Source organism: Nuphar pumila, chromosome 3, assembly GCF_984573655.1.
Source record: "Nuphar pumila chromosome 3, dmNupPumi1.hap1.1, whole genome shotgun sequence".
Taxonomy (NCBI): Eukaryota; Viridiplantae; Streptophyta; class Magnoliopsida; order Nymphaeales; family Nymphaeaceae; genus Nuphar; species Nuphar pumila.
This window is the reverse complement of record NC_143251.1, coordinates 123,478,041-123,550,129: the sequence shown is the minus strand read 5'-3', so window position 1 is coordinate 123,550,129 and position 72,089 is coordinate 123,478,041. Positions and strand designations below refer to the sequence as shown.

General features: G+C 37.3%; 3 protein-coding genes across 4 annotated transcripts; 2 read left to right on the top strand and 1 right to left on the bottom strand.

Moving 5' to 3' along the window:
- Positions 1–12,881: 12,881 nt before the first annotated feature.
- On the top strand, positions 12,882–18,183 carry LOC149843595 (triose phosphate/phosphate translocator TPT, chloroplastic-like). Its single transcript, XM_089999949.1, has 12 exons — positions 12,882–13,254; positions 13,357–13,431; positions 14,750–14,815; positions 14,908–14,986; positions 15,087–15,207; positions 15,296–15,391; positions 15,724–15,836; positions 15,963–16,040; positions 16,150–16,266; positions 17,391–17,490; positions 17,593–17,693; positions 17,916–18,183. The coding sequence occupies exons 1-12, from the start codon at positions 12,986–12,988 to the stop codon at positions 17,931–17,933; spliced, it is 1,233 nt and encodes a 410-aa protein (XP_089856075.1). The 5' UTR covers positions 12,882–12,985; the 3' UTR covers positions 17,934–18,183.
- Positions 18,184–18,267: 84 nt separating this feature from the next.
- Positions 18,268–23,827, bottom strand: LOC149843594 (protein VTE6, chloroplastic-like). The gene is made up of 3 exons (XM_089999950.1): positions 23,628–23,827; positions 21,968–22,072; positions 18,268–18,499 (listed from the first exon to the last, which is right to left on the bottom strand). Exons 1-3 carry the CDS (start codon positions 23,793–23,795, stop codon positions 18,419–18,421), a joined length of 354 nt encoding a protein of 117 aa, XP_089856076.1. The 5' UTR covers positions 23,796–23,827; the 3' UTR covers positions 18,268–18,418.
- An 18,663-nt stretch (positions 23,828–42,490) lies between these two features.
- Positions 42,491–60,749, top strand: LOC149843593 (protein PLASTID TRANSCRIPTIONALLY ACTIVE 7-like). 2 transcript variants are annotated; one of them, XM_090001873.1, is made up of 5 exons: positions 42,495–42,787; positions 42,897–42,971; positions 43,088–43,162; positions 60,026–60,357; positions 60,528–60,749. In XM_090001873.1, exons 1-4 carry the CDS (start codon positions 42,734–42,736, stop codon positions 60,353–60,355), a joined length of 534 nt encoding a protein of 177 aa, XP_089857999.1. In that variant the 5' UTR covers positions 42,495–42,733; the 3' UTR covers positions 60,356–60,357; positions 60,528–60,749. The 2 variants fall into 2 exon arrangements, with proteins under 2 accessions (XP_089857998.1, XP_089857999.1); XM_090001872.1 differs by having other exon boundaries at positions 42,491–42,787; positions 60,026–60,749.
- Positions 60,750–72,089: the final 11,340 nt, after the last annotated feature.

Genomic DNA, 72,089 nt, shown 5'->3' with positions numbered 1-72,089 from the left:
TTGACAGTAAAATATTGATGCTTCTGTAATACCCCGATGTGGGACCTCGAGAGTTCGAGTCCGGTTGGTATTACTTCTCAAAGAAAAAATATACCAAGTTTACACAAAGAAAACATGGCTAAATTTTTTTTCATTCTTTTCCAAATAACTCAATTTCTTTCATAATGTTCATCACTCATAACATAAGAAAATAACAAGTACGTAAATGTTCAATGATAAGAAAAATAAAAACTACCAAGTGCTCTGCTGAAGTAGAAGTAGTTGATCAGGTCCTGCTTGTGCTAGTGTGCCTCGAACCCACATTTGTAATTATACAGGGTGTGAGTCTACAATCCAGTAAAGAATAATTGTAAGTAAATAAAGACTTTAACTTACAACTATAGTAGGCTCTAAGCTCTTAGTCTGGGTTTAATTTTTGACACACCATATAAGGTTTTTATGTTTTAATTATCCTTTGTTAACTCTCTCAAACATTCTACCACACCAAGCTAACACTAGGTCGGCTATACCGGCCATAGTTGTCTATGAGCGTAGCAACCCGCATAGAACACCATAATTCTACATGTTGGCCAGACTATGAATCACACACTCCCAGTGATCCCTTAACCACCAGGCACTAAAATGAAACAAAAAGGGGACCCCACTGGTAGTTAGCCGGGAGGTCAGGCTCAATATCGATCTCAGCATGGTTCATGCTATATCATAACCATGATAGTTTTCAACCATTCATGATCGTCTAAAGTCCCAAATACTATGTGAGTATAACTCTAAGTCATATATTAAGTTTATCACATTGAACCACATTCTCAAGCTCATATTTTATTCGTTCTCTCATGAGTGATGTCATGAAATGAACACGATGGATCTCACTTTTCAATCTTAAAATGACATTAGGGTTCACACTTATCTCATACTAAGCATGCAACGATGTAGAGTCTCTATATTGTTAAATCATCAGCGGACCACTCTCTATGGTGGCTACACTCTGTATGCAAACTAGGTAGCCCTTACCACATGTTGCCACTTTCGAGATTTAGGAGGTCATGCATGTTAATCTTAATATAAACATTCACATGACATGAATAAAATAAAGGAACTCAAGTCTAATCACAATCTCATCATGATGCATGTTATTTGCAAATTATAACACAGTTATGCTATTATAAAAATAATCTTTTTTCTTTTATGTATGACATATCACGACTAACATGTGTATGTAATTATCTCATAATTTTATGCATGATCATTTTATGCATAGCATGTTCACACTCAAGCGCTATCTTTCAAATCATGCTAATTCACAACATTACCATAACATGTAACACATTATGGTTTATTCATAACTAAAATTACTCATAATATCCCTTACCTTGAATATGAATGTTGGGCTCTGATTGAAATTGATTCTCAAGATGCTCTAACGGTAAGATTTGATTATTATACATGCATATTTATATTAATACATATAACCTCTTATATTTTAAAAAAATTACCAAAATACTCCTTCCAAGTTGACTCATCAGACCTCGATTTATGTGTCTCTATTTTGACCAAAATCAGGGAACACAAAGATTCTCCTCTATGATATGAGTCCAACGCACTAAACCTCACTCAATTCCAAATTTAGAGTGCAAAGTTCTATCATTTTACTAAAACAGATCTTGGGTACATACAAGGGTACTTTGGTTATTTCAATAATTATTCTAAAAATTCAAAAATTAATCACAAATTGGATCCAGATTCATCTCTGATCTGGATCCCAAAACTTCAGACTGGATCTAGACCCATTTCTGATCTGGATTCATAACTGGTTCATCCAGTTATGAGTTGGATCTGAATCTAACTCTGATCTGGATCCAGGATTATCAGATTGGATCCAAACTCAGTTCTGATGTAGATCTAGAACTGATCCATTCAGTTGGATCAAGATCCATTTCTATTCTAGATCCAAAACAGTCAGACAGGATCCAGTTCTATTTGGATTGATCAAGACTAATTGGATCCAGATTTGGTTTGATCTAGATCAGACCAGATCCAAACTGAGAATTGAGACCCAGTTAGACCCGACTCGGTCAGGTTCACACCCAGATCGGTTCGGTCTGACTGAGTCGGTCTGAACTAGTTTGGTTCGGTCTGAACTGACTCAAACTGAACCGGTTTGACCAGATATAATATTATTTTTTAACTCACCTAGTTCGGTATGGGTGCAACCCAGACCGACAAGTTCGGTATGGGTGCAACCCAGATCAACCGGTTTGGACAGCGATCCACCCAGACCGACTCGGTCTGGTCCCTATAAAAAAAACATACGAAAGGGGCTCTGCCCCTTCCATCTTCTCAAATGCAGAGGGGTTGACCCCTGAGTCGGCCCTCTCTCTCTTTCCTCCCTGTGACAGATGGGTCGGCCACCGGCGCCACTCGACCGTCTCTCTCTCTCTCTACCATGGTTTCCCTATTTTTTCTCTTCAACTCACCGACAGCCATAGCTGTCGACCCTCGGTTTAATCGAAAAAACAAAGAGAAGAACATGCTGCTTACCTGCCCATGGCGAGCTCCGCTACGCTTCTCCTCTCTCTACACCTCATTTTCTCCTTTTTCACACTCCTTTATAGACCCCACGGTGGGTGAGGATAACCTCATCCCCCCCAGTCAATCATGAGGGGTGAGGTTCATCCTCACCACTCTGACGGTTACCTCAAATAGGGAACCGTCTTCCTTATCATTTTTTTAAGTCTGCCTCCCTAACAATTTTGTCAGGGTGGTTTTATAATTTTACCCCCCTTAAAAGAATATTCGTCTTGAATTTACCTGAAAACAATTGTGAAAATTGTGCATGGATGTCTAATTCATGCCCTCAACGATATCTCTTTGTTTTGGAGCTTTTGCACTTTCGCATCCAAAATTTCTATGGGTTTCTCACTCATGCTCAGGTCATTCTGGATTTTCAACACTGACTCGACTGCATCAAATATGTGGAAAGAATCTGGCATGTACTTTCACAACATAGAAACATGAAACATGTAAATTCGGTACAAGAAAGGTGGAAAAACTAATCGATATGTTGTCTGACCAACTCTTGCGAGTATTTCAAAGGGTTTAATACATCTTTGACTTAATTTTTCCTTTCGACCAAAGCGCATTACTCCCTTAAAGAGAGATATCTTAAAAAATACATGATCACCTTGCTCAAATTCTAACTCGGGTCATTTTTTGTTCGCATAACTTATCTGTCCACTTTGCGCTGCAAGAAGATGCTCTCGAATAAATCTTAATTGGTCTGTCATATGCTGCACTAAATCAAGCGTTAACAATCTTCTTTCTCCAACCTTATCCTAACACAAGGGTGTTTGGCACCGTCGACTTTACAATGTTTCAAATGGAGTCATGCCTATGTTTGCTGGAAAGCTATTATTGTAGGTAGATAAGATGTCATTCTATGTATCACTATACTCTAAAGTACATGCTCGCAACATGTCTTTCAGAGTCTAAATAGTTCGCTCAGATTATCCATTTGTCTGAGAGTGAAATGTCATACTCATTTTTAAGTGTGCCCCCATTGCATCTTAAAAACTCTGCCAAAATCACGATGTAAACTTGGAGTCTCTATCCGAAACAATCGAGTTCGGTACTCCATAAAGTCTGTCTATCTCTTTGATGGACAGTTGGACTAACTGGTCACAAAAGTAAGTCGTCTTACAAGCTAAGAAGTGAGCTGACTTAGTTAGCCTATCTATAATTACCCATACTGAATCCATTTCATTATTGGTCTTTGGAAGTTATGAGACGAAATCCATAGTGATTTTTGCCCATTTTCATTAAGGTATGAGAAGTGGTTGTATTAGTCCACCGGGTCATTGGTACTCAATCTTCACTTGCTGGTATACTAGACACTTGCTTACAAAATCAACAATGCCTCTCTTCATTCTGCTCCACTAAAATATATCCTTCAGATCTTGATACATTTTGGTATTGTCAGGGTGTATGGCACATCTAGAGTGGTATGCCTCGTCCAACAACTGATTCATGAGTTGATCATCCCTAGGAATGTACACTCTATGATAAAATCTGAGAAGTCCTTGATCATCAACTTTGAAGTTTAACTCCTCACTTCTTAAAATTATCTTTCTAATTTGGGTCAACTCCTTATCCAAGGGTTGCTTTTTCTTAATTTACTTTCACAATTTTGACCTCAATGTGGTTTGCACAAACAATAACCGACCTGATAAGCATTGAGCTTCTGCTTTCTGATACGTGACTAAATAAAACAAATCTCAATCTACGAGTTTAGCCAATGTTTTTGACTTTTTGTTAAGAGCGTCAGCGACTATATTTGCCTTAAGTGATATTTCAGCTCGAAGTCATAATCTTTTAAGAATTCAAGCCATATTCTCTGCCTCAAGTTCAAATCTCTCTGTGAAAACAAGTATTTATGGCTTTGATGGTTAGCAAAAACTTTAAACTGTTCATTGTATAGGTAGTGTCTTCATATCTTAAGGGAGAATACTGTTGTTGCTAGGTCCAAGTCATACGTCAGAGAGTTGACTTCATGTGTTTTTAGTTAGTGTGATGCATAAACTATCACCTTATCATGATACATTAGAACGTAACTCAATCCCTTATAAGAAGCATCACTGTAGATAATAAAACCTCCAGATCCAGAAGGTATGACTAAACTGAAACAATGGTCAAACATTTTTTTATCTCCGAAAAACTTCACTCACACGTCATTTTACTCGAACTTTATGTCTTTTTTAGTGAGTTTTGTCATTGGAGCTACTAACATAGAAAACCATTCCGCGAATCGCTGGTAGTACCTAACAAACCCCACGAAACTATAAATCTCTGTAGGATTCTTGGGTTTAGCCCAATTAGTGATTGCTTCAATCTTCGCAGGGTCTACCATAATTCCCTCTTTGGATACAATATGATCAAGGAAGGACACCTGCTCCAACCAAAATGCACACTTAGAGAATTTGGCATAGAGTTGATGTTCTCTAAGTGTTTGCAGAACTATCCTCAGGTGTTCCTCATATTGCTCTCTTATGGCTGAATAAATAATAATGTCATCAACAAATACCACCACAAACTTATTCAAATATGGTTTTAAAACTTTGTTCATCATATCCATAAAAGCTGTTGGTGCATTAGTCAGATCAAAAGGTATAACTAAAAATTTATAATGGTTGTATCTTGATCTGAACACCGTCTTATCCACATCTTCTTTCTTAATCTTCAGTTGATGGTAGCCCGATCTCATATCCGACTTCGTGAAATATGCAACTCCTTAAAATTGATCGAACAAGTCATCAATCCACGATAATAGATATTTATTCTTTATGATCACTGCGTTCAATTACCAATAGTTTATACACATTTGCAGGGATCCATCCTTCTTTTTGACAAGCAAAATTGGAGCACCCCAATGAGATATTGACGGTCGAATAAAACTTTTCTCTAATAATTCTTGCAGTTGCTCCTTGAGTTCTTTGAATTCTGTTGGTCCCATTCGATAAGAAGCCTTTGAAATGAATGTTATTCTCGGGACAAAATCAATCTGAAACTCAATTTCTCGATCAGGAGGGAGACCTGATAGTTCTTCCAAAAAACATCAGCATATTCTCAAATTATGTTCACATCTGATATGGTGAAGTCCTCTCTCCCTTCGGTCTTTATGTAAGCCAAAAATCTAATGTATCCTTCTTAAATGTATTTATTGGCCTTCAAGCATGATATGATTGTTGGCCTGAGTAGTTTCTTAACACCCTGATATGTAAAAGTTGAAGTCTGAGGGGTTTGAAAACTATCACACTTCTTTCTGCGATCAATACTAGCATGGTGGTCTGACAATCAGTCCATGCAATCAATACTAGCATGGTGGTCTGACAATCAGTCCATACCAAAGACAATATTTGTATCCTTGAGATTGAGTTGCAACAAATTCACATGCAACTCACGGTTCTCTATCTTTACTACACAATTGTTGTATACAATATTCACTACGGTGAATTTGCCTATAGGTGTTTCTATCAAGTAAAAAACAATCAATCGTGAAGGTGCAACTGGTAACCATGTTTCAAAGGTTTATGTGGTAAAACTATGTATGGCTCTAGACTCAAACAATGCATGTGTTATATTGAAATCATCATGTAATAAACTTATCACTATTTAAGTCAGTTAGGTTATATTTGCATAAAATTTCATCACTTGCATACAATTATGATACTCATTTAGTCAAAAACATTTTTTTCCATTAATCATTCTAGTACACATAAAAAAAATTAATACTGGGCATGCAAGAAGGAAATAAAGCAAAACAAGAGATAACCGAACTAGATGAAATAAAATTAAGCATTCCTAAACGTGACATCATATTACTCTTCAATCCATCCGAAGCTTGGTTTTCTCCCTAAACTCCTCCGCGTCTGTTGAGGGTGAGTCATAAAAGGAGCATTCAAGTCGTATGAGGGCGAAGCAGGAGTGTATGTAGGTGACGTAGGATCCACAGTGGAATCTTTAGACATAGAAAGAGTACCCATATTATATAGGGGTGAAGCAGGAGTGTAGGTAGGTGAGGCAGGCATAAGAGTGAGATCTTCATCATCGCTTCCTTCCCACAAACCTCTCGATGTTGCTCGTCTCTATGCTAGTCCTGGGCTGCTTTCATTCACTCGTGCAACGTGCCATGTTGTCTCTGTGACTTAAATTGACGCTCTCCTGGTTTCTTCAACAAGAAACTCTACGATCGAATTCAAAACTCTTTGATTGGTTACGCTTATGGCAGCCACATAGATGACTCAGGACATATGTCATCCCCATATACTGGTCATTCTAGACCCTCCTTAAGATGCAAAGTTTACGCTAGGAAATGCTCTCCTTGCGACTCCTCCCTAAGCCACCATTCAATCTCTCATTATTTGCTCCCACACTGATCGACCTCTCTGACGGTGAGACTGGTGAGTCTCTCGCTTGTAGGATTGTAGTTGTCGCTCGTAAGTAGTGTCGAAGTAGTCATGTTGGTACGTATCTCTTTCTCCGGCTATGATATAAATCAACGAGAGTCGTGGTGTCAACTCTCTAACTATGTTTGCCATGACTCAAGTCGTCATAGCCATTGCAACGACGAACTCTACTCTCCCTACAATCAGTGACTCAGAAGGGTCTTACGCCCTAAGGTCTTCATGATTATCATGCTCGTTAGCTATTCCTAATCACAAACAACCTAAACACTAACATATTTTTTTATCCAGCAAAAACTTATATCAGATTCTATGTTATTGAACTTACTATGAATGATAAACATTTTTGTGTAAACCTGACTCTAATACCAATTTGTAACACCCTAATTTGGGACTTCGAGAGTCCGAGTCCAGTTGATATTACTTCCCAGAGAAAAAACATATAGAGTTCACACAGAGAAAACATGGCTAAAATTTTTTTCATTCTTTTTCAAATAACTTAATTTCTTTTACAATGTTCATCACTCATATCATAAAGAAATAACAAGTAAATAAATATTCAATGATAAGAAAAATAAAAACTACCAAGTGTGCTCCTGAAGTAGAAGTAACTCATCACGTTATGCTTATACTGGCGTGGTTGGAACCTACAGTTATAATTATACAAGGTGTGAGTCTATAACCGAGTAAAGAATAATTATAAATAAATAGACTTTAACTTACAATTATAGTAGGCTCTAAGCCCCTAGTCTGAGTTTAATTTTTAATACACCACACAAGGTGTGTATGTTTTAATTACCCCCCTTTAACTCTCTCAAACACTCTGTCATACCAAACTAACACTAGGTTGACTATACTTGTCATAGCCGTCTATAGGCATAGCAACCCGCATAGAACACCTTAATTTTACATGTTGGACAGACTATGAACCATACACTCTCAGTGATCTCTGAACCACCGGGTACTGCAATGAAACAAAAAAAGGACCTCACTAGTACCTAGCCAGAAGGTTAGATTCAATCTCGATCTCGGCATGATCTATGTTACATTCTAACCATGATGGTTTTCAACCATCCATGGTCATCTAGAGTCACAAAAATTGTGTAAGTATAACCCTAAGTCATATATTAAGTTCAGCACATTGAATCACATTCTCAAGCTCATATTTCACTCGTTCTCTCATGAGTGATATCGTGAAATGATCACGGCGAATCTCACTCTTTAATTTTAGAATGACATTAGGGTTCACACTTATCTCATACTAAGCACGCAACGATGTAGAGTCTCAACATTGTTAAATCATTGATGACCCACTTTCTATGGTGGTTGTATTCTGACCGCGAACAGGTCACCACTTTTAGGATTTAAATGGTTATGCATGTTAATCTTAATATAAACATTCATATGACATGAATATAATAAAGAGACTCAAGTCTAATCACGATCTCATTATGATGCATGTTATTTGCAAATTATAATATAGATATGATATCACATAAATAATCTCTTTTTATTATGCATGACATATCACGACTAACATCTATATGTAATTATCTCATAATTTTATGCATGATCATTTTATGCATATCATGTTCACGCTCAAGAGTTATCTTTCTAATCATACTAATGTACAATATTACAATAACATACAATGCAATATGGTTTATTCACAACTAAAATTACTCATAATATTTCTTACCTTGAATATGAATGCTGGGCTTTGATCGAAATTGAGTCTCAAGATGCTCTAACAGCACATGCATATTTGTATTAATACACATAACCTCTTATATTTTAACAAAATTACTAAAATACCCCTCCCAAGTTGACTCCTCAGGCCTCAATTTTTATGCCCCTATTTTGACCAAAGCCAAATGACACTAAGATTCTCCTCTACAATATGAGTCCAATGCACCAAACTTCACTTAATTTCGAGTTCGGAGTGCAAAGTTATGTCCATTTTAATAAAATAGATCTTGGGTACATACAAGGGTACGTTAGTTATTTTGATAATTATTCTCAAAATTCAAAAATTAATTACAAACTGGATCCAGATCCATCTCTGATCTGGATCTCAAATTTGTCAAACTGGATCCAGACCCATTTTTTATCTAGATCCAGAACTGATTCATCCAGTTATGAGTTAGATTCGAATCTAACTCTGATCTCGATCCAGAACTATCAAACTTGATCCAAACCCTGTTCTGATCTGGATCTAGAACTAGTTATATTGTAGATCCAAAACAATCAGGCAAGATCCAAACCCAGATCTATTTAGATCTAGTTCTATTTGGACCGGTCCAGACTGACTGGATCAGAGTGGATCCAGATTCAGTCTGATCTAAATTGAGACCCAATCAGACCCAACATGGTTTGGTTCACACTCGGACTGGTTCAGTCTGACTAAGTCGGTCTGAACTAGTTCGATTCAGACCAATTCAGTCTGAACCGACTTAAATTGAACCGGTTTGACCTGATATAATTTTTTTTACCTCACTTGGTTCGGTATGGGCATGACCCAAACCGACCTAGTTTGGTCCTTATAAAAAAGAACACACGGAAGGGACTTTGCCCCTTTCGTCTTTTCATGCAGAGGAGTTGACCCTCTCTCTCTTTCCTCCCTGTGATAGAGGGGCCGACTCTCTCTCTCTCTGCCGCGGTTTCCTCATTTTTTTTTGTTTCTATGCAACTTAATCGAAAAAACAAAGAAATGGCAGGGCGCTTACCTGCCTGCGACAAGCTTTGGTATGCTTCTCCTCTCTCTCTGCAACTCATTTTCCCCCTTTTTTTTTCTCCACGCCCCCTTAACCTTTTTCCTTTTTTCTCTCCCCCCCCCCCCCCCCCCTTAACCGCTTCTCTACATGATGCAATACAAGCACAATATGTGTACCAGAGTGGCCCACTGCTTTCTACATGCAAGTTGTTGCCCTTGCCAAGCTTGACATGCACAAGGATGCAACAGATATGCAATAACTATTGTTTTTCTCTTTCTACTCCAGTGTAACTTGGATCATTTTGCAATTACCAGACAATCACCATATTGTCATTGAAAATTTAATTTTTGAAAGAATGTATAGACGAGGATGTTTGTTCTCTTAATGCATTGAATTTTTCATTGCAATACAGCTAAACATATGACACAACCATGTGGCACAATCTACATCAAATCAAGCGACAAATAACTCAGCTTTGCCATCAATGAAGAGGCTCATGAATTCTTACCTATCAACCGTCTCCTTTTCTATCAGAAGTGGTGCAAGGTTATGAAGAATGTCTATATGGGTGGTGATGATATATATGCCTTGCCCTTGCATATGCTTTCTCCGTAAGCTCCCTCACCACTAGGTCAACAACATCTACAGTTGTCATAGAGTAGTGATTCTGGGAAGACATCGGCACTTCCAACAAGCCAAAGTGTTTTATGGTATCTCATCCAACCGGCAATGTGCATCACATAAAATCCTCCCAATGCCCTAAAATAAAATCTAAATCCAAATCAATAATGGCATGTTGGCATAATCATACATTTTAAGAAGCTCAGTGGTTCATCATTTTCAGAAATACATATTCAGAACATGGCAGCAGTGGTTCAACATCATTTTCATACAATAGATATCCACAGCTGTAGTTCAACGTCATTTCAGAAATACAACAGATGTTGGCATAATAATACAAAACCTGGCATAATCATACATTTTCTTTGTGGCAAAAAACCATAGTTGGATGATAATTCCCTTTAGCTATGGGAAAAAGTAACAAATAGGATTGGAAGGTTACTGTTTCAACTTGTCACCTGATGGGTATCATGGGAGGGAACAAAGAAGAAAGCCAACTGTAAGTATTTATCCGATGGTAGTAAATGACATCATAGGCTGAGAGAAAGTGAGAGGGCATGTGTAGAGGTTCCACTCCAAAGCTTCAATTGCTCGCTGATATGGCATCATAAGCATAAAATGCCATGTTACTTTTATGAGATTCATGACAACCATCATCTCAATCTTTCTTTTAAGAAAAAGTCTGAAATTGTTCACTGATATTGAAATCATCTATCTTGGAGGCACTTGTATAGGCTCATTACGTCATTTACATATGTTTTATTGTAGACTCGATTCCCTTGTCTCGTGAAAGAACAATTTCCTTTTGGTGATTCTCCTCCTGCAATATCAAGTATTTTTGCAAAAGCCTATTGTAAAGGTCTAGATTGTTTGTTGACAAGCGTCATAAACATAGACCTTGGTTTCGTGAGGTTGCAGGGTTCATCATTTAATTTATCTGTCAAACTAGAGAAAACTAATTTCTTTTTTTTTTAAATCTGTTGAAATGTCAGCATCTTTGCATTTTCAACAAATGTTGAAAGGCTAATGTTATTTCTTGTCTCTTCCTCTCTGAGCTCCTTGAAATCATACATGGGCATCAGTTTCATGGATCTGTTATCATTTTATCTGTTTATCACAAAAATGCTAACTACCCTGCCACACGTAGCAAAAAGCAAGCATTTTAAGAAAAAAACACCATCACGAGTCATTGCTATTCCACACCCTTTATGCAATGTTATGTAGCAGAACACCATTAGAGAAATTGATCAGTGTTGATGTTTTCCCAATTTTCTTTCATGCAGACTCCCAGCCATCTCCCTACTAAGGTTCCACCATTTACCTTCTTGGAAGTCTTCTTCTCCCTGACCTCATAACGCGTTTGGTTTAGCTCGCATAGCCATGAACCAGGTCAAACAACGGGTAGCTGATGGCAATCCCACCACCCCCAAAAGCCATCGAATGACTGAAGTAGGTGTTCGACGAATGGCTCTCCGACGGGCCGCCGATGTCTCCCTGTGGTCATACTTTGCCAGAACCCTAACCAAATTATCCGGATTGAAGGTCGTATCGTCGTCCCCGAGCACAAACCACCGGACTCTGGGCAACACGAGTCGAAAGCTCTCCTTGACGATCTGCAAGATCCTCAGACCAGAGGGGTGGCTGAACCTGGAGATGTCCTCGGAGACCTTAATCGGTGGCAAACCCTCTTCTGCGGAGAGCTCCTCTTCTAGCCAGACGCGGCCGATCATCTCGCTGGGCCTCCACCATTGCCTCACGAACTCCTTCCTCTTGCTCCACAGCTGTGCGGAGCCGACGATCCCGAACATGATGTGCCTCAACGAGAGCTGCTCCTCCTCCTCCTCCGCCTCCCCGCCATCATCGATGGCGCGGCCACCAACGCCACCAGGGGCTGCGGTCCGCCGGAGCCCTCATCCTGATGCCAGGAGAAGAAGCGAGGACTGCCCTTCCATTGATTCAGCTGGTTCCAGGAGCATCGCCGGTTTTCGCTGTCGGAGAAGACGAGGGAGAGTCAGGCGCCGGTGGCGAGGAGAAGGGAGAGGGAGAGGGAGACGGCCGCGGTCTGCTCGTTGCAGGGAAGGAGAGGGAGAGGGAGAGGGAGAGGGAGAGCGTGGGAAGGATTCACAAATGAGGTCCTGGCTGGGTACGAAAGGGACATTAAATGCCTTTTTTCCTGCCGTTGGATCTCATTTGGCCAGGAACGATATGTTAGCGTTATGCACGGTTTGATCATGCACCGACGCCCATTTGACACAGCCCGCAGGTTTATATATATACGGTGGGTTTATTTGCAGGTTTAATGCTACGTATATTTTAGCAGGGCGACTCCGCCCGTTTGACACAGCCTGACGCCTGACGCTTATCTGGACCAATCTGCTGGAACCTTCTGTCTCTGTCAGTGGCCATACTCTTCGGAGCCAGTGGCAGGATAAAGGAAAAATAAAAGAGTGACATGACGATATGATTGGACAAGTGGACAACACGGTGCCACGCCGCCCATTCATCCATTGGTTATGGATAAGTGGGGTGGGGGCTCTCTCCATCCCTCCACCAATAATGCTTAATGCCCACCCACCTAGAGAGAGGGAGAGGGAGAGAGCGACTCCCCACTTCTTGTGCCTCTCTGACAAGGGAAAAGGTGGGCAGCAACAGATTACATAACATCCCAATACCAATTAGCCCAACTTCTCACCAATGGCGACCACCACAGCATCTGCAGCAGGGAGCATTGCCAATCTTTGCCAGAGCAAAAATGTTGGTAGCGATGGTGGTGGTGGAAGAGAGAGCAGATGGGTGAGGTGCAGCAGCAAGCCCGTGGGTGGAGGTGGAAACCTCGTCTCCGGTCGCCAGCTGAGGCCTGCATTGCTTCAGGAGGGGACAGCCTGGCCATCACTGAGGAAGAGGCAGCACCTTCGCCTTCAGCCCGTCTGCCCCGTGGCCGCTGAAGGTGGAGAAACCTCTGGGTGAGGTCTGTTTTCCTTTTTTTTTTTAGGAATCGCATCGCTGCAGGATCTGAGCGAAGCGCTTAATTCGCAATCTCAGGTGGGTGTGCTTGTGTCTTGCAGTGAAGGGAAGATCTCCCCCGTTGGGTTTGCTCAGAAATACCCTGTTTTGGTCACTGGCTTCTTCTTCTTCATGTGGTAACGTCTCCTCATTCTTCTATTATTATATCACTCTTGTTGAATTCTCTTCCTATTTACTTGTTGGTATGTTTACTCTCATCACAGTGTCCAAATAACTAATGGCCCTCCTGTTGGCCATTTAACAGACATGTAAATAAGTTTCAAAATTAGAGTTTTTTTTTTATCTTTTTCAATTTTTTTTATCAAAATCTAAAATACTAAAAGTTTATACTTTCTCATTATGCTAGAAGCTTAATTTGTTATTTAACTGTAAGATTTTATCTCAGACTACTTGTGGTGTGGTCTGTAGCGGACATATTTTGAAGAATAGGACTCCAAAATCACAACCAGGTGATTGGGATATGACATGAAGTTTAAAAATTGCTGCTGCTGCTGCTGCTGCTGCTTGTGGTGAATCATTGAATGCTGATTTATTCTCATGGTGATTCATAACAAAGATGAGATTTTGTGTAAGAGTCATTCTATAATTTGAGTTGATACATTGTTGAGATTGATAACTTGGCTTGATTTTATTGTAGGGCCGTATACAGAACTTACTGCCACAACACATCATTCATGAGCACGAATCTTTTGTAATCCAATCTTGTTAGAAGGATTGAATGGGATAATTAAACCTATCATAACCAAGGGATCTGGAATTGAATCTCACTGGGGGCAATCCCCCAGCTTATAATGGGCGGATTCATTATATGCTTCAATTAAGATAGAGTGGTGCCTCTATTTTTGACAAGGAATGCTGAGCGATTATGACACCCTCAATGCTACATCATGAGCATAATACAGTATTACAAGTTATCCTTATCTTTCCATGGAACATGATCACCTACCCTTCTCACCATATTAAATAGTCTGCATCAATTTGGCTAGGCATCCGTGAAAAGAATCTTGCATGATTGGATGCTGTTGACTAGCTTTGATATGCACTGAACAAGAGTTCTCTTCCCATCTTGTGCATACCAAAGAGCGCGTTGTTTGAGGGAACCATAAGTTAACATCACCACTTGATTTGAAGACCTGAGAGTCGGGTTTATTAACATCTTTTCTGTTGGCATCTTCATCTGCAGCACTATCTTCATCATCATCCTTAAGGGCATGGTCTCCTTTGGATTTGTTAGTACCCGACCCTCCATTACCATTAAGATAGAGTGATGCCTCTTTACTTTTTGAAAATGATGTTTGCTAAAATAATGAAGCACCTTAATTTTGACTTTTGTATGTGGTTGATAATAGTGTAGAAAATGGAGAAAATATGTTTGTTGCCAGGACTTGATGAACGGTGGAAAGAGTTTAGTCTGAAAAACAATTTCATTTGCAGGTACTTTCTCAATGTTATATTCAACATTCTGAACAAGAAGATCTACAATTATTTCCCTTATCCCTAGTAAGTGGTAGTTATCTCTTTTGTCTCTTGGTTTGTGAAACCTTGATAATATCGGTTCTCGAATTACTAAAATTGTTTGTCGGGCATTCCAGTTTTGTCTCAGTGGTGCATTTGCTGGTTGGGGTACTGTACTGTCTAGTAAGCTGGGCTGTTGGCCTCCCCAAACGTGCTGTGAGTTGTCTTAAGTTTGCTTTCTTCATATGCCATGAGGCTTACCCTCTAGTGCATCCTAGCTGGGTCACGTGTTCTGAGCTTGTGCAATTCTGTGCAGCCTCTAGACTCCAACCTCTTCAAACTACTGGTTCCTGTTGCTGTCTGCCATGCCCTTGGTCATGTTACTAGTAATGTATCCTTTGCAGCAGTAGCAGTTTCTTTCACCCATACCATCAAAGGTATATTTTGGTCATCTCTAAGTGAATGGCTTGAAACTGAACATTCATGTATATAGATTATTTAAAATGTATGGCTAAAAGAATGCAGCTCTGGAGCCCTTCTTCAATGCTGCTGCTTCCCAATTCATTCTTGGGCAACAGATCCCGCTGACTCTATGGCTATCTCTCGCACCAGTCGTTATTGGTAAGCATCTTATTTCATCCCTTAATGTTAACTCAATCTATGCTAAATTTTTGTATTTCTGTTAAATGTTGTCTATATCAAAACAGGCAGTGTTCAATGTGCTGCCAGGTTATATCTGCATTACATAAAACCATTGGTTTAGCAGATCACATCATCGAACTCATAGTTGGATGCTGCTGTCTTTGCATTTCCCACAAAGGGATTTATCATGAAATCATTGTCATTGTTTTTTGACACATATTGATGCCCTTTCTCAACTAATGACTATCAGTTGCCTCCTTGCCTCTCCTTATGACAGGTGAATTGGACTTATCCAACTTTGAATGTTTCAGGTGTGTCTATGGCATCATTAACCGAGCTATCATTCAATTGGATTGGATTTATCAGTGCAATGATTTCCAACATCTCATTTACATATAGAAGTATCTATTCAAAGAAAGCCATGGTCTCTCTCTCTCTCTCTCTCTCTCTCTCTCTCTCTCTCTCTCTCTCTCTCTCTGTGTGTGTGTGTGTGTGCCCGTGCGTGCCCCCTTAGGCGCATATTTACTGTTTCATCCTGTGGGCATTGCAGACAGACATGGACAGTACCAATGTCTACGCATATATTTCAATCATTGCCCTGTTCGTCTGCATTCCTCCAGCTATCATCGTAAGTATTGTTTCCGGTTTGTGTGTATGATAACAGAGAATGATGTGGCACATCACCTTTTTATTTTTAATATTAGCTTTTGGAACTGGAATGTCTTGCCTTTTTTAAGGTTGAGGGTCCTCAGCTGCTACAATTTGGTTTTAAAGATGCCATTGCCAAAGTTGGTATGACCAAGTTTCTTTCTGATCTCTTTTGGGTCGGCATGTTTTACCATCTTTACAATCAGGTACACCATCCACTCCAAGGTTTTTTAAATGCAACACTCGTTTTATGCAGTTCATGAAAAATTGCTTTTTACATGCTTGCACCTATGCCTTAACCAAATTTTTTCAGTATCCATTGTAAGTTCAAACATTCCTAAAAAAAACTGGAATGCACACATACAAACAAGTAAACTATAATAACTCAACTATACGCACAAATGCATATGCAGACACTCACAATGGGAACCCTTAGCTACACCAAAGGCTGATGGAATAGTGATTGATTTCAGTGAGCCTTTCTTGATTCTACGTGTAATATTTTTTATATAAACTGCAAGGCCACGTCTTAAAATTCTATGATAATAGATTAAGAAGAGGAATTTGCAAATTACACTTTGGATTTGGGGTTTAATAAATAACGTAGCAAAATCATACCATCATTGTGCTTGTTATTCACCCTTGCTCCAGATGCTGCTCATATTTAGAAGAGAATGAACAGCATCCACGACCTTGAAATTGAAATGCCCAAATCTTTCCTCTAAGTTTCAATGCCACTGCATTGCCTGTGTTCAACAGCTCACCTGACATGAGCTTTGGATGCCATTCATCCTTCAGACAAATGGGATCCAAGGTCAGGGAGTGTGCCTCTGAAAGTATCCACTCCACCTTATTTAGCTGGATGGGCCACTGTCTGCTTAAAGCCTTCTAAAAAATATGACAATATACGGGTGAAAAGATGCAGTAAACAGAAATCTAAACCAAGAATTTACTGAACGTGCACCATCTTTTATCAACATTGGTGCAGATATGACCATCTGAAGATTGTATTCATATAATTGCACTGGTAGAACAGAGAATATGCTGATTGTTGAATGCACAATATGTGATGAATCACATGAATGCTCATGTTCATTCATAGAGTAAGGCAGTATGTGCAGACTTGTGCTCATTAAACACACGATCTCTTGAATTTACACACACCTTTTTATAAGGGCAGGTTGTTTCCTTTTCCCAAAGCAAGAAATAAAAAGTTAGTGTATACTCAATGGTCATAAGAGAAGTTAAACACCAGAAAATTTAAAATCCATCCCCAACTGGAAAATAATTCAACTGAATTTGATCATTGTCTATTTTGATTTTTTCTCAGCTGGCAACAAATACACTAGAACGGGTAGCTCCCCTTACACATGCAGTTGGGAACGTGTTGAAGCGTGTATTTGTCATTGGATTCTCAATCATAATTTTTGGTACTTACTGACAATACCTCTTCTTTATTGTATTTTGCTTCTACTTTCCCACCTTGCCAACAAGGCTGGATTATGAACTTCAACATCATTATGTAACTGCAGGAAACAAGATCTCTACCCAAACAGGTATTGGAACAGCTATTGCTATTTCTGGAGTAGCACTCTATTCATTCATCAAAGCCAAAATGGAAGAAGAGAAAACGGTAAGATATAAGAACTCAAATTTCATAGATCTGAACATAAGCACCCAACAATGCCTTGACGAACAAGTCACCAAGCATTAAAATATTACGTTTCAGTTGTGGCAACTTTGGCTACTCAGGTTAACTAGATTGTGTATTTAGCATCTTCTCTGAGCTAAGCTGTGCTTAGGTTGCAATCAATTTTGTTAAAACATTGCCTAAGTTTTGAATATGTGAATGCAGAAGCAGAAACTTGTGTAAGATGCGAGACCGGTCTCATAAGAAACTTTGGAGAGAAACTTGTGGGTGGCTTGGTTCTCTCTCAATTTCATGTAATGGAGTTCTCTTGTTTGGAGCACATTATTTCCAAGAACCATTGTGTTGGTGTGCGGAATTGTATTTATGCTTTCTTTACAGCCTGCCGCAAAATAAATAAACAGGCCAAAGTAGCATTTACTGTCTTTCTCACTTGTTATTACTTGTGAAAAATCCAACATTCATCAAAACAAAATCACCCATAGCCCCTTCAGAAACTGATTAATTAATTGTGTGAAAAATCCAGCATTCATCAAAACAAAATCACCCACAGCCATCTTCCAAAGAAACTATAAAATTGGCATTAATTAATAATGTCAACCACTTCAGTCAGGCGTATGTACAGGATAAATAGAAGGAATGTAGAGAATGAAAATGACATGCATACAAGGATGAATTACAAAAGATGGGCCACATTACTCAAAGACTCACTAGAGCAAGATTTGCTTCATCAGAATGGCAAGAGCACTGCCTATTGAAATGTTTACGATGTTAACAACATCATTGTTAAGCTGCAAAACAGAAAAAAGAAAAAGATTTTGAGCATTGTTGTTAACAGTAAAAGAAGCTTGAGAACTCTAGCGTTAAGTCCCATTCCAAATAGGTTTGAGGCACCAACCACAGTGCCAAGTCGCATCCAAGATAGGATTGACATCAACCCAGCAGTCCAAGATAGGATTGACATCAACCCAGCAGTAAGTACGATCTAAGATGGGTTGATGATTTAAACTTTTAAAGAACATACGCAACATAAAAGTAGAATTAATTGTGATCACTACTATATTTTCTTCGATGGATGATATACAAGTAAATCTGCAACAGCAAGCTTGGATAAGAAGTGCATAATATTTGTTAGGTACGAGAAGTACTTCCACAATAAATGATAAAAATGGCATTTATTGGATATGTACCTTTAATATCACTTGCTGAAGTTTCACAAAAGTGCATAATATTTGTTAGGTATGAGAAGAAGCACAAAGGATGTAAACATTGCGGCACTTGTGACATGAAAAATGTTTAGTTCTAGGCATGTCCTAATGAATAAGAGATATTTTAGCTCCTAAGAACTTCGATTCAGGAGAAGTTCATGAGCCAATGGTTGGTTTAAAAAGTGGTAACCATTCTTTATATGTAAGATTGCTAAAAAATGGATAGACTTTGATGACAGACAAGCATGCGTGCCTGCTGATCCTAGAGAAGAATCTGGTCAATTATGTGAAGCTGATGTAGCTAAAAAGAACAAGGATTCAGACCAGATTATCCAACAAATGGAACTGTGCATTTACTAAAGGAAATTGTAGCTGACACTATTACTCAGTCAATGGACTGACAATTAAGACAATTGGGATTACTTGATGCTCAAGTTCAGGATAGATTTCTTGGTGTGCAAGTTAGGGTTAAAACAGTAAAGTAGGACTGTAAATATTATTGTAATAAGAATTGTTACTCAAATTAATGAGAATTACTTTTCTTAGCTGGAGCAATCCGAGGACAGGGTTTCCTCAAAGTAACCCACCTTTCCCCTTCTCCATTCCCCAAGCCGCTCCTCTCTCTCCCCTATTTCACACCCCTATCATAGCTAGTTGGTCATGGGATTGGACACCAAATTGTCCATTTGACACTAGTCTGCTGTGACATCCAATAGTTTGGCGTCACCAAGGAACCTGCAAATGCCCTTGCCAAACCCACCGGCCAGAAACCACAATCGATCAGAGCAACTTCCTAAGGCTGCTGGTCTCACTCTCGGGCAGTGATCTCTAGGATCATATATATCAGACATCAGCCATTTTTTGAAAATGCCATGATTTTATTGTGAGATTTTAAAAAAACTGATATAATCCTGAAAAAACAGGTTATTTTCAAAATGTTACCTCTTTTGAAATATTGTGTTTTATCACAATATTATTGGATTACCAACGTGATATGCATCAACGTTGTAATTATCGTATTGGAACCCATATCGGAAGGGCCGGCGATATGGATGTATCGTACAGTATCGTATTGTATCGAAGATATGGAAAAAATCCCATTTTAAAAATCACAAAAAAAAATAAACAGAAAAAATAAAAAAAATCATAGAATAAAATAGAAAAAAAAATCAAATTTAAGCATTATGAATGTACTACCATAACATCTGAAACAATATTGTAACAAACTAACTAACAAAACAAAAGGTTTACCATTAAAGAGTCACATTACATAATAAATAAAAGCAAAAAGTTTTGAGTAAACAAATTATAACAATCACATAAGACAAAAATAAAATAAAATTTAAAATAACTAAAAAATATATATAACCACCAAGACAATTAAAACACATTTTAGTCAAACTACAATATTAAGTAAACTTAATTATGAAAATTGAGCATGAATAAATATGTAACAATTATCAAATATAAAAGTTATAATTATGATGTTAAAACAATGTATCCATTACATATATAAAAAGAGTAAAGTAAAAAGAATAATGTCATTTCTAAGTAGTAAACATATGAAAAGAGAAGTTATATAATTAATTAGTTTCACTAATTACAATAAGCACAAGAATTGAATAATGTGTGTTCTATGTCACATGGATACTCCATTTTGGCTCCTGTTCGGTATCCCCTTATATACTAGTCATATTGAAAACTTCATAAAAATAACTGTATCCATGTGACATAGTGTGTGCTCTTCCATAATAATATTTCTCACTTCTCTTCTTTCTTGTCTTCACTAAATCACAATAAATTAAGAAGAAATTTCTATTTTTTTGTTCACGTAGCTTATGAAATAAGTGAATAGGACTCTATTAAAGTCTTATTTATATAAAAAGTTGTCACTAAAAGTGAAAAGGATCCAAAATAAATTGCTTGAAAAATTTTAGCACAGAAAAGTGAAAAAGTTGTTGTATCCTATGATATGGCATGTATCGTAGGATAAGGTGTGATACAGTCCGATATGCTGCATTTTCCGATTCAGGGGGGTATATCGTATTGCATGGACCAGCGATACTGTGGTACACCGTATCGTACAATACAATATTGATAACACTATGCATATTTTTATGTTTTTTATAATTTTATATATTTTTTATACATTTCCAAAATTCAAATATACTGATATTTTCCCAAGACTCTCCTGGGAATTTTTTTTTAATTTATTGTGAGAATTCCTTTGCCAAGTAAATCCTGATAACAAGATTTGTTAATATACATATATATATATATATATCCGATGTTTTGAAAATATCATGATATTATCAAGTTTCTCATGTTAGCCAATAAAAACCTCAAAGTATCACAATATTTTCAAAATACCAGCCATAAGATAAACATCTCAATATTATTGTGGCAATGTCATGATATTTTAAAACAATTATTTGTTTAAAGTATATATTTTTCTGATTTTTCGTTTATTTTATTGGTAAAAAAGTTTCTAACTAATTCCTTATATTTTCACAAGAAAAATATTACTAAAACCTATTCTTCCTTATACTTTCTAATTTTTCCTTACATCTTTTAAATTTTTTTTTAAACATCCAAGATTTTTCCAAGGGTTTTCTAAGAAAAAACACTTCTTAAAAGAACTGCAGAGGAAAACCCCGACAAGAAATTCCCCGTGGATGAGATTGGTGATACACACACATAATCATCTCACATGCAAATTCTTCAGCGACAATTCTAAATCATTGTAACAACAAATCCAAGTTGAAAAATGAAATGTAATGCAATCAATGACAAATTTTAAAAGAAAATGCACACAAAAACATAAAATAAACAATTAAAATCATAATAAGAAATATATAAAGGTACGGCAGTGACAATGTGACACTTATTTGACCATGACTGGCATCGTGTCATGTTGACATGGGACATGCATGGTAAGTATCATGAGAGGGACATCTTCTATCAAATAGTCACAACAATGTCTTTAGTTTCTGCTTTAAGATCTCAAATTTCATGCATGAATGCATTTGGGACATGAGACTGATTTCTTACCCATCTGAACCCATCCTTCTCTTGGAATGAAGCACCAATGAGACTCTCTCCAAAATTTGCAACCTGAGATGCAATCACGCATAGAACAGCTTCACTTGAATCAACCTGCTTCAAAGAAAAACCTGTCACTATCTTGAACAGGAAATGCATCTAGACACATCCATATTACAGTAAGCAACTAATGACTGGACCACTTTATATTAGCACGAACATTCCCAAGACACAAAATGTTAGTCTGGCTAATTAATACACCAAAAGAAGCTCAATCATGAAACAAATAAAAAAAAGATTTTTTTTTATTCTTTTCAAATTTCAAAACCAGTGTCATAGTCTAAACACCCCCCCTGGCGGGCCCATTTGGATGTTTTCATAAACAGCTCCTTGCTATTTATATTTATTTGAAGTAGCAAGTTTTTATGTTTGGTTGTTTTATTTTTAAAAAAAAAGTGGTCATAAATATAGAGAGAAGGGACCTCTTTTCTTAAAAACAAAGGGAAGCTTTTTTTTTACTACTATTGTTTTTCTCCATTCTGCTACCTTCATGACCATCACCATCGCTATCATCACCACTTCTTCACAACCATCACCCACTTCTTCGCCACCATCACCACTTCTTCACAACCATCACCACCACTTCTTCGCCACCATCACCACTTCTTCACCACTATCACCGCCCATTATTCACCACTACAGTTGTGATACAAACATTCAATTCACTTAATCATCAACAAATAGAAGACTCTTCTTTACAAAATGTGTTTTCATTTATGTTTGTAAACAGTAAATTAAAAACACATCCAAACAGGGTTGTAACATTTAAACTGGGAATTCTTTATATATATGAAAATTCTATACATGGCCAAAAACACATTTTTTAAGCACCCTACTAGTTGATCCGACCTCCATTCAAATGGAGTATCTTAGATCTGGATCTAAGATCCCCATTTTAGGCCACATCAATCCCACCCCCACCCTGCCCTTCCCAAGAAAAAAAGAGAACAAAATTCCATGGATTTAAAGTCGGATGGCAGGGGTTTCAGACAAGATCTGAGGATCTCTGGTCAAGATCCCTCAGATCTCAGGATTCAACACACCCTAATAGTGCCCTTAAAGACCTTGCAATCACCAATTAAAGACAACAAACCTAGAGAAGGATATCTATTTAAGATGCTTATAAACTAATCCATTTGAAGGAATGTAAATTTCAACATCGACCAATGTGAAGATACACCAGACGACACATTACCAAGACATTTGAAAGAAAAAGGTAATAGATACATAAAAAAATGCTATAGCAACAACCTCAAGCTAATCAGCAAAAAGACATCACCTATCAAGCAATGCAGCTTGGTGTTCTACACTATAATATTTTGAGGGAAATCTACATCCACAGCACCCAACTCATACTTGATAAACAGCACAAAGATGCTTTATTGGATTGGTAATGCACATTGGATAAAAGCTAAGGGATACTCAGCAGTTTCCTTAAGCTACAATAACTTATTCCATCTTCAAAGTACAAACACAAAAATCATAAGAATTTTGAATTCTGTGGTAATAGAAAGTCGCTATAGAAGAACAATTTCTTTCCTAAGCTTTATCACTTCCCAAAATTCCATCTTAATCATAAAATATAAATGTAATATAACAGAAAACGTACCAAACCCATGTAACTGCTGATACCAGCAAGGGTGATTGAAGCTAAAAGCCCAGCAACGGTCCCCTCAACACTCACAGCTCCTTCAGTTCCCCTAGGGACTACTTTAAATGTAGTTACAAGATACCTATCATTAAAGCATGTTCTGAAAAAGTCAAGATCTGCCATCATATTATATAAAATGTAGCATTTTCAATGTGTGCATATTATACAAACAAGGAATGTTTGTAGAACTGGTAGCTAAGGAAGCTAATTGGTGTCTCGAGAAGGATGCAGAATCAATGTGGAATAAGATAGCGGGTTTGCATGCGAAAGGTGGCGAAGGAGATTTTGGGTAAGTCTAAAGGCAGTGCACCGCTAGGTAAGGATACATCATGGTAGAATGAAGATGTCAAATTAGCTATTAAGGTTAAAAGAGAGTGTTATAGAAATCTAAGTAAGAGTCGTGATAATAAGAATTTGGAGAAGTATATGGTAGCAACGAAGAAAGCTAAAAAAGTAGTTCGAAACGCGAGAGATAAGGTATATAAGGAGGTCTATAACAAGTTGGATACCAAAGAGGGCGAAAATGATATTTATAGGCTTGCAAAGATGAGAGATATGAAATCGAGGGATCTGGGTATGGTTAGATGTATCAAAGATAAAACGCAAAGGGTTTTAGTTAAAGATAAGGAGATTAAGGAAAGATGGAAAGATTAATTTGATAAGCTATTTAATGGAAGGCATGCTCAGGATCTTGGAGACTTCTCCATTCCTTTTCATGAGATGAATCGTGACTTCATGCGCAAGATTCAAAAGAAAGAAATTGCAGAGGCTTTGAAGAAAATGCAATCCAAAAAGGTAGTTGGCCCGGATGGTATACCTATCGAGGCTTGGAAATGCTTGGGGGAGAAAGGTTTAGTATGGTTGACAAATCTTTTTAGCAAGATTTGTCGGACAAATAAAATGCCTAATGAGTGGAGGAAGAGTACTTTGGTGCCTCTCTATAAGAATAAGGGTGATATCCAAGATTGCACAAACTATCGTGGTATAAAACTCATAAGTCATACTATGAAACTTTAGGAGAGGGTGATTGAGTATAGGTTGAGGAAGGTAGCCATGATATCGGAGAATCAATTTGGTTTTATACATGGAAGATCAACTATGGAAGCTATACATCTTCTTAGACAACTTATTGAGAGATATAGAGAGGGAAACAAAGATTTGCATATGGTTTTTATTGATTTGGAGAAGGCATACGATAGAGTACCTAGGGATGTTCTCTGGTGGACAATAATGAAGAAAGGTATTGTAATGAAATATGCGGAAAAGCAAATAGTGCACTAGGCACTTACTGTTAAAATGTAAAACTGTACATATATGTATATATAATAATATTATATTATTATATATATATATATATAAATACATTTTTCATTTCTTTCTTTTCTGTAATTTTTTTCCTTTATTTTTATTTTTTGTCTTTATGTCATCTAGTTCAGTTTGAACTAGAATGATGGTTGGACTGACACATTCCAACAGCTCTAAATAGAGCTGTTGGACTGTGCCCAACAGCTCTATTGAGTCCTCTTTCAGCTGTGTATATAAAGGGGTGCAGCCCCTCTTGTATTTCATTCCAATGCTTCTTAAGCAATTGGTTTTTCATATCAATAAAGAATACATTTTTATTTTTATTTTGTTTCCAGTTATACCATTTTTAAGGGTTATGCTTTAGTGTCATTCTTGACACTTGCCCTTGTTAATCTAAGTTCGTGTTTCGAAGATCCCCATTTCATTTCATGGTATCAGAGCCGCGGAAGTACTAAATCTTGAGGAAAAGCTGCCTCGGTTTCCGTGCCCATTTGCAAAATTGTTCGCCACTTGAAGAGAAGTGTTTTATCACTTCATTGGAGAAGATTTCACATCTTGTTGTATTTTTTTTTCTCTTTCTTTTTTCATTTTCCTTCTTGTTTCTCTTCTATCCCTATTCTTTCTCTCCTTGTAATCGATGGATGACAATGATAAAGTCACCATCATGCCTATGAAACTAAGCGATACGAACTATGTAACATGGGCTTCAATCATGAAGCACCATATATGGGGAAAAGGCTTATGGGGGATTGTGGATGGTTCCGATTCGGAACCTAAGCTATCTCTTACTAAAAAGGAGGGAGATAAAGAGGTCCCTCTATCGGAAGAAGAGAAAATCAAGGCTATTGCCTCATACGAGAAGAAATGAAAAGAATGGAGAATATCTCATGCGAAGATAATGTCATGGCTTATCAATAGCGTTGACATTAAAAAATGCTCAAGTCTTGCCAAATTTGATCATGCCGATAAGGCATAGGAATACCTTAAGAATATGTATTCCCTTAAAGATATTGCACACGTGTGCAACCTCCAAGAAAAAGTTCGAATGATGACACAAGGAAACAAAACTATTCGTGAATATTACAATGAGTTGTCCGAACTTTGGGAAGAACTTTCCCTTTTAGAACCAAAGTGGCATTGTGCCGAAGACATCGAGCTTCGTCAGAAACAACTCGATGCTGAACATTTTTACCAGTTTATCACTGGATTAAGGCCGGAATTTGAAACCACTAAATCGGCCTTACTTCACCGAGGAAAAATTCCTTCTATTGTTGAAACTATTGAAGAGTTAACAATGGAAGAAAATCGTCTCTGGAAAGGTTCTTTAAAAATTGAAGATGATTCCGTTTTAGTCATGTCTAGACCAGGGAAGATGATTCCCATGCCACTTTCTTTTGGAGAGAAATAAACTTCTTAAAGCATAAAGACTCTACAAATATTCGAGAATGAAACAGTGTCATAACCTAGGATCAATACCGTAATTTCACAAAATCGGTCAAGATCTCAAAAGTTGAAGAGAAGGCCTGAGCGACACCAGGCCACCAAAAACAAGAGGTTGTGTTATTAACTTCATTCTTCTTTAGCCTATTGCAATCATGTGAGGATCGCGCGTAGATCCTGTCACCGTTATGGAAAGGACTAAAGGTGTTACAATTGTGTGATCATGTTTGCAGTGCAGATTCGCAGATTCAAATGTATTCTCCTGCGTTTAAGTTTCTGTGAAGTCTTTGATCATTTCCTTCTTTCCTCCCTTTTGATGATAAATCATAAGGTTTTCAAATGCAATTGCAGATGATGAAAACAAATATTTTTCCGGAATTAAAGATGTGCGAGACACAATGTGATCCAATCTTTCCAAATACTCAACAATAATCGATAACAAGTAGAAGCAATGTTAAAAATGCGCCTCAAGGCACAAAAGGCACGCCTTGCCCCAAGGTAAAGGCCCTTGTATCTTGAGGCACAAGTAAATAGCGTATATGCCCAAAGGCGTACGCCTCATACGCTATGAGACATAAGCCTCAGCTTGAGGTGCGTGCTATTTTAGTATCGGGTCAAATGGGTGGCCTCCATTTGACCCAAATAAGGGGAAACGAGAGGGATCCTCTCTCTCTCTCTCTCTCTCTCTCTCTCTCTCTCTCTCTCTCTCTCTCTGTTCGCTACCAGTGAGAAGAAGGACCCTGTCACCCTAAGGTACGCAATTTTTTTTCCTTTTTTCCTCTTTTTATCTCTTGCTCTTCATTTTCTCTATCGTCTTCTTCTTCTCTTTTTCCTTTTTCTCTCCTCTTTTTCACTATCATATCTTCTTCTTCTCTTTTTTGCCTTTTTTCTTTTTCTCTCCTCTTTTTCACTACCATATCTTCTTCTTATCTTTTTCCCCTTTTTTCTTCCCCTTCCCTTTTCTTTTTTTTTCCTATTATTTTTTCTCCTCCTTTGAGATCATGCCCACCACTCTCTTTGTTTTTCTTCTTCTTTTTTTCCTTCCTTTTCCATTTTTTCCATTTTCAGTTTCTGTTTTTCAGTTATATACATATATATTATGTGTTTGGACAGGTGTATATTACATATATATTATATAATTAATGTATAATCTGTTTCTAAGTTATATAATTAGTTTCTCAATTATATAATTAGTTTCTCAGTTATATATATGTTATATATTTTATTAATTATATAAATCTGTGTTATTTGTGTGGAAAACAAATATACATATTAGGGTGTTATATTTTGCTGTCAAGCCTGTTATGTTGTGTAGTTTTTTTCACAGCTATATATGTGTGTGTGTGTCTTTCTTATATATATGTGGTTGTTAATGCTAATATGCATTTTTGGATGATGACATGATGTTGAGAAATTTGATTGTTACAGTTTTTGTTACTTAATTCTTTATTGAATGCTCATATTTTATTCTTAGATACTTACATAGATCAAGTTGTTGCATTAATGTTACTTTTACATGTTAATCTCGCTTTTTTCGGTATTTACTTGAGATTTTTTATTTCTTATTGGTTGTTGCTTCATCAATAAAACGTTTTATTTATTTATTTGTATTTTTAGATTTTTTTTAAGTTTTTTTAAGTTTTCAAAAAAAAAATTTAGGCTTAACTCTTTTCACAACATTTCGTAGAAGGAAGCAAATCACAAGCAGGCAACGAATGGGGAAGCTCGAAGATCAGAATCAAGAATACCCAAATTAGACACCACAAAGACAAGGAATAATAAAGGTGGTATCATCACAATCCGATCCAATCTCTCTAAATTCCCAAGAATAATGGATAATAAGTAGGAGGGAGCAAATTAATAGCAAGACAACTAATAGCGAAGCTGAAAGAACAGAATCAGGAAGACCCAAATTATATATAGCAAAGACGAAAAAATATAACCAATACAAAGCAATGTGATCCGATCTTTCTAATGCTAGACAATAGAAGATAATAAGCAGAAGGAAGCAAATCACAAGAAGGCAATCAATATGGAAGCTTGAAGAACGGATTCAAGTAACACCCAAATTAGATACCGCCGATACAAAGGAGTTGTAATGGTGCGATCATCACTAACCCTAATACAGAGCAATTCGATCCAATCTTTCTAAATGCCCAACAATAATAGATAACAATCAGAAGGAAGCAAAATCACAAGCAGGCAGTCAATGGGGAAGCTCCAAGAACGGAAACAAAAAAGACACATTAGACATTGCAGACACGGAAGAACTATAACGTTGGTATCATCAATTCCCATTACAGAAACCCCAGATTTGCTAGAGAGAGAGGCTCACGATGACGAAGTACGTGGCGACTAAGAGGTACCCCGGAGGGCCGAATGAGCGCCACGTCAAGACGCCCAAGAGGAAAGCCGCCGCAATGCCGGTAAGGGAGAGGCCGCTGAGCAAGAGGGGAGAGCCCACGGCGAAGATGACCACATTGCTCAGAAGGGAAGACGCCCAAGTGGGAGGAGTCGACGACAGCACGTTCCCGACCGCCCCCACTAGCCCCCGCCCGTCGCCCAGCGCCAACATCGTCCTAAACCTCCCACCCCTGCGTCCTCGCCTCAGTCCGCGCGCGAGTTTCTGCTCGCCTACATTCTCAGAGTTGCACTTCCATCCCAAGGGAGGAGGAAGAGGAAGAGGAAGAAGGGTCGAGCGATTGTTGCGAGCGCTAAAGGACGGATAGGTTAGCGAAGCAGGAGGAGGCTTGTTGCTGCAGGCAACAACGGCGGTTGTCATGATGGTGCTAGTGATAACGGTGGTTGTCATGATGGTACTAGCGGCGATGGCGGTGGAGGGTGAAATGGAAGGAAATTAGTACAGTATCTTTAAAAAATGAAAATAAATGATAAAATAAACCTAAATGGCAACACAAACCTACTGCTCGTAGAAGAATGTATCAAACTCATTGAGTTGTTCCTAATGATTTGAAACAGCCAGTTGTTAAAGAAACTGAACTCGGTTAATGAAAGATCAAATTTGAAAATTGCTTATTCGGATTGGTTTTAGATTTAGTTGAGTAATTCGAGGCTTGCAAAAGCAGTGTCTCAAAAACAGCAATAACAATAATGGTTAGGACATTGATCTAGTTTTGCTTATTACATATAGATTAATTCCTATCTTATAGACCACATTAGTTGAAATGATGTTCTCTAGTGAAGCTCATTCTGCGCAACTGCCTAATCTAGGCCTTGTGATAAATACATTTTAGTGTAGCTAACATTTTGAATCGATTCTTATATTAAGTTATAAAACAAAATGTTTAACACTTCAGTACATGGTCAAGTGGTATATCAAATAGACCACCATCTCTCACTTGAACATAAACATGAACCCACAAATTGTGCTTCTCTCAGTAACCACTAAATCTTTTGGTTAAGGTATATCACATGGTAACAATATAGGCTATATATATACAGATATATCACTAAATTTATCAAAAAACAGCCAAAAATAGGTATAGCAATACATCATGCTAAGTTTTGAAAAAAAAAACATGATATTTTTCTTTTTCCAGATTTTATCTTCCAAAATGATGCGGGTTTAGGAAGAAACCATTTTTAAGGTATTTATTTGAGTGAGTTCATGATTCCTCAACTTAACTAAGTTCACATGGGTTTATACACATTCTTTGTTTACATTTTTTTTTTTAAGATTAGCTGATGGTTGTAGCTAATGAAAGTAATTTAGTACCTCAAATTTACAGATTTATATGTATATTTTAATAGTGACTAAGTTGTTGATAAATTAACGATATATAAGTTATATATAAGCCGCTATGCGATATGAGTGGCAAAAGATAAGTTGCTGATATATTAACTTGTGACCATGGGTTTACATGATTTTGTAGATTTTTGGTCATGCTTTTTTTTTATTGGATAGGCAAGCTGGAGTTAGGCTGACACCCACCAGTTATACAATCATATCATTGCGATTTGAACTTGCCACGTCCCAACACAATGTGACGTGCACTAAATGCTCCTGCCAAACAGGCAGGAGCTATCATTAAGGTTTTTGTACTTTATGGTTTTTTTGTTCATGAGCATACTACCATGAAACATGCGTAGGTATGGCAGTGGACCGGAGCGGGGTGGGGGACAAGGTCTCCACCCCCGCTCCATCTCAAAATCCTGCCCGTCATTCCTGCACGGGTTTTGATTTTAACCTCCATCCCCATTTCAGATTCTTCATCCATGATCCAAATGGGGTGGCGGGGATCGAGACGGGGGACGGGGACAGGGCAGGAGAAACAGTAAGTTCATCCCTGTACGGGTTTTGATTTTAACCTCCATCCCCGTTTTATGTCTTTCATCCCCCGCCCCCACTGTCATTTGAGTGTCCTGCAAAGCCAGTATGTTTTGGAAATGATTTTTTCTTTTTCAAAAAAGCCCTTTGTTACTTTTAAATGCTTGTCATCCTTTTTTTTCTTTTGAGAAGAAAATGCTTGTCATCCAATTGAAACGCAAATAACTGAATCAACTTTTATTTTAATTATGTCACAAATATATTGACATTTAATTTGGCTTTAATATGTTAAGTTTCCTATATATATTTACCTCATTTTGCATAAAAAACTACTGCAAAATACATCAACTGGTTGTGCCCACAATATAAAAGTAACAATGAAACATTGTTCCAAACCCTCCCCCTGGTTAAGTTGGGAATTGTACGGTGGTAACACCACTTAAAAATAGTAATAATAACTTAGGCATAGGGGGGTCTAACCCTCTCTCTATCTCTCTTTCTCTTTTTTTTTTCTTGGTTCTTCTTCTCCTTATTCTTATTCTTCTCTTATTAGGGTTCTAAATAAGAAATTTCTTTAATTAGGGCTTTGAAGTAAATTTTTTAATTAGAATTTCTTATATTTAGTTTAATTAAGGTTTTTCATTGATCTGATTAGGAATTTTTCCTTTGATTAGTTTTTTTTTCTTTGATTAGGGCTTTTGATATTTAATTTGATTAGGTTTTTTATTTGATTTTCTTTTATTAGGATTTTAAAGAAAATATATTTAATTAGGGATTTTAATATTTAATTTGATTAGGGCTATTTTTCATTGATTAGAGCTTTGAATCAAATTTCTTTAATTAGAGCTTTTTATAATTAATTTGATTAGGCCTTTTTTTGTATTTGATTAGGGTTGTTTTTTTATTAGGGTTTGAATTAGGGCATTTTATATTTAACTTTATAGTTTATTTATGATTTCTTTGATTTTTATGGTTTATTTTTCTTATAATTTAGAGTTGTTTGGTTTATTTATGATTTATTTTCTTGTATTTTACGGTTTTATGATTTATTTATGGTTTTTGCATTTGTATATAAAAAAATATGAATTCTTATTTTTCTCAATTTACCCAAAATTTAAATATTCTTGGTACTTGAATCCAGTTTGAGATCCATATTCAGGGCTAAAATTCATTAGTTTTTTAATAAACTTTCATAATTAGATTTAATATGACACTGATTAAGGTATTTATATATAAAAAAATATCAATTATTGATTTTTCTCAAATTACTCATTTTTAAATATTTTTTTATTTTTAGATCCAATCTGAAATCCATATCGGGAGCTAACATCTATAATAAACATGTTAAAACACTCTTTTGTCTTTGCAATTTGCACTTTTTCATTCTAATTGCCATGGTATAGCTCAACATGGCCTATATATTTGAATTCTAATATGCATAGTTGTTGCCGCACATAATAATTGTCGTGTGGATACTTCACTTTACACTCGGGCCATATTCTGCATCATATTCATAATAAAGATGTCTTGAGTTATAGTTTTATATGTGTTTATTCTTTCACTAATATGCCAGTAATCAGGTTTCATCATGGTGCTGACAAATTCTTTTAAATACATGGTTTGAGTTGCAGGAAAAATTGATATTTCTAAAGCATTGCAAAGATTGATCAGGAAATAGGTCCATACTGTAGTTGTGATTCAACTCTTAGATTCCTTCATTAATCCTAACTATTCCCAAAAATCAAGGCTGAGATTTGATGTTGATCTCAAACATAGTTCGAACTTTATGAGTAGCTTGTTTGAGTACTATGAGAATGGATCTTACATAGGCTATTACATGGCAAATGAAACAGGAAGTTATGAAATATGAGTCTTATTTGAGGACCAAAAGTTAAATCCTTGTCCCTTCAAAGTTCAAGCATACAATAGTAAGTCATTTCTTGCTTGTGATTTTTTCTTTGCATATAGAAACTGATTAAAGCACTAGTTAATGAACAGTGGTCAAGTAACTATGTTTTTTATAGTTTGTGGACCTCTTTTCTTTGACATTTTTAATACTAAGTTTCATTATTATTTTTAAAAATATATATAAAAAGGAAAATGCTTGGCAATAAATGATTCCTTTGTGATGTATGTATTGGTTTTAGCTAGTTGGATTCAGTGACTTGAGGGCGATGATCTCTAATGGCCCTACATGCTGATGTTTTTGTCAGCGGACTCACCTAGTTAAGCCTTTTAGGCTAGTCTATTTATTATGCCTTCCAAGGGTGACAACTGCATGTTTGTTATTGTCTATATTGTTGTAGCAAAAGCTTATGGTTTTTTTTCTTCCAAGATGATCTTAAGATTGTTGTAATATTACTCTATGTTAACTTTATATTTGACCATCAAATACATTCCCCATGTGTTATTATTTACCTCACCAAATACATTCCCCATGTTATTATTTACCTCACCATGTTCCTTATACTTCAAACAAAGGTAGATATATTTTTTGACCTTTTTAATTGTGTTTTTTACCTTTTTAGTTATTACTTTGGCTACTTGATGTTTTGGAATAATTAACTTAGACGGTTTAGTATAAGCTAACAAGGGATATTTTTTAAATTTAATACAATAAAGTGACAACCACCAAAAGGTACCCTAGTTTGTTAGAAAAATTGCTTACCTTCAAATTAGTTGAGCAAACTTTTCTTCTTTTATTTATTGTAATACTTTGGTGGTGCCTTATTGTAATAATTAGTTGAGGACATGGCATTGGATAAAAATGATTGGAGGAGAAAGATTCATGTGGAAGACCCAAAATGATTTTCTTTTTTGGTTCATATCGCCGACCCCAATTGTTTTGGGATGAAGGCGTAGTTGTTGTTGTTGTACTTTGGTGGTGCCTTCTTGTGCAATCTATCATCAGTATGGTTTGCAAAGAGCTCTTTACATGCCATCTTCTGAAAACGTACATCAAATCATCTTTTGAATATAATTTTTTTGTTTGAAAATTAAATTTTAGTTTTTTGTTTGTAGGTTTATAGCCTATAATGGCGAGATTCTTGTTTTGCTCTTATAAGTCGTTATAGCCTATAACGGTGAGTAGGAATCTTGCCGTTATAGCCTATAACGGTGAGAATAGTTATAGGTAGCCTATAATGGTGAGCTAGGTATCTCACCGTTATATATATCCTATCTCATCGTTAAAACAACCTCGTTGTTAAAGATTGTCACACCGTTGTTGGTGTTTCAAGTTTTGACAAGATTCTTCACTAGGGTTGGTTCACCCTTTAACAGTAAGTTATAAATATCATCGTTATTACTCAACAAATGAGGCCTATAGCAGCAAAAAATAGGACAATAACAACGTGATATACCACAGCTATTGACCTGCATTCATGTAATGGGATTAAGATATAAGATCCAAAACAAAATTATCCAACCTATTATCCACATGTGTTCAGGTTGTCAAAAGAGCTTAAACTCAAATGCCGAACACAAGAAACATAGCTTATTGTTGGGTCGTCACATATACTGCTGACGTAGTACAATTGGTACATAACAGACAAAACATATATTCTGTATACTTTGTTCTTTTGTTACATCCAATCTTGAACAAGCAATCAAACAAAATCTCAGATTTTTCAAAAAATATATATCTAGTGGTTATTTACAGTTCTAATGTTACATAGTGATTTACAAACGTACCAAAAGTATCAAGCTTCTTGTGTATTATATGTTCAATTTCAGATATATGATATGCAATACAATCTCTTTTTTATGACACTTATTAGAAACGTTAAAAACCTTTTTGAAAACGGTGAGTGTAATAACATTCGAAACCCTGTAGGGTTTTTTAACTTTTTTTCCACTGCATGGTGTTTTTAACTTCTTCTTTTTTACGGCACCAAGAACCAAGTCACTTAATGGGTTGTCAATATCGGTGTGTACGTATCGTATCATCAAAAGATCTAAATCAGCTATTTTTTAATAAATGTAAAAAAACAGCTTAGAATTGTTTTTAAATATTATTCTATAATATTATTTTAATGACTTTAACACGCGCTACGTTTGGATTGACACGTAATATTTTGTAATTATTTTTTGGCCCATCGATTGGTCAAACGATACAAGTTCGATTCTGATACTGAGAACACTGCCTACACTCAAACCCTTGCTGAACTCACCAGTTAAAAGGCACTTGCATACCATGTGAGAGTCGAACCTGGGACAAAAGGGTATGCACTTTTTTCTGTTAATAGCTCATCAACTGTTGAAGATAATCATCACCAAAATGCAGTTACGTGAGCAGCTGTCTAAGGTTGCAATCTTATCTTTAACAGAAATTTGTTGACTCTCGATTCACTCTGGAACCAACTCATCAAATGTAAATCTTTCAGTTCTAACTACTCCTGTAAATGTATAGTTACTGCTGTAAATTGTTCTGTAAAAATATGTTGAATATAAGACGATAGCACTAATGAGAATGTGTATCGGTTTTTCTCAAATTGTCAATCTTCTATGTTTCCTATCATGGTATCAGAGTTAAGTCAGTGATTTTTGATAGTGCTATCGTCTACTACGTCAACACGTTCCTACAAGGCGTCAATATTGTTTCTAAGCCAACTCTGTTTCTGAGCCAACTCTGTTTCTGCCTTCCTTAATGGCGTTGGCTCGTGTTGCTCAGGGGAACGCAGCAGCAAGTCTGGTGTCAATTAAACTTGACAAAAACAATTATCTTCTGTGGAAAAGTCAGATTGAATATGTCATGTTGTCACAAGATCTAATGAAGTTCGTTGATGGCTCCTGTCAAGCTCCTCCTCAAAAGGAAAATAATCAGGAAGATATTAATCATGCCTATGTTACGTGATGTAGGTATGATCAACTTGCCTTAAGCTGGATTAAAGCAACTGTTTCTGAATATGTGTTAGGGCAGATTCTTCATGTTCAAACTGCTCGAGAAGCATGGACTGAACTTGCCAAATCGTATGGATCTCAGTCTCCCCTTCGTGTACTTCTGCTAAAGAAGGAACTGAGTTTTATCAAGAAAGAATCTATTGATATGGTTACATATCTGGATCGTGTCAAAACATTGTCCAACACCCTCTCCGCGGCAGGACAACCGGTATCTCAATCTGATTTGGTTCAGATCACCTTAAATGGTCTTCCGATTGAATACGAAAGCTTTGTGACATCTGTCACCACCAATGCTATAGTTCAAGATCTTACATTTTCTACCTTATATGACCTCTTACTGAACCAAGAAAAAATGGTGCAGATTATGAAGCCAAAGCCCATTCAAGAAAGCGAATCTTCCCATGTTGCCTTTGTAGCCTATAGAGGTCACGGACGCGGTATGTATCGTGAGGGTCGTGGAAAATTTCACAATCAAGGTCGGTTCTCTCCAAACAACTCAAACACTCCAGACCTAAATAACAATAGCTTTGATAGAACTTCAAAAGCTAAGTCGGTTATTGTATGTCAATATTGTGGCCGAAAGGGCCATACCGCCAAATTTTGTTGGGATATTCCTAAAGCCTTCTCGGCAATGACTCTTGAAGAAGCTAAGGATGAAGCATGGTATCCGGATACTGGAGCTACAAATCACATTACAATTGATGGTTCACAGTTATCCAACCAACAACCCTATCAAGGAGGAGAAGGTATCATAGTCGGTAATGGCAGTTGTGTTCATATTTCTTCTGTTGGAAACATGATTATTAAATCCAGTTCTTCTATTTTTAAACTGAACCGAGTTTTGCATGCTCCAACTATTACAAAAAATTTACTATCTGTTGGACAGTTCACAGTGGACAACAATTGCTCTTTTGAATTTAATCCTTTTAGATTCTGTGTCAAGGATTTACAGACCGGTCAAACAACACTTCAGGGAATACGGACACAAACATGGCTATATCAAATTAAACCGCAAAGCAAGGAGGTGTTTTTGGTAGATAAAAGCCAGAATGGAGCATCATATGGAGTCTGGCATCAAAGGTTAGGACACACACATAAGAAAGCAGTTGAAATTCTTCATTCTCATAGGCTTATTAGGTTGAACAATAAGGATGATGGAGTCTGTGAAGGATGCCTTTTTGGCAAAGCTCACAAGCTACCTTTCAAGGCAGTTGATCACAAAACAACGCGGCCTTTGGAGTTACTTCATGGAGACGTCTGGGGTCCATCTCCCTGTGAGTCTAGAGAAGGATTCAGTTACTATTTCCTGTTAGTAGATGATTACTCTCATTTTGTTTGGATTTTTCCAATTAAACATAAGTCAGATGTCTATGAACGATTTGTGGATTTCAAGTCTATTATTGAAAATCAAGTTCAAAAAAAATTCTTACTCTTCAAACTGATAATGGTGGCGAATTTACTAGTGATCGGCTTGAAAAATTTCTTGTCAAACATGGGATCATCCATCGTTTTTCCTGCCCCCATACTCCACAGCACAACGGTTAGTAGAAAGGAAGCACTGACATGTTGTTGAAATGGGATTATCCATGCTTCATGCGGCCAACATGCAATATAGTTTTTGGGTGGATGTTTTTAGAATGGCTGTATACATCATTAACAGATTACCCAATAAACATGCACCTCACAGGACACCATTTGAACTTATTTTTCATCAGAAACCAAATTATTCTCATCTTAGAAATTTTGGTTCAACTTGTTATCCTGTTCTGGCAGACTATGTCTCTCATAAGTTGGAACCCAAAACTAAAGCATGTATGCTAATTGGGTATGGCGTCAAACACAAAGGGTACCTCTGTTTTGATCCCAAGGATCAGAAAGTCTATATCAGTCGGCATGTATTTTTTGATGAATCCAAACTCGACTGTTCACAAGAAAGCATAAAGCAGGTTTGTCCCAGTCGGTAGGGACTTGTTCTACCTCTCCTAAACCCTGAATCAGGGGCAAACCTTGATCACATTCAGCATTCAGACCAACAATTGTCGTTGGATTCTGATCCCATGATCGTTAATCAAGAACCAACCACCCTTCACAATCAGTCAAATGAGTTTTTAGAAAATGCTCAATCTGGGAATGAAGTTGGAATGCCAATTCTGCCTAGTCCTCCACCATTGACACACACTCATCATATGGTCACAAGGTCCATGACAGGAACATTGAAACCGAGAGCATTTACTGTGACTTCAACAAACTCCAAATTCAGGGAACCTCTGAACTATCAGGAAGCAGTCCAATCTAGTGAATGGTGTTCCGCAATGGAAAAAGAATATCAGGCTCTCCAAAAAATTAACACCTGGCAACTTGTACCAAGACAAATGCACTACAATGTGATTGGGTCTAAATGGGTGTACAAGGTCAAAATGAATCCAGACGGGTCCATTTCTAGGCACAAGGCTCGACTCGTAGCTAAAGGATATCTTCAGGAGAAAGGCATCGATTTCTCAGAAACCTTCACTCCTATCATAAAACCTACCTCAATTCGCATATTGTTGTCTCTAGCAAGTCACTACAAGTGAGAAATCAGACAGCTAGACTTTGATAATGCATTTCTCAATGGAGACCTAACTGAAGATGTCTATATGAAGCAACCAAAAGGGTATGAGAATTCAAACTTTCTGAATCATGTGTGCAAGTTAAGGAAAGCTATCTATGGGTTGAAACAGGCACCACGTGCTTGGTACATGAAGCTAAGTTAGTTTCTTCAAAGTCAAGGCTTTCAAATCTCATTATCAGATCCATCTTTGTTTATTTCTAAAGATTTTCGAACCTATATACTAGTCTATGTCAATGATATTCTTGTTACAGGACATTCCACTGTGGTGACAGAAAAAGTAATCACAGCACTCAAAACCTCATTTTCCATCAAAGACATGGGACAATTGTCCTACTTCTTAGGCATGGAAGTAACATATGACAACGATTCTATATATCTCAGTCAACAAAACTATATGTTGAATCTTCTTCAACGGACAGGCATGAAACGGGCCAAGCCCTCATCAACACCAATGGACTCGTCTACAAAGCTACAAAAAGAAGGAACTCCTTTTGGGGATGAATCAAAGTATAGAAGCGTGGTAGGTGCCCTTCAATATGCCAGTTTTACTCGACCTGATATTTTCTTCTCCGTAAACAAGGTATGTCAGTATATGCATCAACCTACGCAAGAGCATTGGAAGACAGTCAAACGAATTCTAAGATATATTCAAGGCACTTTGCATTTACGACTGCAGTTCAAATCAAGTTCATATCCACTATCACTGCAAGCCTTTGCAGATGCAGATTGGGCTGGATGCGTAGATGATCGAAAATCGACAAGAGGATGTGTTGTATTTCTGGGTAATAATCCTATCTCTTGGTATGCCAGGAAACAAAGAACTGTTGCACTATCCAGTACTGAAGTTGAGTACAAGTCTCTCGCCGGAGGAGCAGCCAAGCTACTTTGGACTCAAACGCTACTTAAAGAACTCGGTTTCTCAACCAAACGATCCCCTATTCTATGGTGTGACAACATCGGAGCTCTTTACTTAGCATCGAATCCAGTCTTCCATGCTCGTACTAAACATATTGAGGTTGATTTTCATTTTGTTCGTGATCATGTGAACAAAGCCAATATTGAAGTTCAGTTCATTCGTTCCAATGAGCAACTGGTTGATGGTCTTACAAAACCACTCAATGTGACCATGTTTAAACAGTTCAGAGGCAATCTAAGCTTGTGTGATACGGTGCTCAGATTGAAGGGGCGTGTTAATAGCTCATCAACTGTTGAAGATAATCATCACCAAAATGCAGTTACGTGAGCCGCTGTCTAAGGTTGCAATCTTATCTTTAACAGAAATTTGTTGACTCTCGATTCACTCTGGAATCCAACTCATCAAATGTAAATCTTTCAGTTTTAACTACTTCTGTAAATGTACAGTTACTGCTGTAAATTGTTCTGTAAAAATATGCTGAATATAAGGCGATAGCACTAATGAGAATGTGTATGGGTTTTTCTCAATTTGTCAATCTTCTATGTTTCCTATCATTTCCTTGGGTAGACCTGGAATCTTGTATCTTGAAAACCTACTTGGGGTTTGCAATGTTTGGGTCTCACATGTTAAAAACACAGGGATTTTCAACGTTTTTAGCAAGAGTTGAAGTGAAATTTCAATGTTTTGAAGTACAAATGACCAAATTGTTTGTGTTTTAAATTGGGTGTTTAGGTGTATCGGGGAGAAAGCTTTTTTTATTATCTGTTGCACACCTGTGAGGTAAGCATGGATGGTGGACCCACCCATGCCAACACCCAAATCAAAACAAGAAATAAGTGTTTGATTAGATAGAATAAGATTTTCAAGATTCCAAGAAAACAACTAAAAATATGAAAGATGAACAAAAGACAGGGTGTAGTGAACTTACTCAGTTTTCTGCAAAATTCTAATCCCTCTTGCTTTTGCATTCTGTTGACAGTCAAGCTGCAATTTTCACAGAGTTTTTGGGCTCTTACCGGGTGATTTCTTATAAAAAAATGAGCTTTTCCATAAGAATGAAGATTTATTGGAATAAAGATTCCAAAAATTTGGATCGTGGGCAAAACAATAAAAAAAATGCAAGAAAAAAGTATGTACAAATTGAAATTTTAATTTAAAAAATATAAATTTGGACATTTGGGACGGCTCCTCAAAGCAAAGCAAGAAAGAGAGAAAAGAGGGGGAGAGATTTAGGAGAGATGCTCTCAAAACCTCTAAAAGCCCAAAATAGAAGGTTTCTTGAACCTCTCTTGATTTATGGAAAGAACAAAAGAATAATAGAGGGGCTTTTGGAAACTTTGAAAGCAATTAAAAGAATTTTAGAAGGTAGAAAATGGTTTTAGAAGGAAGTGAAGACTCCTATTTATATGTTGGAGGACACCCCCCTCCCCTCACACGTTACCTGCTCTTGAAATGACCAAAACAGCGCAGGCTCTATCAACAGGCTAATTTGTGTCGACAAGTCTCATACTTTTTGAGACAATGTGTTAACATATATCCAACCTGTCGATACTGCCTGCGTTTAATCGACTAAGGTCTGGTATTATAGTAATTTCTTCAAGCTTGGTATCAAAACGATGAGTGGTTTGAAGCATTGAAAGCTGACATCCTCTACGTTGTTTATTTTAGGTAAAAAATAAAATTTGACTATTTGATTGGTAAAAAATGCAATAAAATTGAGTTTTACTTTTCAAAACTTATAGCTTATAACTTTTCACATATTAAAGTGATTTTTGTTTGGTCGAAAAACTTAAAGCTCTATTTTTTATAAAAACATTTAAAGAATGAGTTTTGGCAAAAACTGCTCTCAAGTACACCTGAATGCTCTTGTTGGGTTTTGTATAAAAGGCTTTTCTATCTCTCTTATTATTAAAATCCTAAAAAATGATTCTTTGGCGAAAGTATCTTGCTCCTTGCATGCGAGGATACTTCAAGTTTACATTCGAAGCTATGACAAGTGAACATACCATTCTATTTTAGATGAGTCCAACGCGGTAACTCTAATGTGTGGAGCCATCCTTCATGTTAATTGGGAACGCAAATAATTTAGTGTCAATAGACTATATTAAATATCTGATGATAATATCATGATTTTTAAAAAAAATATGAGAATGCACTGCTATCACACTTTTGGGTGGTGTGATTCTAGCTAGGGGTGGCAAAACCTGACACAACCCGCTAACCTGACGGTTTGGCTTAAACTAACCCGTTTAATAAATGGGTCGACCCACCTAACCCGTTTATTAAATGGGTCGGGTTTGTGTTAGGGGTATGTCAACCCGCCAACCCGGCTGACCCGTTTAATAAACGGGTTAGGTGGGTGGGTCAACCTGTTTACCCGAACCCGACACACCCGCTAACCCGCCCCCATTTACCCAACCCAACCCGTTTATTAAACGGGTTAACCGGGTCATGTCGGGTTACCCGTTTAATAAATGGGTCGGGTTCGTGTTTGCCACAGCCGACCCGTTTAATAAACGGGTCGGTTCGTGTTGAGGTATGCTGACCTGCCAACCCCCGGACACGACCCGCCAATCCGACCCCATTGCCACCCCTAATTCTAGCATGGCGTTCCTAACACTTGGCAGCATTAAATGTTGCCTACCAACCCAAGCAACAAGCGGTTTATTGTACTCGTTCCGAGGGGGCGATCTCCTTTTTATGGCATGTGGGAGGGCCCTTTATCCCTTAATTCCTTGATATGGGACTGTTCAAGAGTCCATTGAAGTGGCCAATGATTAGTATGCTCTGAAATGCTCTAAATCTCAATAGGTTTCGTATATTGTTTAGTATGTAGCGTACTTGCATAATGTTTATGCTCGCTGCTCTATCTGTATACATATATAATAAATGGGCATTGTGCTAAATGAAACATGCTATCTAAATGCTTACGAGTGCTTGCTTTTACAGGAATTACTTCTGGGAGCATTTGATTCAGATACAAGATAGGTTTTTAAAAGGTTTAAAAAATCAACTACCTATAATTTTCATAAAATTTTGAGGCTTCACATACTATTTTATTTTGTCGAAAATGCATAACCCGAGTTTCAATTTCTAAGTAAATCAATGATGCTGAACACATCTATAGGTTAGAATTAAAAATAAAATTTCCGAAAATCCAATAGCGTGTTTTTATTTAGTAGGGTTTTCTGATGTTTTTTCCGACCTATATGCTTGTTTTTATAAAAATCACTTTTTGGAGCACTTGATTAGGATATACATAGTTTTCAACTGCCGAGATTTTCCCTTTTTTTTTCTAGAAAATCTCATGTTCTTTGCCGACAATATCCTAGAACGAGATTTGTGAAGCCCGCCTTGTCTTTTGGGAGAAGGGCGTCCTCTTCTCTCCCCCAGCACCTTATCTGCTCCAGAGCAGAAAGAAGGCCAAGATCGTTTGTTCACTGCTGATAAATTTCTCAGAGAGAGAGAGAGAGAGAGAGAGAGAGAGAGAGAGAGAGAGAGAGAGAGAGAGAGAGCAACAAGATGCGCTGCCCCTTAACTGAAAGGTGAAGGTGGTATTCGTTAATGTAAAAGTTTTCTAACTTAATTAGAATAATAATATAATGGCTGCTCTCCCTTCTCTCATCAACGTCTTTCATCCTTGCACCACCTTTCCGGTGAGTCTTTCTCTTTTGTTTCTCTTTCATTTCTTTTCATTTTCGCTGTCGAGTGAGGCTTTCATCGGCACCATTCATCTCATTCACTTCTGTTTCTTCTGCTCACAAGGTCTCCATTGGAGGAAGCGTTGGTGATGGGATTAGGAAAGGCGCTTTCTTCTCTGTTTCCCGTGTCTCTGCGAAGGTACGCATGTGACGCCCGTTTCTTCTTCGCCTAATTTATTTTTCCCTTTCGTCATGATTGGAATTCCGATAGATTCACGTTGAAATAACAAGGAACGTAATCGTTTGTTTTCTTAGGGAAGTGATGACCAACCATCATTTGGGCCTCATCATAAACGTAGCTCTAGAAGAATCTGGAGGAGGAGGAAATTGGTAATTCGGTACCCATCCATTCCCCTCCAAATTTTTGTTTCAGTTTCAATTGTTGTCGGCATTCATTGCATAATTCTTTGCTGGGTTCTTTTTTCTTTTTTAGGCCTTGCGTGATTTTGACATTACGTTCGGCTGCTCCTTTCAAAAAATATGATTCAGAATCACTTTCTAATTTGCTTGAGATTCAGAATCACATGGGGTCTCATGCGATTTGAATCTCAAGCAAATTAGAAAGTGACTCTCATTTGCAAAGGCAAATGAGATTCATTTTCTTACCGCTTAACTTTTTATGTTCGGCTGCTTATACAAATCAGATTCACTTTTTCATTCAAATGAGAAAGTAAATCAGAATGATCCAACCGAACGTGCCCTAAATTTAATGAGGTATATGTTATCCGAAAGAAACGATAGAAATGAAAATTTGGAATTACGCGATTATCTACTCTAGTGGTGTTTTCTTTTTTTTCTTTTTTGTGGCAAGGGAGCAGTTTCATTTTCCAGTGAGCAGCAGGACAATGATACAGGTATCGTGTATATGTATTTTCAAACATCTAGTTCTCTGTTAAATTCAGGATAAAACTCGTCTTTAGTGAACCACCGAATGTAGTTTGTTTGTTCGTATACTAAGTTGAATTGCAGCTGTAAATCTCTCTAAAGTTCAAATTGTAGTCCAACAACGGCACGGTTTTTTTTCCTAGTTAAAAATGGAAGCTGCAGGTAAACTTCTGCTGCTGTTACTCGTTGATGTTGTTTTAGAAATATGATTTCTTTTGCATGATTGAAGATGTTCCATATGTGGTTTCTCCCATTGATTGATGTGAGCAAGGCTGATCTTTGTACAATTACATGGATAAAAGTAACTCGGAATCTTAGATCCAAGCTATGTCACATGGGTGCGGGTGCGACACGGGTGCGGCGCAATTTCAAAAATTTTGGACACTGGGACTCAGCTATATATATAACAATAATTCTAGTAAACAATTAAAATTAAGGTAAACACATCTATGGGCCATGGTTAAAGGAAAAAAAACTTGAAACTATGACCTTGTGAAATGGTCCATAATCTGTACTGGTTCAATTTTTGAAATGACCCCTTTACTATAGCATTCACATCTTTGTGATATGTTCAGTTTTGACATTCAAATGTTTAAACTTTATACGTTAACAGTTGCACAGTGTCACAGACTGTGCAATGAAGTCTGTGACTGTGCACGGTCACAGACTGTGCAGTTGCAATTGCACAGTCTGTGACTGTGCAACTGCATTGCACAGTCTGGTTATATATATATATTTTAAAAAAAAAAGATATATAAAAAATGAATTTTTTTGTTTTTTATCTTAAAAATGAACATTTTTGGACTCGGTCAAAGTTAACCGAGTCCAAAATGTGGACTGACTCGGTCTCGACTCGTTGACCGAGTCCAACTCGGTGTTGACCGAGTCCGGGCCGAGTCCGAAGCCGCACCCGTGTCGGGGCATGTCGACTGGGGTGCGGCGCCTCCCTAGCCGAGTCCGTGTGACATAGGATCCAAGTTGTTTGCATCTTCTCAATAACACCATTGTCTTGTGATTGTTGGAGGAAGATAACGACATGTGAAGGCTGTACAGTATTGTACAGTGTGTTTAGTAAGTAACATTGCATTACTTCATTATAACAATCCTATGCTAAAATATATAAGCATATGATCTACATGTCAAAAAATACCCCAAACTGACACTCAAAAAATATATATATTTTTAAACAATTGCAAAAAACCTCCGAAAGAGCAGGGGCACGTTACAAATTTAATATTCACAACCCATCAACCATTTCAGACATATAATAAATTTAAACTATGAACTAAAACTTAATTGAATAGTCTCAAAAAAGTTTCACATTGTTCCCAAAACAAAAAGACAAAACACCCCTATCCGTCAGAACCCAAGCCACCAAATCCATATCCCTCGAGTCCTCTAGTGAGTCAGTCCTATAATCACGGTGTCTCAATGCCTGAAAAACATTTATAGAAAACAGGTAAGAACCAAAGTTCTCATATGAGATCTTCTAAATTTTCAACAATAAGGAAATAGCATAAAGTAAATCAAGCATAAGTTTAAGAGGAATCATAGGTAACATATCATCACAACTAACTTACCATCTAAGCAGTTCAAGCAAGCACTCAACAATTTTATGCTAAATCAAACATTTAAAGATGCATGAAATTAATGCTAAACATTTAGGGATTCACATATCAATACTATATGCATGAATAACTTTTTAAGTTATTGATTTTGCATGCATGTCTCTATTTAATGCACACAAATTTAATTTACTTTCTTACAAACCCGCGAATACTCAAAACGGGAAAAGTTTCCGAGGTTCAAGACAGTTCTCAGTCATAACTTAACACACAATTTGTATTTTAATTACTGGGTTCCACACTTGTTTCTTGATCGATATCATAAATCTTCACCATCTATCGGAACATTAGAAATCCTCACCTAATGCCGGGATATCAATGAAAATTCACAACCATTGACGTTACTTTCTTCGTATACCAATAACTACAGTTGAGTCAACAAAACCACCCCTAGGTAAAGTGGCTGAAAGTTTTCTACAACCGTGGCCGGGAACACGAACCACACATCGGGTTCTTGGGGACAACAAATGCACATGGTGTTTAGTATCCTCATAGTCTCCTACGATCACCATCTAAGGTTTTCACCTTTTTATAGGGACACCCGAGAAGAAAATTATTACACTATTTGGTCTCTTTTACCATATTAATTAATAGTTCTTTACATAAGAATAATTATGCAAATCAACATGTAATAACAAATTTGGGCTTTTGCCCCATCAAATTCAAAAGTGTAATCAATTCAAGGAAACCAATTTTTAACAAAATCATTTTACAATGCAAAAATCACAATTTAATATTTCGTAAACAACACATGCTCACAGCCCTCAATGGCCTCTCATTGGAACAAACATTACCACAGTAAATTAGCATTGCAAGATTTTTCAGTGAATATGAAACACACATAATAAACACAATTTCATGTTCAAATGCAACCAACATATTTATATATAAACACATATATTGTTGCGAACCTGTTAAAAAAGCAAACAACATTTATATATATGTTAGGCTGTGAATCTGTTCAAGAACGCCGACAATATACACAAACAACATAATGCACACAACATAACGTAAACAGTGTAATGCAAACAATATAATGTAGACAACATATACATCAGCATGTGCAAGCAGTACATGCGTAGACAACATATGCATACGACATATGCGGGCTGTTGAGAATAAGTGTTTTTTTGGTTAAGTTCTCATATATTAGAGGTTTTCTGAAATATTATTTTCATAAGGTCTTAGATGTAATTTTTCTGTTTTGCCTCTCTCTATTTAATATAGAGAGAAGCCCTAATCTCATTTAACGAGTTCTATTGTGCAGCCGTCTCTCTCTCTCTCCCTCTCTCTCTCTCTCTACACTCACAGGTGGCTGTACAACCCCATCATATTCTACTTGGTATCAAAGCGTTCGATCGTGGGAGCGTGATCTTCATCAACAGGGACTGATTTTTTTTCTCACCAACGAGGAGCAACAACACTACGGCCTTTTAAAATTCAGGTTCGGTGGGGTTGACTGGGGAAGATCTGATCACAGATCTGGGATGTTACCCAGATCTGTCGTCAGATCTAAGGAGAAGATCCACTACGACCGAGTGTTGCCGAGACTGGTTTCTACTATGACGTGATTTTTTTTTGTTGTTCGTGAGTTATCGAGGTGTGTTCCTGCTGTCACAGATTTTTTTTTGTTGCCGTGAGTGCTGAAGTTCTTGTCGAGGTGTGTTCCTGCTGTTTGGGAGCAGCAGAAATTATTTTTTCTGTGCTGCCGTGAATGCAACTTCCTTTTCTGTGCTGCTGTGAATGCAACTTCCTTTTCTGTGCTGATTACTTGTGATACTTACTGGATGTCGTGCATTATATGTTGGAGAACAGCAAGTGTAGTGAATACTTTGGTTTGCAACTGCAGTCTCTCATTTATCGTGATGTGTTTGGGCCATTCAATGTTCGTGATTTCTGTGCTATCATCATCAACTGAAATTTAGTTGTTTCAGTGGATTGGTTTATTTCAGAATGTGGCTGTTGTGTCGAGTTTTTTTTGGAAACATGGTAGCTTAAGTTTCTGTGTCGTGGAAAGTAGCAGGTGTGATTTCCTGCTGGACTGAATTTTATTTCGTGTGTGGGTTGTTGTTTGCTGTGGAAACATCAGATGTGGTTTCTTGCTGAGTTGAAGAAAAAATTCCTCTTGAACACTTGCTGTTCAAGTGAGATATTCTGTTTTTTCCAGTATGGCTGAAAATTCGAAATGTGATTCCAAACTGGAACACATTGGGGAGTATAAGGCTTTTGCCAACCCCTTCTCATATGGCTCTTTTGTAAGGTTGAATGAAACCAACTATGCCAGGTGGTCCAGAACTTTTATGATGTCGGTATCTGGACATCGTCGAAAACATATTTTGTTGGAAGGCGAACCCACTAAGAAATTGGGAAAATATGTCACTTGGGATGAAGATAATGACATAGTTATGTCATGGATCATGAATAGTGTAGAACCCCATATTGCCGATGGATTGATCTACTATAATACAGCCAAACTAATGTGGGACAATCTTCGTGATACATACTCTCAAGAAACGAATGTGAGTCGGATCCTGCAAGTTGAATAGGAAATATATAACTTGCAACAGGGAGATCAGACCTTGGCCCAGTACTATGCCTCTGTCAAAGCTGCGTTTGAAAGACTTAATGCTCACAGGCCTCTTTGTTGCCCGAAGCAAAAGGATCATCAGGAACAAACCATGGTTGCTCGTTTTCTTACAGGTCTTTCTTCAGATTTCTCTGTTGCAAAAGTTCAAATGTTGACTGGTTCAGATGTTCCCACTCTTGCTGATGCTTACAATCGTCTGAGTAGACTTGCGATCTCTCTGCCACAATCTCAGCCTGTGACTCAGTCATCTGCTCTTGTTGTCCCATCTGGTTATGGGCGTGGAAATATTCAGAATATCAAAGGACGAGGACGTGGACGTGGTATGGGAGGCAGAGGAAAGCTTCAATGTACATTCTGTGGAAAATCTTGACATTTAGAAGATCGTTGCTGGGATAAGCATGGTCGGCCAAGCTCTTCTTCATCCAAGTCATATAACCCCAAAGCAAATGTTACTACTATTGAGGCAACAAATTCACCAGAGACTATCACTGCAAATGAAAGTAGTATCACCCTTAGTCGTGCGGAATATGATGAGTTGATTGCTCTTCGACCTTTGAGTTCCCCCACTCCTATAACTGTGGTTGCCTTTTCAGCCGGAAATCATCTCCATCCGAATGATAGTAAGTGGGTTATTGACTCTGGTGCATCCAGACATTTGTGTGGAAATTCACGTGTTTTCTCAGATCTAAAGGTCATTAAGGCTCAACTTGGAGTCTCATTAGCCGATGGGAGCTCCTCCCCGGTTGTTGGTCAGGGAAATATTTCTATATCCTCCTCATTACAGTTGAAAAATGCTCTTCATGCTCCAAACTTTTCTCAAAGTTTACTTTCTGTTAGTTGCCTTATAAAAGAACAAAACTGTAGAGTAATATTTGATCCAATGGGTTGTCATTTTCAGGATTTGCTGACGGGGAAGAAGATTGGTGGAGGCTATGAAGAAAATGGACTTTACTACCTACATCATCCAATGGGTTCTGTTCATGCTGCAGTGGAACATTCATTCAGTCTTGTTCAGTGGCATTGTCGTCTTGGTCATCCTTCATTGTCAAAGCTTCAGTCGGTCTTTCCTCAGATTCCTTCCACCACATCATTTCAGTGTGAAGCATGTCAGTTGGGTAAGCATCATCGAAGCTCGTTCCCTTCGAGTAAGAGTCAGTCTAGTAATAAAGTTTTTGAACTTCTTCATGCAGATGTATGGGGTCCTAGTAAGATTCCTACTAGGACTCAGTGTCGTTATTATCTTGTTATTGTTGATGATTTCTCTAAGTTATCATGGGTATTTTTAATAAAAGAATGATCTGAAGTTCCAAGTCTTATCAAATCCCTAATTCTTGAAATAAAAACTCAGTTTGAATCTATTGTCAAGATTGTTCGCACTGATAATGCTCTCGAGTTTAAATCAAAAGGTCTGTTACAATTTTACCAAGATCATGGCATCCAACCCCAAACTTCCTGTGCCTATTCATCTCAACAAAATGGAGTGGCTGAGCGAAAACATCGGCACCTCCTTGATGTTGCCAGGACCATTATGATTCAATCAAATGTTCCTGCCTTATACTGGGGTGATGCGATTACCACTGCTTGCTATCTGATCAACCGCATGCCTTCGTCTTCTGTGGGTGATCAAATTCCATTACATATCCTAAAACCTGATGCCCCACTTTTTTCTTTCTCACCAAAAATATTTGGATGTGTTTGTTTTGTACACAAACTTGGCCCTGACCGTGATAAATTAGCCGCTCAAGCTACAAAATGCATATTTATCGGTTATCTAAAAAATCAAAAGGGCTATCGATGTTATGATCCTATTTCTCGCCGAGAGTATGTCAGTGCGGATGTATCTTTCTTGGAATCTTCTCCATATTACTCTAGTTCCGGTTCCCCGCTGCAGGTTGATCCAGCTGAATCTTTTCCGTTACCTATCCCTCCTTTTCCTTTGGAATCTGTGCCCTCCTTACCGAACCAAACTTTATCCTCCTCCAGATTTAATAATCCGCCATTGGTATATGTGCGTAGAGCTCCATGTCCGCAAGAGCCTTCATCTTCTTCTTCTCCTGAGGTAAGTTCTACTGACAATAATGATCTTCAGGATGATGATAGCAGGCCTATTGCTCTACGAAAGGGGACAAGACAATGCACCTTATATCCCATATCTCATTATGTCTCCCATGCCAGAATTGGACATCAAATGAAGTCGTTTATTTCAGCCTTGTCTGCTGAAACCATTCCTCTGAACTATCACCAGGCAACACTTGATAATCGCTGGAAGCTGGCTATGCAAGAAGAAATGACAGCTTTGGTCTCTCAGCATACCTGGGATCTAGTTGATTCCCCAGCAGATGCTGACATTGTTGGATGTAAATGGGTATATACAATAAAGTACAAATCTGATGGTTCTATTGACAGGTACAAGGCCAGATTAGTCGCAAAAGGGTATAGTCAGACATATGGAATTGACTTCTTTGAAACTTTTTCTCTTGTGGCACGGATGGGTACCATCCGTCTTGTTCTCTCAGTAGCTGTTCAACATGGTTGGAGCTTGTGTCAATTAGATGTGAAAAATGCATTTCTGTATGGGGATCTATTTGAGACCGTTTACTTGCAACAACTTCCAGGTTTTGAGGTTGAGGGGGAGTGTCAGAAGGTGTGCAGATTGAGAAAGGCGATTTATGGCTTGAAACAAAGTCCTCGTGCATGGTTTCAAAAGTTGTTTGAAGTGATGTCAAGCTTTGGCTTTAATAGATCGGCAACAGATCATACACTTTTTATAAAGAAAACTAGCTCTGGCATAGTTGTTATGGTGGTATATGTGGATGACATCATTCTTACAGGAGATGATGTGAAAGCTATTGAAGCCACAAAGGCTCATCTTCAAAAACACTTTGTTACAAAAGACCTTGGTTCACTCAGGTATTTTCTGGGTATAGAAGTTGCTAGAAGCCGTGAAGGGATGGTTTTGTCTCAGCGGAAGTATGTTCTTGACTTATTAAAGGAAACGGGCATGTTGGGAGCTAAACCAGCAAATATTCTCATGGACCATAAAGTTCAGTTGTTTGAAGAAGGGTCAAAACCTGTTGATAGCAAAAGCTATCGCTCCCTAATAGGGAAGTTATTATATGTAACTGTGACCAGACCAGATATTGCTTTAGCAGTAAGCAAAGTTAGCCAGTTCATGGACAAACCAACTGAGGTACACTGGAATGCAGCCATAATGATTCTCAGATATCTAAAATCCTCTCCTGGAAAGGGGTTACTGTTCAGGAAAGGTGGAACTCTGGAGATAGTAGCCTATTCTGATGCTGACTATGCTGGATCTGTAGTAGATAGAAAGTCTACCACAGGATTCTGTGTGTTTTTAGGAGACAACTTGATCTCATGGAGAAGTAAGAAACAAAATGTGGTTTCCCGGTCAAGTGCAGAATCAGAATATCGGGCTATGGCCAAAACAACTGCTGAATTGATATGGGTTCGCACGGTTCTTAATGATCTCCAGGTGAAGGTTTCCTCTCCAATGACCATGATGTGCGATAACAAAGCGGCAACATATATAGCAAACAATCCTGTCTTTCATGAGAGAACAAAGCACATTGAGGTTGATTGCCACTATGTAAGAGATATGATTCAAGCTGGTCATATCACTACAAAATACCTAAAGTCTGAAGACCAAGTTGCAGATATGTTTACAAAGCCTCTTGCTAGGCCAAATTTCTCCAGATGTTGTGACAAGCTGAGCATGATAGATATCTATGCTCCAGCTTGAGGGGGAGTGTTGAGAATAGGTGGTTTTTTGGTTAAGTTCTCATATATTAGAGGTTTTCTGAAATATTATTTTCATAAGGTCTTAGATGTAATTTTTCTGTTTTGCCTCTCTCTATTTAATATAGAAAGAAGCCCTAATCTCATTTAACGAGTTCTATTGTGCAGCCATCTCTCTCTCTCTCTCTCTCCCTCTCTCTCTCTCTACACTCACAGGTGGCTGTACAACCCCATCATATTCTACACGGGCAACATGTGCAAACAACACAAGCATGGGTAGCAGGTGTAAACAACATATAACAACATATATACATATGTATATGCCGCTGCAAATCTGTCCATAATGCGGACAGCACATATATGTATATATATATATATACACGTTGCTGTGAATCTTATCAAGAACGCAGCCAGCACATGTGTATGTAAATATGCTGCTTCGAATGTTATCAAGAATGCAACCAGCACATGTGTACATTACATATACTGTAAATCTAACCAAGAACGCAGAAATACATGGAATATACATGCAAGAATTTGCGATGCAGAAAATTGAATTTAACCATCAAGAACGATAAAAATATGTATGATATGTATGCAGAAATTTTCAGACATAATTAGAGATGCATAAACTTAGATTTAAGCATCAAGAATGATAAAAATCTTTATGGTATGCATACAAAAATTTTCAGACATTATTAGGATGCATAAACTTGGATTTAAGCATCAAGAACACTAAAAATATATATTTATGGTATGCATGCAGAAATTTTCAGACATGATTAGAAATGCATAAACTTCGATTTAAGCATCAAGAACAATAAAAATCTCCATGCTATGCATACAGAAATTTTCAGACATAATTAGAGATGCATAAACTTAGATTTAAGCATCAAGAACGATAAAAATCTTCATGGTATGCATGCAGAAATTTCCAGACATGATTAAAGATGCATAAACTTGGATTTAAGCATAAAAAATGGTAAAAATATACGTGATATGAATGCTGAAATTTTCAGACATGTTTATAGATGTATAAACTTGGATTTAAGCATCAAGAATGATAAAAATATACATGAGATGCATGCTGAAATTTTTAGACATGTTTAGAGATGCATAAACTTGGATTTAAGCATCAAGAACGGTAAAAATATACGTGATATGCATGTTGAAATTTTCAGACATGTTTAGAGATGCATAAACCTGATTTAAGCATCAAGAATGGTAAAAGTATATATGATACACATGCAAAAAATTTCAGACATGTTTAGAGATGCATAAACTTGGATTTAAACATCAAGAACGGTAAAAATATACATGATATGCATGCAGAAATTTTCAGACATGTTCATGGATGCATAAACTTGGATTTAAGCATCAAGAACGGTAAAAATATACATGATATGCATGCAGAAATTTTTAAACATAATTATGGATGCCGAAATTTAGTAAGATCACCAAAAATATATAGAATATACATGCAGAAATTTGCAAACATATTCATGGATGCATAAACTTGGATTTAAGCATCAAGAACAGTAAAAATATACATGATATGCATGCAGAATTTTTCAGACATGATTAGAGGTACATAAAGTTGGATTTAAGCATCAAGAGCGATAAAAATCTTCATGCTATGCATGCAGAAATTTGCAGACATAATTAGAGATGTATAAACTTGGATTTAAGCATCAAGAACGATAAAAATCTTCATAGTATGCATGCAGAAATTTCTAGATATGATTAGAGATGCATAAACTTTGATTTAAGCATAAAAAACAGTAAAAATATACGTAATATGCATGCTGAAGTTTTCAGACATGTTTAGAGATGCATAAACTTGGATTTAAGCATCAAGAACGATAAAAATATACATGAGATGCATGCTGGAATTTTCAGACATATTTAGAGATGCATAAACTTAGATTTAAGCATCAAGAACGGTAAAAATATATGTGATATGTATGTTAAAATTTTCTAACATGTTTAGAGATGCATAAACTTGGATTTAAGCATCAATAAAAATATACGTGATATGCATGCTGAAATTTTCAGACATGTTTATAGATGCATAAACTTGGATTTAAGCATCAAGAATGGTAAAAATATACATGATATGCATGCAAAAATTTTTAGATATGTTCATGGATGCATAAACTTGGATTTAAGCATCAAGAACGGTAAAAATATGCATGATATGCATGCAGAAATTTTCAGACATGTTCATTGATGTAGAAATTCAGTTTTAAGTATAAAAAATACATGGAATATACATGCAGAAATTTTCAGATATGATCAGCCCTTAAACCCATATGATTTAAGACATGTTAAATCTTCGTTCTATCAGAAAAAGAGAGGAACCCGTACCTTGCTTTGCTGAAATATGTGAAAAGAATAGAAGAAGAAGAGGAAGAATGTGATGCCCTTCCTTTTTTTTTCCTTCTCTTTTTCTCTCTAGATGACGTTTTTGGAGCCTCTCTTTTTATATAGGAAAAGGCCTCGCCCTTCTAGATCATCTTATTTAGGATAGAGTTCTACCAAATGTAGAACTCTACCCTATATATATATGTTTCTTAAAGTTTTAAATTCCTTTTGTTTTAAATAAGTTATAGATGGATAATGGGTCTGGGTTAGACCCATGATCCAAATCCATATTCATTCGGATTTCAACCCATTCATGGGTACTAATCAATATGGATCCTAGACCAAGTCCAGATTCATATTGACGTCAACCTATATATATATATATATATATATATATATATATATATATATATAACGGTCTAATCCGATTCAAGTGAAAAAGACCCAAAATATATGTTGGTCTAATTTAAAAAATGCATTTTCTACATATTCAAAATTACCAAATCTGATCTCCTACAAAATCTACGACTCATAACATATCTAACTAGGGTCCTAGTTCCATTTAAACTCTTGAATTTTGCCTTAATTTAATCTGATTTTAACTTGAATTTCACTCAAATTTAAAAGTTAAAAATGAATAAAATTTACATGTGTTAAATATCACACATGGATCTCTTCAATGGGCCCTGGACCATATTCGGACCTAGATTGACATCAGCTCATATGTAATAATTTATTATTTTCAATTTCAGACATATAAAATATAGTTATTAAAGTAAAAGTTGTATTTTCAAACTTGAAATATAGGAAAAATTATGAAATATTACATCCTTACCCTCTTAAAAGAAATTTGCTCATGAAATTTAGTAAATACTCGAAAAAGTGAGGGTATTTGTCTCTTTAGCATGCCTTTCCATATACATTTCTCAATACCTTGTTATCGGATTTGAGTTGATCATGCTGACAAAATCTTTCATTAATTTTTAGACTTTTTTCAGCTATTTCTATGTTTTTGTCGAGTACATAGGTTACCAATATTTATATATAACCTAGAGGGTTATAAATGAATGAGTTACACCACGCTTTCGCTGTGCATTCTGATAAAATAATTTATCCTCAAAGATCAAGCCTACCCCCTTATGATTGATCCCATTAAAGCAATACAATCATATCAAGCATACAATTTAAATCATCACACTAATTTAAATATAATTGTCTATATAGTCAAAAATAAATTTTTTTCCATAATTTAAAGAAAGTAAAGAAATAAAAATTCACAAGATACCCCTTACCAATGATTTAGAGACTGCGTCTTGAGTACAAGTTTATGATCTGTATAGTGGTAGTTTTAGCTAGCTCTGATATCTTATCTCTAGGCTTTGATACTAACTCTGTAATGACCCAGACTGACTCTCGAAAAATATGATTTTTTTAAAATAATTGCTGAAAACCTCCCAAGGACTAGGGTCACATTACATATTTAATATTCACAACCCATCAACCATTTGAGACATATAATAAATTTAAACTATGAACTGAAACTTAATTGAATAGTCTCAATGAAGTTTCACACTATTCCAAAAACAAAAAGACAAAGCATCTTTATCCGTCAGAACCTGAGTTACCAGATTCATAACCCTCGAGTCCTTCAGCTAGGGAGTCTCATCATCACAGAGCCTTAGTGCCTGAAAAACATTTTTAGAAAATGAGTAAGAACCAAAGTTCTCGTACAAGACACTCTAAATTTCTATCAGTAAGGAAATAACATAAGTAAATCAAGCACAAGTTTAAGAGGAATCACATATTCCATATCATCAAAACTAACTTATCATCTAAGCAGTTCAAGCAAGCACTCTACAATTCTATGCTAAATCAAACATTTAAAGATGCATGAAATTAATGCTAAACATTTAGGAATGCATGAATAACTTTTTAAGTTAATTTATCAGAATTGCTTTTTGCATGCATGTCCCTATTTAATGCACACAAATTTAATTTTCACTTTCTTATAAATCTGCGGATATTCAAAACAGGCAAAGTTATGCCAGTTACAAATCCATGCACACAAACATACAAACCTATGATCAAACAAAATGGCACCACAAGTAATATCGGCAAGATATACTTGATTTGTTGAAAAGTGCTCTAGATTATGAATTTCCTTGAGGGTATACCAAATAATCAGGGAGGCACTTGCCTCCCTCCCCCACCTCTACTTGTCAATGCCTTCCCTATATAATAGGATATTTTTTTAGTTTAATTTATCTAAAGAGTTCCTAACATTCCCCCAACATGCACCCACCCACACATATACACAACTTTAAAATTTTCTTTTTATATGAACTTAGTAAATATTCTTGTTTCCCTTGATATTAGATGCATGTTTCTTATTCAGTCTCTCTCCTGGTTCCACCACTGAACTTGCTCTTAAATTTCCCCCCAACCCTTGGTTCTGATTTTTTCTTGCAAATTGACATTGCCGTTATTGTTTGGTTCAAAGGATAATTTGACAATCAAAATTTTCAGGTGAAAACAACATTATTAATAATTTAACTAATTTTTTGGGTACTTGATAATAGATCAGTAGTATTGTATTGTTACTTGTATCGATTGGACGCAAAATTAGATACGTATTGTAAAAAATCATATCTTTTAATAAAAAAAAATCAAAATTTCCAAAAAAATCATGAAAAAAAAGTTAACAAAAATTCTAAAAAAATCATAACACATGAAACAATGATTAATTGTACAAAATAGAACCATAAAATCATATATGAAGCATTTATGTCTCTATGAGCTGGACAAGACATCATCAAACATCAACTATCTTACAAGAACAATGCAAAATATTAAATATCTTGTAATTAAGAAGATGTCAAAAGACTCGTACTTTCATATTACATAAACAAAATAAAATAACCAAGTTTACTTGAGCAAACTGCAAAAGTCCTCTCCCTTGTACACGGATTGGGCCCCAAATCGCTCTCACGACTCCTAGGGTGTGTGAATATCCCTCTAATGGCCTCTAAAAAAATAAGGGAGTCGGCCTTCAAGAGGTCTTTAAAACCGATATTTTTTTTACTATTCAGCTATGTCACAGGCATTCGGCAAACCGGGTGCCGCACCCGGTGCGGTCAACCCGACCCTGGGTGCGTTGACTGGACCCACGCCGGGGGAATTCCCCAGACCAGTGTTGTGAAAAGCGTCGGCGAGGCGTAAGCCTCGAGGCGTAAAGAGTAAGCCTCAAAGTTTTTTTTTAAAACTTAAAAAAACTATAAAAAATATCTAAAATTATAAATAAATAAAAAAATCTTTATTGATGAAGCAACAACCCACAGGAAATAAAAAATCTCAAAAAATAGTGACTTCATCAAAAATAATAGTGAGTGAGTTCATCAAAAATAAAACTTTAAGCCTTTTCAAAAATAGTATTTTGGCATCATTTTTTCAAAATAATGAAAATTTGAAGCATGCAATGATATTATCATGAAACATTGTGATATTTCCCCTTCCTAGATTTCTGATTTAACATCTTTTTCTCAATTTCATATTATTTCTATCTATTATCTTTTTTCTATTTTCCATAGTTTGGCATGAAAGACAGCCTATTTCTATTCTGTTTCCTGACTTTTCCATTTTTTCTCTCTATCCACAATTGCTAAGCTTTTCTCATGGAAAATAGGTGTGCTTGAGTTATCTCATCTAATCGACTCACTGAACATTGATAGTGATATCATGACTAGCTCAAAAATTATATCTTAGTCAGTAGGTTATGTATCCCCTCAACTTAAATGTTAAAGTTTAGCATAAACATGCTACAAGATCAACAATAGCATGACTGCAGTCAATCATGTCAAAAGGCTCATCAGAAGCAGAAGAGCTGTGGCACTCCACAATCATCATCATGACTGATTGGTGACTATGCCCTCAAGTAGCAGAGGCTCTAAAATGAACAAAGTCCTCCACACTGTTAAAAGCTGATAATCCAAAAGCCATTGAAGGAAGGCAAAATGTCAGCCAACCCTTTTTAATTTTCCTTTTTTTTATGATATGCAGGCTGGGGTTAGTCTCTCAGGTCTTGAACATGAGACTCTTTGTTGTGATAGTGCTACTTTACAATCCAGCTATCTCATTCTTTTAGGCCTGTCAACATGTCACCTAGCCCATGTCGACAGACCTAAACAGAAATTCCACAGGTTTCCATGTTGATCATCTATGTCACATAGGTGTGGGTGCGTAGTTGCGGCATTTTAAAAAAATTGGGGTGCGTGGTTGCGGGAGGGTATAAATTTGCACGATGCAGCACCTTTACTAAGGGGCTTATGGTTTTCCACATTAACTGAAAACAAAAAGAATAAATTAGAATAGTTGAATGCATTTTCTGTGCATGAACTACAGCAAAAAGAGAGACAAAATCTGTGCATCTGTGCATTTTTATAGTTTCATGTTGTATCACGCGAGAGATGAGAGAAGAGATAAGAAGAAGAGGAGAACGAGAGAGCAAAAAAAATCCATACCTGTTTCGGGGCTCCACCACGCGAGAGAGAATGTTGTGAGCCGTGAGGGAGAGAAGGTTGTGAGAAAAAAACAGAGATAGGGGGTGAGACAAAATAAAAACACATAAAGGGGTCGGTAGGGCTTTGTTTAAGCCCTAATTTTTTGGTCGAATGAGGGTTTTGACCCTCATTTGACCAAATAAATTGAGGCGTGTACGCCTCAATCCGAGGCGCGCCTCTCCTCAAGGCGTGCGCCTCAAGGCCTATGAGGCGCACGTCTCATGGGTATTGCGCTTTATACCTGCGCCTCAAGGCACAAAGGCCCTCGCCTTGAGGCGAGGCACGCTTTTTGCGCCTTGAGGCACGTTTTTAATAACACTGCCCCGAACCCCCCTTTTTGCAAGGGCAAAAACTCTGAATAAGGCTCTAGAACTCATCAGCTCGACCCCTCCCCTGCACAAAGAGGGCGTAGGGAGGGGGCTCGACTCCTCCCTTGCACAAATTTTATATATATATATATATATATATATATATATATATATATATATATATATATATATATATATATATATATATTTGCCGCACCCCCGCACCCGCACCTGCGCCCATGTGACATAGCTATTCAGCCCTTTTTAAAGTGCACCAAAGGTGTATTATACAATACATACGATACAAATATGATACACACTCCTATCGTGATACAAGTGTGTATCTTATCATTATTTTTCATAGTAACATGTATACGATACGGTATGGTACGATACTTACAACATTAGGTTTTCAAATTGAATTGACTGATTTATTTATTTTGATAAATTTGGTATTATATTTGCCAGTCACAGCTATCTTACATGTCTTGGATATTGTTTTTAACCAAGCCATTGAGTTAAACAGTTCTGGTTGGACCCGTTTCCAAGGACAAAATTTTATCTTCTCTGAAAGCCATGTGTTTTAATGTTTACATAATTGTTAAATGCAAAGTTCACAAAAGAACAGAAGAACATGGATATGTACTGGAATGTGTGCATGAAGATTAGTCACTCACATATAATTAAATTTTTCTGTGCCTGCTTCTTGTGCTGCTTGACAGTAAGTCTTGGTGGTATGAAAAGGTTTTCTCATCATCTGAACGGAACATTTTTTTCTAGTCTGTACTCATACAATCTCCAAAAATAATGAGAATATTTTGTTGTTTGCTCATGCATTATGATTTCTGATTCTACTTCAACCTTGGTTTTATAATCTAAGGGCCAGATTCTCAAGAGTCATGGCATCTTAACGAAGGGATTTGTGTTCAAGATCCATTCTTCCCTGGCCCCAAAAGGAAAATGAATACATATTACTTTTCTGTACATGCAACAGTGAAATTGCTTCATTTTGATGTTTAATACATCTCCATCCTGAATCCCTGATTGATCCTGAAAATGGAACAAATGGAAATCAAGTATGACATCTTATGTTGCTCTGTATGTGTTCACAGACAAAGAAGGATACATTGACTTATAAGATGGAGAGGATTCCTTTTCTGGAAGAACAAGTGAGAAAGATCAGGGAAACTGGAAAGCTTATGGCATTGGACATTGAGCGGCTAATGCTACGGGAAGAGAACAGGTTTGATTTTGTGAATGAGGTTGCAGCGGAAGCAAAGATGTATGTTGAGAGGAATCGCGACGAGTACGGGGTGAAGAAGCCTATATTACATGTTCTGAGCAACCGTATGAATGAGGCTGGATTTTACAGGCCAGATGGATACATGGAAATTGACCCTTTCAAGCCTGGTCCAACTTATCTAAAGGAGGAGGATGTCTAAGGGTAATGTGCTCTGTTTCGCTTGATGTTGTCATCTATCAGTTAATAACCATGCAGTTTGGTATGTTTGCAAACTCTTCTGGTTTAAATGCCCAAGTAGCTTCTGATGATGCAAATTTCTGCTACTGCACAGCCTTTCAATCATATTCTATGCAAGTTTGTTGTTTCTGCAGGCGGTTTCTTCACTTTGGTTCTTACACAGCTGTGACTTTTGGGGTATGTTTGTAAGTGATCGAAGTTTTTCATATCATATGAAAGGCATATGATGTTTGGATATGAAAATTTTCATAACTTTCTGCACCTACTTCAGTGGAGAAACTTTTTATATATGCGACTATTGAAATTGTACAAAGATAATTTTCTCTCATTTGAAAGTGTGAAAATCGTGTTTTTCACATTATGTATGGAATTTTTATTTTTTATTTTCCCACTTCTAAACGTGCCTTAATGCTTCATTTGTTTCATTCCCATGTAAAGGAAGGGCTTTTCATGGGAATGTGCATGAATTTCTAAAATAATCTTGCCAGCCTTTCCATGATAAAGCTTTCATAGTGGGGGCGGTATGAGTGAATTTACACGGAAAAAATGGTAGGTGGTGGAAAAACTGGAGCTCACTTGTGCGAGCATGACATTTTGGCTCATTTGTTTGATGCAACTTTCAAGAGCAAGTGTTTAACTAGCAATCTTGGATGTAATCCTTTCCCAGCATGAATGAAACAAACATCAAATCATCATGTTTGGAAATTGTCTTCCGGCACAAGTGAACCCTAATTTTTCTCACTACTTACTGCTTTTTATGTTTTAATTCATTCATACCTCCCACTATGAAAGCTTTCATTCAGGCTGAGTTGGTAGAGTTTTTTAAAAAACATTGTGCTCATTCCCATGTGAATAGGGGTGTCAATGGGTCGGGTGTGGTTTGGACTTAGTTTGAACCAGACTTGGACTTGATTTTTGGGTACGGTATCAGGTCCATACCCGAGTCTAATCAAACCCACCATAAGAGAAACCATATCCGGATCTACATGAACCAAACCCGGACTGTACCTTCATTTTTACATTGAAAAAATGCAGGTCTTAATCGGTACTCAGGTCAGGCTCGGGTTTGGTATAAAATTTCACAAACTATACTTGGCTCCATGTATCATTCAGGCCCTTCAAGTCCGGACCTGGGTCTTCATATTTGTCACCATAACCAGACCCTATAGGGTTTGGTACGGGCTCGACCCCGTTGACACCCCTACATGTAAAGCCTTTCGAGAATGAAATAAAAGAGGCCTAAGAGAATGTCTCGACACCTGATTTCCCTCCTGCTATGTGATGAAAGCTTTTGACTTAGGATTGCCTCAATTTTCTTGTTGATGCCTAAAGTACCTGAAAATTTCAGGATGATCTTTCTTCAACCTGGCTCATGTAAGACACTAATGGCATATGACAACATGCAATATGATCTTTTTTTTTCGCGAAAGAAAAAACCCTCCATCGCCATCGGCACATAGGCAGGCTTCCTGTTGGTAAACGTTTGAGGTCCCTCTTGGCCACCAGGGAGTACACCTAGCTTCAACCTTATAGCACGAGCCGCCCTCCCTGAGTCCATGGCCATTCCATGTTAAGTGACAAGCTATGGTCTCTGATCCTCATTAGAGTTACAAATTCGAGCACTTGCCAGACATGTCCATACATAAAGTCCATGGGCCGAACATGTTGATACTAGTTTTATGCTTGGGAAGGCTTGATGATGCGTCACCACCTTTTCCCTATAGAACTGAAACGACAAATATTGGATGTGGTCAATGTATAGCCCCCCCTTGGGGTCGCTTAGCGGATGTCATGAGTTTGATTCTCTTTGGGATCAAACCAGTGACAAGTATGGAGCAGCAGTGTAGAGCAGGTTCACTCTCCTAGGGTTTACTGTTGTAAAGTGAGGCCAATTGCAACTCAATCTTTCTTTTTTATGATGAACTTTCGCCAATGAGCCTGCTCCTCGCGAGGTAAATCTTAGGAGGGGTGATCGACACCCAAGCCCTTACGGAGCCTACTAGTTAAAGGCACTCACGCTGTTGACGATAAGCCATTCTCACCTCTCTCTCTCATTGATTTAAGGGATCCAATCTCATCTCATCCAAACGGTTACAGAAATATCTCTGCATATCAAGTTGGTTATGGAAACTATATATCGTACCATTGTGATAGTTTTCAAGTTAGTTCATGTTGTGCATTATAAATACTGTATCCCTAGATGATTCAATAATAAGAAAAAAGAGAGTGAGAATGTTTGTCGTGGACGTAGGTCTAGAATGACCGAACCACGTTAATTTCTTCTTGTGGTGAATCTTGTTCACAATCGCAACAGGTATCAAAGTGATACCTACAAATCGCTATGGTGGCATCTCATAAATCGCAACAGGTATCAAAGTAATACCTGCAAATCGCAACAAGTATCAATGTGATACCTGCAAATCGCTACATGGTGGTATCTCGTAAATCGCAATATGGTATCAGAGCTTAGTTGATCTCTGGCTGCTGCGTCCTTCTCTCATCACTGCTAAGTGTTTCTATTCGCTGTGTGCATTTTCTCCTCATGGCGAACAACTCGTCAGGACAACCTCAAATTCCAACGGAGCGGATCCTCGTTCAGGATCAGGTACCTAATGCAAAAATCACATCGATGTTATTGAATGATACAAATTATCTTTCTTGGTCCAAATCGGTTTCACTGTATTTAAGCGGTGGATCTAAGCTTAAATATATTAATGGAGAAATAACTAGGCCAAGCATAAATGACCCCAAATATCGTGATTGGAGGTCTGCTAATGACCTTGTTATGTCTTGGCTTCTTAATTCGATGGAAAATCGAATTGCTGAGGGTTTTTTATTTTTAAATACCACTTAAGAAATATGGACCACTGCTGAAGAAATATATAGCTCGTATGTATCAGTTGTCCTGCGAGATTCATAATCTCAAGAAAGATACTCAAGGTTTCTCTGATTTTTTTGGAACAATGAAATGCCTATGGGATGAATATGAGTCTTATACATCCACATGCATGGATATGATTTCCTTCAAAAAACTTCATGAAAAAGAAAAGGCATTCCAATTGCTCGCTGGGCTCGGAAATGAATTTGATCAAGTTCGAAGCCAGATTTTGTTATTAACCGAATTACCACCGGTTAACAATATATGTTATATCATAATGAAAGAGGAAACTCGCCGTTGAGTAATGAATGTAGAAAAGTCTCTCCCTGAAGCATCCGATAGAGCTCTTTTTACTGATGTTGTAGCTTGTGCAACAAAAAATTATGAATCGTCAGGACATAAACCAAGAAACAAGATTTTCTGTATTTTTTGTAAAAAAAATGGACATACCCGAGATAGATGCTGGAACCTTCATGGTAAACCAGGAACTGCTCCAGCTTGGCGTCCTCATGAAGTCATACTATCCAGTCATGTAGCTACCACTTCAAACCCAAATGATAAAGTTAGCCCGAAGATCTATCTACTCAATTGAAGAATATTGTCGAGCTTCTTAAAACCGTTTGTCAAAAAAATGATCAAGTAGCTATGATGGCCTCCACATCCTCTCCGTCAAATCTAGGTACTATTTCTGCTCTTCACAATGATAAAAGTTGGGTCATTGATTCTGGAGCAAGTGAACATATGTGTTCGACCATAGCCGATAAATTCAGGCTAAGACCAATTTTCGGCAGCAAGTATGTTGTTATTGCAAATGGAACAAAATTTGAGGTAACAGTTATTAGTAGATTTCAGCAATTTGATCGTGCAAAAGAATTGGATGTTATGGTAGTCCCAAGCTTGTCAGCTAACTTATTATCTGTGTCAAAAATTACCAATGAGCTTAATTGCGATATCACTTTCTCACCATATAATGTGATATTTCAGGACAAGGCGACGATAAATGTGATTGGTGAAGGAAAAATTTCAGATGGTCTTTATGTGCTTGGAAGTCATGAAAGGGCCATGCTTGCTGAAAAATATGAAGGATGTATGTGGCATAAATGCCTAGGACACCCGTCAAGCCAGTCATTGAACATTCTGTTTCTTGATTTTCAATTTGATTATCATTCGTGTGATGTTTGTAGATATGCTTGAATGACTAGACTTCCATTTCTTAGATCAGATAATGTTGCTGAAAGACCATTTGATCTAATTCATACCGATGTATGGGGACCTTCTCCTGTGACGCTTATTCTAGTTTTAGATATTATCTTACATTCATTGACGATTTTTCAAAGGCTACCTGAATTTATTTGCTTAAGACCAAAGATAAAGTCCTTGGTAAATTTAAAGATTTTTTCTCTATGGTAGAAAACCAATATGGCTCAAAAATCAAGATCCTAAGATCTGACAATGACACTGAGTATAAAAATACTCAGTTTGATGATTTTGAAAAACAAAAGGGTATAGATCATCAATTTACCTGTGTAGGTACTCCTCAACAAAATGGAGTAGCCGAAAGGAAAAATCATCATTTTCTTGAAGTTACCAGGGCCCTTCTATTCCAAATGAATGTTCCCAATTTTTTTTGGAGTGGTGCAGTTCTAACTGCTTGCTATATTATTAATCGTCTACCTAGCAGGATCTTAGAGAAACACTCTCCTCTTGAGATTTTAAAGGGACAAAAACACAATTTAAATCACATGAGAACCTTTGGATGTGTTGTATTTATAGCCAAACAAGGATCGGATAAACTTAGCAATCATGCTTCCAAATGTGTCTTTTTGGGGTATTCTCCGTCTCAAAAGTGGTATAAATGCTATAATGTAGAAGAACGTCTTTTTTATCTTCAGGGATGTCGAATTCGATGAAAATGTGTCATATTTTCAGCAAAATCAATGCCAGGGGGAGACAATAACTAGGGACATATTTGAGAAAAACTATCCTCAAGAAGAAGTTGTTTTGCCCGCGACCGACACATGTAAGGAAATTGCAACCAACATAGGAAGAACTTTGGATTCATCGCAAGAGGCAAACTTTGAAACAGAAAATGTTGATAATCAACCATTGCTAAGAAGGTCAGAGCGTCAATCTAAAGCTCCTGTTCATTTAAATGATTATGTTATATTCTCAGTCACGTACCCTATTGAAAATTATATTGGGTATCACAAAGTTAGCAGGACTCATAAAGCCTACATCAGTCGCATTTCTCAGGTTAAGGAGCCATCCACGTATGAGGAGGCTAGAATTGATCCAATATGGGTTCAAGCTATGAATGAAGAGTTGCAAGCTCTTTATAAAAATAAGACTTGAGAAGTTGTTTGATTACTTCTTAGAAAAAAGGCAGTCGAATGTTGTCGTTGGGTATATAAGATAAAGCATAACAACGATAGAACGATAGAGATATACAAATCCAGGTTGGTGGCTAAAGGGTATACTCAGACTCAAGGTCTCGATTACGATGAAACATTTGCTCCCGTTGTCAAAATGAATACCATCAGAATTCTTTTATCTGTTGCTTATAACTACAATTGGCCTCTTTATCAATTAGATGTCAAAAATGCTTTCTTGTAAGGAGACTTAAAAGAAGAAGTATATATGAAACTTTCACCTGGACATCCTGAAGAAGAAAATACCGACAGAGTATGCAAACTACATAAAGCCATTTATGGCTTAAAACAATCTCCCAAAGCATGGTACCATCGCTTGAGCAGTTGTTTGGAACAACATAAATTCGTTAGAAGTAATGCTGACAATTCAATGTTTGTCAAAAGAGAAGGAAATCATTAAGTTATTATCTTGGTATATGTGGATGATATCATTTTGACAGGTACAGTTAATGAAGGCATTCAAGAAACAAAGAGGCTTCTGCATGACACTTTTGACATAAAAAATTTAGGCAAACTTTGCTACTTCTTAGGCATTGAAATAGCTCATTCAAAAAAGGGCCTGTTTTTATCTCAAAAGAAATATACGTTAGATCTTCTTAAAAGTGCAGGAAAATTCAGGTGCAAGCTTGTAGAAACTCTGGTGAAAAGTGGACAAAAATCTATTATCTCTCCTGATAATGTAACAGTTAATAAAGAAGGATACCAGAGATTGGTTGGAAAACTAATCTACTTAACTATTACTTAACTGGACATTACATATGCCGTCAATCTCGCGAGCCAATGTATGCATGCTCTTCAGGAACTATATTGGAAAATTGTAAATCGAATATTGCAGTATCTGAAAGGAACGCCAGACTAAGGATTAGGTATAAACAGAACGATTATCATCAAATTTAGGGGTTCACGGATGCAGACTGGGCAGGAAGTTCAGACAGAAGGTCTACCACGGGATATTGTGTATTTGTTGGTGGCAATATGGTTACCTGGAAAAGCAAAAATCAAGGGATGGTTGTCAGATCCAGTGCAGAAGCCGAGTATAGGGCCATGACAACTACTGCCAGTGAAATAACATGGGCCAAAACACTCCTAACAGAAATGAAGATGTCAGTTGATTTACCTATTTTCATGTTCCATGACAATCAAGCAACAATACATATTGCTGCAAATTCAGTCTTTCATGAACGGATTATGCATATCGAAATTGATTGTCATTATACGTAAAAATGTTCAAAGAGGAGCGATCTCTACTCCATATATTAAAAGTGCAGAACAACTTGCTGACAGATTCATCAAAGGACTGAGTCGAGATCATCATCATAGCCTTCTCGACAAGTGGGGTTGTGCCAGCATCTACACCCCACTTGAGGGGGAGTGTTGACGATAAGCCCTTCGCACCTCTTTCTCTCCTTGATTTAAGGGATCCGATCTCATCTCATCCAAACGGTTACAAAAATATCTCTGCAAATCAAGTTGATTATGGAAACTGTATATCGTACCATTGTGATAGTTTTCAAGTTAGTTCATGCTGTGCATTATAAATACTGTATCCCTGGATGATTCAATAATAAGAAAAAAGAGAGTGAGAGTGTTTATCGTGGACGTAGGTCTACAATGACCAAACCACTTTAATTTCTTCTTGTAGCGAATCGTGTTCACAATCGCAATAGGTATCAAAGTGATACCTACAAATCACTATGATGGCATCTCATAAATCGCAACAGGTATCAAAATGATACCTGCAAATCGCAATAGGTATCAACGTGCTACCTGCAAATCACTACATGGTGGTATTTCATAAATTGCAACACACACTCCCACTCCCACTCCCACTGAGTTGAATGACTCAATCTTGATTGGTTCTTTGTCATCAAAAGAAATAAAAAAATGTTGACATATTAGAAAAAAGCATGCAAGCAGGCACATTGCAAAGTGAGACTGCTGCAATTATATCTGTTATCGAAGAGTACAAGAAGTTGCAAATAATCACATATCACGATCAGTTTATACAGACTCGAGTACAAGTACATTCATGAAATAGAGACATGCATGTGCACACACAAATATGCACCAATATGCAACTGATGGCTATGTGCTCAGGTCAGACCCTTGCGGAAGGTTCAAAATATTGCAGGTCAAAATACAACAGAACAGAAAGCTCAGTCGTTGGGCATCCAAAAAGCCAAAGAGATTGGTATACTTCGAAAGTCAAAGGCATTTTCTGGTCCCCCCCTTCGCCAGGGGCGGGGGGCTGCGAATGAATTTTGTAATAAAGAGATTATGGGAGAGCTTGTCCGCTACCATCGATCAGTACCTGAAATGCATCTGCCGGCGTGTCTACCTAGCGCTTTAGCTGCCTTGCATGCCAAGTGAAGCGCTATTGGGAAGCCCATAGAGATGATTGATACAGTCAGCCAATGCCCTCGAGTGATTGTTCCAAAGAGAAGGATCATGACGACCTAAATGCATAATACCAAAGCATGAAATAGAGAAAGGCAAAAAAGAAGAGCTACTAGTCGGTAAAGCTACTACTTAGCTCCGGCCATTTCTTTAGCTTCTTCTAAATGAAGATAGAAACTTTATCAGCCTCCATACATACAGAGGAGGTGAAATAGAGGGAGTGTGCCCTCGCTCAAGATCTTTGGTTTCCACCTGATGAAAAAACTAGGATCACCTCTTAGGAATTCATTGAGAATGATGCTGGGCCACCTCGAAAGACATGAGCCACATGCGAGGAGACCTACATGTACGGTTTTTAGGAAGATCTGGCTGAAATACCGGCGGCCACCAGCTGAGTGAAAAGATCAGGTGCAATATGATTCCACAAATATTTGTGCATTAAGCACCTGATCACCCTCCAATCTTGGGGACAGGGCCTGTCAGCTGTGGTGCCCAAGGCCTGATGGAGGGCAATCAGGTGCTTAATGCACAAATATTTGTATGATCGGGACTCAAGGCACAGAGAAATTATAGAGTACAAGGCAAACTTCGCTGTTAATAATAGACTAAGTAATCGAATCTCCCTCATGCTTTTTAGTTCATCTCAGTAGAACAAGCAAAATGCCAAAGTAGTGGTGGCTCGTCCATGCTCTCCGAGGCGCTGCCCGTGACCGGAGGGAAGGGCTGTTAGGAATCTAGCTAGGGTCTGTGATCAGGTGATCCCTAACAACAGTTGTAGAAAGGGGGTCTTAGGGAAAAATCAGTTTGATGAAAAAATTCTCATGAGTCCAATACAGGCTCTCAGTGACCAACCACATAGTCAAACATCTACTAGTATACCAAAAACACAAAAAAATATGTGAAGGGACCGTGTTAACATTAATATGGTTCGGTGCGTCTAACATTCATAAGGAGCATTCAGCGTCTAACAGTAATAGAGTTCGGTGCACCTACTCCCTGTTTTAAGCCGTTTTGTTCACATATCCAACTGATGGGAATAAGTTTTCAAGATGATTATACAAAGGGAGATAGAGGTGACATGGTTTTAGGTTTTCATTTTATTCTTCTTTTAAGTAAAACACAAAATTACGCTGCAAATGATCAACGATTACTTGTTTGACAACTTCAAAAAATACCACTAGATTACGACTAATTTCCTGAATTTCCTTTATATATATACTGTATGAGAACTGAAAATATAAGAACTAATGTGTGAATTGCGATTTCGATGAATTTTTTGTTTCTTGTTTTCTCTTGAATCTAACCATATGGATGTGATCTACATGATTGGTTTTATAAGAACTTCCTCTTGAATCATCCTATTTTGATGCATACGCGATTTTTTTAAGGCTTCAAAATCAATGGCTCATAATCTTCATAAATATTTGAGCATTCAAAAATCACATTTTTCATAAAAAATACATGATGCAATAGTTGATTCCTAGCAAATTCACCATGCCAAGCACATTCACATGGTTGGATTTGCAAAGAAAGTGTTGGAAATGCCCATATTTTTTAGTTCACATATTTCACTTATCATGTTCGAGTAAACTCTCTCCTCTTTATATATGTGTGTTTGAAAAAAGGTGGGCATGCATGCTCCGATTACACCGATGGTAGGCACTGCCATATTTGGTACTACATAACTATAGTGCTACAAATCATAGTCAAGAATCAAATGTTGGATCATGATTTTTTTATGTAAAAAATCAAATTTTCAAACATAAAATTTTAATACATTGTAGGCCATTGATTTTTGAAGCCTTTAAAAAACATGTTTGTATGTTACAATCATATGATTCAAAACTCATTTTTTACTGAACAAGCGGGTATAGATCACGTCCATAGTGCTGAAATCTACAAAAATGTCAAAAAAAAAAAAATATGAAAAAGGTGATTTCTACTCAATAGTTTTCTATGTTCATTAATACCAAATATTGATCTTATATATATTTGGCAATAATGAAGGTACACAATTATTGAGTAAAAATAACTTTCTTTTCTTAAGTATTTTTCTAGATTCACTTTTGCTTTTGCTGAATTATAAATCTTGTAAAATCGTGGAACCCAGAAATTCTTACACACAAGAAAACAAAATTTTAAAGTGGATCTGTTCAAATTAATGCCACCTAAGTCCACTATATAGTCTCTCTCTCGTGCCCTGTAGAGGAAAAACCCAATTACATTTAGACTCCTTGTGATTACAAATATATTTAAAAGTTCTTTCATTAGAATTTTCTTCTTGGGTGAAGAATTCTTTTCTTTCTTCCTTCAATTGCCTTGCCTTGTGTGAGAAGAGTCCTTGTTCAATGCGGTCACCCTGACACCATATGGGAGCCATGGTCTAACTTAACATATGGACCTGTTGGGTGAGGATTCATTTCAATATGTTCTAGATCCAGATCTTTCTTAACATGTCTCTGCATTTGAATCCTTTGGATCATAAATAGAGAGAAATCATTCAGTTATCTATCCTTTTTCCTTTACAAGGGATCTCAGAGATTTGAGTTTCTTTGATCACCTATGGGGCCCCGGATCATGTCAGTGAAGTGCATGCCACATTGGATCCTTAGACTTGAGATCCAAGAATGCAAATGCCCTCTATATGTTTGGAGATGCTCAAGTACCATCCTCTTCGCTTCTGGTCGAGTTCAAAAAACGGCCAAAAATTACAAAACCTCCATCCTAGATCCGACCCATTTACATCCCTACCTGCACAACCAGGAGAGGATACTTAGGCTAAGGACTGCTGATTATGAAGCAACATGCCTGGTTTGGTTCTCAACTGAGTGTTCTAACCGTCCCACGAGCTCGAGCTTGGGTGTCGATGGATCGGGTTTGGTTTGGACTCACGAAGAACAAGACCTGACTTTGATTTTCAGGTATGGTATATATCAGGTCTGGACTCGGGTCTAATTAGACCCACCGTAAGAGAAATCATACATGTACTTGATAAGAACTACATGAATCAGACCCGAGCCATACTCGATAAAACATTATTTTTTTTTATCAATTTTACATTAAAAAATTGCAGGACTTAATTGGAACTCAGGTCCTGAGTTTGGTATAAAATTTCACAAACTATATCCTCGTTCATGTATTAATCAGACCTTCGGGTCTCAATCCGAGTCTTAACCAAGTCTTCTTATTTATCACCATACCCGGACTGTATAGGTTTTTTTAGTAAACTCGACCCGATGACACCCTTGTTCGAAAGCATTTAACCCTAGGGTCAAGCCACGATTGGGCTTTCACTGGTGGTCTATTCAGGGGACACGTCATTTTTGGTTCGTGTCCACTTTCCATGATGATACGATCGCAGGCATGCTCACACTCACACATACAGCTACTATTGAAACAAATTTTGATACTTTTTACTATTGTTTAAATAAAAATACATGGTTCATTATTAAAATTGAAATTTTATTAATTAAAAATAAAACATTCCGTGTCCTCGTGTCAAAAAAAAATCAAGCGAATCCAACTTGCAGCACGTAAAAAAATCTGACCTATTGGTAGGTCCCACGTGTCAGCATCCTATTGCTGTCTCTTGAAAAATCTGACAAGGCACGTGAAACTCTCACCGTTCGGGTGACTCACTCGTGTCGCGCGTATCGGTACTTTAAGCTTTTTTGGAATCCAAAGGCGCTCTTCGGCCTCATTCCCCAACTCTATAATTATTATTAATAAAAACAAAACAAATCTGGTGGGTCGTACTGGTACTGCTATACTAATCTAGCATCAGTGGGAATCGAGAGCCGATCCTGTCGAACGCTGCTGGGTCTCACCCAGCGGTTTACAACCACAAATGACAAACCCCACCCTTCAGTACAAGTGGGACCCAGTAAAAGGTGGGGGATCCGGTCTGGAGGGAATCCCCATGTAGAGGTGGACGTGTTGTCCTCGGATTAGATTTAATCAAGACTAATAGTGTATGTCCCCACATGACAAGC

Coding starts and splice junctions, on each gene's coding strand:
- LOC149843595 (XM_089999949.1), top strand. CDS start 12,986: ATGGCGACCACCACAGCATCTGCAGCAGGGAGCATTGCCAATCTTTGC. Junction 15,392..15,723: donor TCTCGCACCAGTCGTTATTG/GTAAGCATCTTA, acceptor TGAATGTTTCAG/GTGTGTCTATGGCATCATTA. Junction 16,041..16,149: donor GCATTCCTCCAGCTATCATC/GTAAGTATTGTT, acceptor GCCTTTTTTAAG/GTTGAGGGTCCTCAGCTGCT.
- LOC149843594 (XM_089999950.1), bottom strand. CDS start 23,795: ATGATGGCAGATCTTGACTTTTTCAGAACATGCTTTAATGATAGGTAT. Junction 22,073..23,627: donor TCAGCAGTTACATGGGTTTG/GTACGTTTTCTG, acceptor TCTTTGAAGCAG/GTTGATTCAAGTGAAGCTGT. Junction 18,500..21,967: donor AGAAGGATGGGTTCAGATGG/GTAAGAAATCAG, acceptor TCTGTTTTGCAG/CTTAACAATGATGTTGTTAA.
- LOC149843593 (XM_090001872.1), top strand. CDS start 42,734: ATGGCTGCTCTCCCTTCTCTCATCAACGTCTTTCATCCTTGCACCACC. Junction 42,972..43,087: donor TTTCCCGTGTCTCTGCGAAG/GTACGCATGTGA, acceptor TTGTTTTCTTAG/GGAAGTGATGACCAACCATC. Junction 43,163..60,025: donor TCTGGAGGAGGAGGAAATTG/GTAATTCGGTAC, acceptor ATGTGTTCACAG/ACAAAGAAGGATACATTGAC.